Here is a 70481-nt window from a genome sequence, read left to right as displayed (position 1 = left end):
GCTCAAATGATACAAAGCCATTTTGACAAATCCCAACTGAAGCCGAGGTTGGACAACTGTCTTGGCTGGTCGATCAACCGAAAGATCGGGTGGTCGACCAGTGGATGAAATTTTGCTGAGTTATGCAGAAACAGAGAGCTTGTCAACCGCGGTTGGTTTGCTGGGAAGGATGAAAAAGGAAGGGAAGAAAGAAAAAAAAGGAAGGAAACAGTTGGTTTTGGATGAATTGACACATTTGGCATTTGCCAAATTTAACAGCTCCAATGGCAAATTATTGAAGAATCACTTTTGCACCAAAATTGTTATATTAAGCAGCTCTAATAACAAACTATTGAAGGCTCTATTTAAAGCAATAAAATTTAGGAACATTAATTTGGCCTTAAAAAATGACTTTTCCCAAATCAATTGTATTACAAAATCAACGAGATTAGCATATTGATCGAAAGTAAAAATAACAAAAGAATAAAAAAATGTTTTTGATCCATTGATTTTTTTTACATGAAATTTGAAATTAGCCTTACAATTTCGGTTTTATTAATAATTTTGGGTTGTCAATTTTTACTGTCTCATTTTTGATATATTAAGCGAATGCAAAATTTTAAAAGTGAAAAAATTGTTATAGAAAATTCATAAAGAATCTCTCACTAAAATAATATAGGGTAATATTTTTACAATTAACAATCATCTTGGTATATTATTTACTTTGATAAATTCGTTGCAGCCTCATTAGTTTTTGAATAATACTATATGCATCAATTAGTGCACTAATTAATGTACCAATTGATGATGTAGCATAATTTAAGAGATTTTTTATATTTGCAATCTGTATAATGAGTGAGGCTAATAATAATGTCATAACTAGTGTTGGTACACTGGTTAGTACACTAATTGATACATGTAGTACCACAGTTAGTTTTTATACAAGTTAGTTTTGTAATTTTTTCTTATGGCATTAAATTTTTGGGTAAATTACAAATACACTCTTGAAATTTGCTTAAAATACAAATTGTTCCCTGTGGTTTGAAAAATTACAAATACCCCCTTATTAGAATTTTTTATTTAACAGAATTAATTTAAAAAATAAAATTTATAATTGCTCTCCTGTATAATAATAAAATTACCTGAATTATTAATAGAAACATATTTTTAACACCATTAAAAACTATTAATTGACTTGATGATATATTAATAAAAGCGGTAATTTGTTATGAAATTAGAAATCTCAGAAGGTAGAATGTAATTTTTAAAACTATAGAAAGTAATTCGTATTTTAATCTAATCTCAGATATTGCATTTGTAATTTACCTTAAATTTTTTTATATTTTTTGAAAAGCATGTGTGGCCTTTCCAGCTGGAAAGGATTTCTCCATGATAAGCCTGCTGAGGTGGACAATGGGAAGTTTGTTTAATAACCATAATTGGCTAGTTTGATTCATTTTTCAAAACGTTGCATTCAATATCTTGTGAGAAGTCATTTGGTGTTTCAAGTGTCGCTATATGGTACCTTAAATTGAATGTGATTGATGGAGAGAGTGAAATTCACTGATTTCTATCAATGAAGAGAGTAACATGAGGCATGACAATTGATGATTAATTAGAAACACTAACACATAACAATCCTAAAGTATCAAATAATTTTCCGTTTTTATGATCGTGCAAACAAATGTTGATTTCTATTTGATAAAATGTTAATCTCTATTTGGTGCAACAAAGACTGCTTGTAATTTTTATTTATTTATTTAAAACTTTGTGTTCTAGTGCTTTGTGCAATTAAGTAAAAATAACTTGAAAAGCTAATTATTAAAAAAAAAATGAGAGAATGATATTTCTAACTTTGCTCTTTACTTTTTAATTATCAACGTCCACCTTACAAGAAGTTATAAGCTATACCAAATAGACCCTTTGCACCATCCAGCTTCACGGACATCAATCAAACAGAAGAAGAAAATAAAAAGTAAGGTGGGTGTGAAAATGAATTTGTTTACCAATTCACACAATGTAAAACCACATTTTTCACACAATGTAAAACCACATTTTGACCACAACTGAATTAACTCTCCCTCTTCTTCCCTACTTTTTTTACCAGCAAAAGTTAACTAATAAATCGAACAAAATCCAACTCAATCCTTTCTAAGCTTAAAACCACGCCACCAAAGACATGATGGTATGGATTACACATTAGAACCATACAAAAACAGTTTAGATGTGCAGAGAATACATCAATAAGCTTGTAATCTTCTTAACATTCCATATGAAGGCTTAACCTTTGGTGGTCCTCTAGCCGAGCATACAGAAAGGCACAAATGCTCACAAAAAATTGTTATCGTTGAATATGAAAATTTCAATATCATTCCAAACCCAACTCATATCCTAAAACTATAGTAAATAAAGCTTTTACAGGAAAATAACAATTAATTATAATAAAAACTCCTCAAATATATTATACCAACTTTTCATATATTACAGAATTTTCGATTATTTTTCCTATGAACACAAGGGAAACAAAGATAACACAAAGACTCCATAAGTAAACATCCAAAACAAGACTACACAAGACTCTTGCGCAGTTTATTCCAAACCAAAACCTCAGGGGACCTAAAACACTAACCAGTACGACACAAGCAAAACAAAGTCACCCTCTATCATCTCATGAGATTAGCATCAGGCTTGAACAGAAGCCATGTGCACAATCAAGACAACCACACGTGAACTGCAAAAGCATAGAAGATTGTGTCAAGGGATGACGCAACGTTGCGTGCAAGTGACGCAAGTAAAATAGAGTACTGAAATTACCTGTAACCCCATTCATTGTCATACCAAGCAATAAGTTTCACGAAATGTTCATTCAAAGCAATCCCAGCCTTGGCATCAAAGATGCATGACCTACATAAAACACACAAATTCAATAACAATTTCATGAGATCACATCCACTGAGTGTTGCCCATAAACCTAATCAGCCAGAACATTAGGAAGGAAAGAACAATAGGACAATCTACCTGCTGTCACCCACAAAGTCTGTTGAGATAACGTCATCTTCGGTGTACCCCATAATCCCCTTGAGTTTGCCCCATGACTCCTCCTTGAAATTAACCAAGAAACGGAATCAAAGATAAGAAAAAAACAGAAGTAAAACCCAACCACTAAACGAGAATTGGCAGTTAAAGAAACTTCATACTAAAGTGTTATTGTTCTGACAAATAAATACAATCAAACAAATCTACTAGGCATCTCAGTTTGATTGTCTAATACATAAAACAATGCAGCTAGTTTGAAGGAATACTATAAACGCTCACTTGATCGCATCTTTGATTTGCTGGTAAGAAACTCCTTTCTCAAGCCTCACAGTGAGATCCACAACTGAAACATCCACTGTCGGAACTCGGAAAGCCATTCCAGTCAACTTGCCATTCAGTGCTGGCAGAACTTTTCCGACTGCATGTTAGAGTAGAAGAAAGCAAACACACATGCAAATTAATCAAAAAGCTCAACACCATAAGAATATGAAATAAATACCCATTGGGAGTGAACAAAACAGAACAAAATACAGTACCACATTGACACTCCGCATCTCAAATGATATTGATATCCAATCAAATACAGGCAACAATTTTCACACATAAGGACAGTGTCATTTACATAATTTGCTGACTACCTTTGCAGCACCAGTGCTACTTGGAATGATATTGAAGGAAGCAACTCTTCCACCCCTCCAATCCTTGCTTGATGGCCCATCAACAGTCTTCTGAGTGGCTGGGTGACGATTTACAAGAGAGAAAATTGAAAAAGATTTCACAAATCATATCCCGAAGCAACAACCTAACCATGTAAGCACTCACCAGTGATGGAGTGAACAGTAGTCATAAGACCCTCAACAATGCCAAACCTATCATGAATAACCTGGAAAAATTGTTGAAATAGAAAATTTTAAGCAAAGCAATGTACCAATTTTAACTAAGCCAACAATTCTAGCCGATTCTAAATTGGTGTCAGTGTAACCTTGGCGAGGGGAGCAAGACAGTTTGTAGTGCAGCTAACATTGGAGACGATGTCAAGATCGGGCTTGTATTCCTTCTCATTAACACCCACAACAAACATAGGGGCATCCTTACTTGGGGTAGAAATGGTCACCTTCTTTGCACAACCCTAATTACACCAAACAGTTTAGCCCATTGACCAGAAACAGTATAACGAATAGCAGGAGTATTTTTACTAAACTCATGCCATTTCCAAAACTCTGAAGTAGTTTTGAACTTACTTTTCAAATCTATCTTGCTTTATTGTTTTGAGAACTCGTGTTTTGATAACATGAAAACACGACTTCAAACTCAGAGTCATGTTTTCGAATTGTGATCTACTGATTTGATCAACTTATTGTAAAAAATTTTGAAATCGTGTTTTCAAAACAAGATTTCAAACCAGAACTCAAAACATGACTTTTCAAAACGATTTGAATTTGGGAAGTAAGTTCAAAATGTCTTCCATTTGGAACATACACTACAAAAAAAAAGGTTTCTACGGCGCGCAATGCACGCCGTAAAAACCCTTCTACGACGTGCAACGCGCGTCATATTATGACCAGTCATGGAAAGTCATTCACTTTCAACGACATGCTTCGTACGCCGTTAAAAACTATTTAACGACAGATTTTATGCGTCGTTGTTACTTTTTTTACGACATGCTAGAGTACGCCGTTAAAAACTATTTAACGACAGATTTTGTACGTCGTCGTTATTTTTTCAACTACTTTTGCACGCCGTTAATTGGTGAGACAAATAACGACGCTGATTGCACGCCGTAAAATATGTAATACGACTTTTTATGCCTGCCGTAGAATATGCAGTTTTTATTTTTTTATTTTTAAATTCAACAGGTTCGATTTGACCAATTTTGTACAATCTAACAAATATTACAAATAAGCATCACAAAATATCAATCAACCACAAAAATATTGTTTGAAACATTAAAAGGAAACTATATCCATAAATTATAAACATTCAACAATTGTCTATACATTCTAAACATTCGAAAACTACATCCTTAAGTTCTAAATTATACAAAAAGTTTAAACCATCCAAAACTATGCATATCTAACTTTCTAAACATATCAACTACTATTAAGAGATTATCTAAAACTACTGACAACAGTTCCTATAGCAGTTGCAGTTGTACCTGTAGCAAATCCACTTGCTCCTATCGCAGGGACGAAGATGCCCAATGTATGTGTTAAGGCACCAAAACTCGCGGCAATAGCTGGAGCAACTAATCATGTTGCATTTCTTGTCTGCATGACAAAGTAAACTTCACATAAGTACAAAAACCAACGACTCATGGAAAAAAATATTTCTTGAGGTATTAAGAAATGATCAAGAAATTTTAAAACATCAACAAAACATTTCCAAATTAATAAGATAATTCAATGGTCCCATAAAAGCAATGTCATAATGAAAAATTAGCAAAAATTCAAGATCTCAATAGTTTGCTACTAAATCTAGGCCATAAGAAGCTCAAGAGAAAAATCAAATTTAAAAAGAGAAAAAGGTGGAATTAATCTACTTCAATGCAACACCTTCTTGGGACTTGCATAATTATGTTAAAGGATCTCTATGTATGAGGTTTAGGTTTGTATAGGTTTTATATTGTAAGTTCCAAAATAAATAGTCCAAGTCAAATTAGAGTCTATATATTATATACACGTTTAAAAAGAAACTTTCAATCCATTATAGAAGAAATTTAGGTAAGTTTTAGTAGCTTTAGGCGCTTTTTGGGACAATGCGATGTAATTCTACCTGAGTACTTAGTAGCAAATACATAAGATAAGGAACTATAAAAATGATCCCTAAGCTAATCTTTTTCTTCTCTAATTTTGCACTAGTTTCTAATTCAATCACAAGCTAGTAGACAAGGAAGAGGCAAAATAAACAAATTTTCATGACTGAAGCAGACGAGGAAGTAATAAACTGATGTAATCCCAATAATTCCATAACTAAATCTTTGGATCATACAGGAAAACAATAAACTAATGTAATAAACTATTTGGGGAAGCAATAAACTGATGTGAAAAAACAATTTTACATAACAGATTTTGTAAAAAAACAATTTTGTTTTCCCTCACAGAAAACAATAACAGAAATTAAAAAAATTGGCTTTGTTCAGCAACTATATGTTCTATTTGAAGCATCAAGTGAAGTGTTATAAAATGCAAAATTCTAGGGCTGAGCAAGGAATCCGTGAAATCCGTAATCCGATCCAGTCCAGTCCAATCCGATAGGTTTGGATTGGTTTTTTGAATCCGTGGTTCGGTTCCGAATTGAAAAATTAAAAATCCGTAGTACACGGATTGGTTCCGGATTGAACCCCACGGTTCCGGATTGGAACCGATCCGGACCGTATATAAATAGTATATATTTTTATTATAAATAGTATCTTCTTTTATTCTATATAAAATCTAAACACAAACCTAAAACCGTATAATATCTTCTTTTATTACTTTTGTTTGTTAGTTTTTAGTTTTAATTTGTAATGGTCTAAATACTTATGGTGAAACCAGTTTTCTTATGGTTGTTTAAATTCTAGCACAGTATGTCGCTATTATAGAAATAGATGTTGCTATTGTGAAACTAACATAGCGCTATGTTTATATTTTTATGAAATTAAAGTGTTATATATATTTTTTTGTTATTTAATTATATGAATCCGTGGTTTTAAACCGATCCAATCTGTATTTAAATGGATTGGTTCGGATTGGTTCCATAATTTAAACGGATTGGATTGGTTCCAATTTTTCAGGAACCGTAGATAACGGATTGGTCCTGGTTTTACCCCAATCCGGTCCAATCCGAACCATGCTCGCCCCTACAAAATTCGATGAATGGAAAAGTCTCACAAAATTTAAAAAATTCCAACAAAAGTTCAGATTCTCAAATAATAACAATGGTTTGATCTCCATAGGGCATTTATGACAAACTCCACTTTCCAACTAGGATGGTTAAAAGAATACATTTTTTATTTTTATTTTTATTTTTTGTTGAGCTCTAATTTTTCTCTTATACGAAGGGATCAAGTATATAAACATCTCAGTTGTTTCCACAAACTAAAGAAAGACAACTTAACATAAATTTTTTTTTTAATAACATATATATACCTAATCCAACATTTCTGGAATTAAACTAAAATCAACACAATGTGAAAATAAGATAACACCAACTGATATTCTTCTTTTATATATTAGAAATCATTGGATGGGTGTGTCATGAAAATTAAGTTTTTTTACTTATTTTATAAAAAAAATAAATAAATAGATGAAGAGGGAAAGAAAACTAAAGCTCACAGAAAACAATAACAAATTTAATAAACTGAAGCACACAGGAAAGTAATAAACTCATGTAATAAACTGATGTAATAAATCGAAGCACATAGGAAAATATGAATTGGAAAATGGGCATGGCCAAGTGATTCCAATAAAAGCATGAAGGGCATGGCCAAGTGATTCCACATGAAGAACTGTTTGGGACCCACTTTGAATGTTAGTGCTGCAAAGGTATCCAGGAATTGTTATTAAGATATCAAACATATCAAAGCCATTGGATTCAGATCACAAATTTTTATAACAAAAGGTTTTTAATGCCTTAGTGAATACCAAAGATAGTCACTTTTGTCAGCTGTAGTATTATCATTCAATGATTGACGCATGAATTGTGGAATTGTAGCCACAGAATTAATCTGTCACATGAAAATAAAAAATTAGCTTATCTTGTTATTGGAATAAAAAGAAATTCATATTTTATAGCCCCATATTCATTAAAAGGGAAATTTGGTTAATTTTTTTTTAAATTACTGAGAACATCAGTTAGCAGTTACAGTATGAAATGGAGTTCATACAAAATTTTTTGGGAACAACTTTCTCATACAAAATTCTTGACAACTAAACGGAACCTAATTGGCAAGAAGGTGAGAAAGGGTACTACTGTAATATAAAAAAACTATGTACTCACCCGTTGGCGTTGGCAACATTTGATGACATTCACTGCCTTCACCATAATGTTTATGGGCACAATAATTCCAGTAGTTCGCAAAAGCAACAACTGCCATAGAATGCAACAGTGTGAGTTTTATATCACAATGAGTCTCATAACTGTCAATATTCTACTTTGTGTGTGTGTCAATATGAACTAAGTATTGTCTTACCAAGAACAATGGGAAAGAGTAGTCCTGTGCCCCATTAACTAATATGGGAAGAGTATGCCGTAAGATCAGAAGAACCATGAACTGCAGACAAGAAATGAGAGAAGCTGTCAAAATGCTAACGTCAAAATCAAGTAGCCAAGGAGACATATTTCCCTGCTTTAGATATTGCTATGAACAGAACATACACAAGCGCTCACACACCCAGAGAGAGAGAGAGGGGGAGATTAATCACAATTGCAGCAACAGAATGACAGCAAAACAGACTTCTTGATTCAAAAGCAGCATACTCATCATAGTCTGGATCAACAAAATTAGGCTCAGTTGTCACCATAGCTATAAAGCAAGGGTTATTCGGGTCCCTTCTGGAGATCTCCCAATTTCCTTTGATAAAAACATTCAAACCACAGACTATATCTAACAAAAACATACAAAAATAAAATATTAAAAACAAAAAAAGAAACTTGAATCACAAAAGTACCTAAAGTTCATTGGAATACTCCCAAGTTGAAACATAGGAGGAGGTACTGTATAGCCTGGTTTGAATGGTTGCAATGAACACACATTTGGCAATAAATAAACTAGCAAAAAATGAACAAAGACTCTGTTAAAAAAAATTTCCAATTTGACAGAGGAAACAATTGTATAAAGAAATAGTTCCCAATGTAAACTCAAAATAGTTTTATAAAAAGAAAAAACACATTCATAAGATTAAAAGTAGAATTGAAACAAAATTAACCCACCTGGTGACATATCTCACACACACTGTCACCTTTCTTGTTACACCATCTTTGTATGCATCTGCGATGAACATACTACAAAAATCAAGCAGAATTGCTCAACAGAGAAATTGAGGGTACTATTGGGTAATGCATTGAATGAAAAGGGAACAAAAAATCTATTTCCCCCAATAGTAACCTTCAACTAGAGCTGTAAAACGAACCAAGCTACTCGCGCTTGACTTATGTTCAACTCATCAAAAGCTTGTTCGAGGTTGACTATTATGTAAACAAGTCAAGCTTGAACAAATTTTTGAACTTGTTAATTTTTGGGTTTGGCTCAGACTCAACTCGATAAACATATGTGCACTATTAAATTGTATAAAAAACCAAATCTATTCAAGCTCAGGTTATGATGGGCTTGATTGAAGCTCATTTGAGAATAAACAAACCAAACTTGAACATATTTTTGAAGCTCGTTATGTTTTCAGATAAAGCTTGAACAACTCAATACTCTACTAGACTCTTCTCGTTTATCGCCATACCTTCAATAACAAATGGGAAAGTGAAATCCATACTCCATTTGAGGATCACATCTATAATCAAATGCTATAGGGTACACAGGTGATGATAGCATGATTTTAAACAATAAATTCACAAAATAATTAAATAGAACCAAAAGGTTCCACTGAGGCTCATCAAGACCAGTTTAATCAAATCAGATCAGACAAAGATTCATGAGGAGTATAACATGATTTTGTACAAATAATTACAAAACACTTTAAAAGGACAAATGATATGTCAATTCACAAAATGACGAGGTCAAAATTTTAAAACAATTAGAAAGTTTCTAATTAGAGACGCAGTCATAACAATTCATATGCAGCTAACCTTCAAGCTGCCACAGCAAGAGCAAGGTGTCTCCATATTTGAATCTTCATCCTCATCCTGGCATATCCTGCATTCTACAATCTTCCTTGGGATTGAACAATCTATTGAATGTATGTCACGTGAAGAGATATCAATTTTGATGTCTTCAGTTCCTAAGGTTGTTGTCTGCTTTGACAAGTTCAAGCTCTCGATTGCAGCTTCCAAAGTCGATTCAGTAAGCAAACGATCAACCAGCAATACAAAGTGATCACCCATCCTCAAATACCAAGCCCACAACAAACTAAATTACTCTGTTGAAAAGAAAGAAAATGAATCCAAAGCCTGCAAGCCCTTGAACAAGTACTTATCAATTAAATTAATTCAATCATAGAGCAAAGGAAGGTACGAACATGATGAATACAAAAGACAACATAACCATAACACCACCACCAAATAAATTCACAAAGGAATGTGAATTTGAGTTGATAAAAACTGTAATTAACTTTGTAATCCTGAGCAAAGTGTCCACAAATGACCTTAACTTGAACTACAGTGGAACCAACTAAAATTATAGAAAATCAAAACAAAATACCAGTTTTTATTTTTTATTTTTTACAAAAGAAGGGAGGAAAACCAGAGCTAAACCTAATAATAAAAACAACAAAAAAGAATGTTCAGAGTTATCACTTAAAAGCCCATCCAAAAAATTCAAAACAAACTGAAGAAAAGGGAAAAAGAAACAAACAGAAACTGTTTGAATTACTTTCCAAACTGGATTGGTCCTCCTCCTCCTTTGGGTAGTTTCATTAATTTTCAAAGCACTTTACAACCATAGCCATAGGCTCCAAACTCCACCTGCTGCCACCATATATAACCAAAGAAACATAATACGTTATACATCCAACCCATAGGCTCCAAACTCCACCTGCTGCCACCATATATAACCAAAGAAACATAATACATTATACATCCAACTTTCTTAAATAGTCTAAGAGACTGTAAAAAAAAGACCAAGAAATTTCACTGATTGAATTCACATTTAAGGACATCTGACTACCAGTGTCACAATCACATGTGGCTATAATTTTCTGATACATCTCATGACTGGAACAAATTTTCAAATACATGGTGTGCAACTTTGAAGGGTGGTAAGATTAAACACAGAAATTATCATAACCTTAATAAACTAACTGTTGTGGCCAAATTTAAGCCTTTCAGACCTACCATATGCAAAGGATTATTGAAAATTATTACTTGCATGTGCTGCATTCTAGCGATAGAAATGAAAATAATAATAAATAAATTTTAAAAAAAAACACACACACACACACAATTGAAAAATAAGACATGGTACATGTTACATCCACAAACTAAACCCTTAAAGTGTAAAAAAAATAAAAATAAAAATAATTACCTTAATGCAAAGAAAACTGGCTTTGGTGGTGACGGATTCAGTGACTTTCTCTTCCTCTTCTTCATAGTCAAGAAGCTCTTCATTTTTGTTTCACCTAATAGACAGTAAAAAAAAAAAATTAAATTTAAGTGTTTCATTACGGTTTCAAATCCAAACAAAGCATGAAGCCTAAAGTTTTGAGAAAAATGTTGTTCACCTTTGAATTTGTAAGAAAATTAGATGGAATTAGATATAAGCTTTGAAGCGTCTGGTTATCCCATTGCTTCTTGCTTCCATGCTTTCTTTGACGATACATATACCTGTGAGATGGGAAAAGATAGCTGAGATATTTGGGAAGAGCTCACCTAGCAAGAAAGGCCCGGCGAGATTTGGGATTCGATCAATTCGCATGAGAAATGGAAGAGATTATAAGAGGAATATGAGAACAAAGAATGGGTTTGAAAAAAGAAACATGGGAACAGAGTCAGCTGGGTATAGTTATTTTGGGGGAAAAAAATTGGCGCCGCAACTTTCATTGTGGCGCTTTTTTTTTAAATTATTTTAATTATACAATTCACGACATACATTGTGCGTCGCAAAAAGGAAATACTTTTAACGGCAGACGATGTGTGCGTCGTAAAAAGTGCAATACTTTTAACGGCGGGCGTTGTGTGTGTCGTGAAAAGCATTCACTTTTCACGGCTGGCGTATGTGCGTCGTGTATAATTAATGTATTAACGGCACGCTATATGCATGTCGTAGAAAGTTTTATTATTTACGGCGTGCATTGCAAGCCGTAAAAAAATCATCGTCATTACCATTCACGGCCTACGCAATAGACCTGCCGTAGTTAGAAAAGTATTTACGACATGCAAAAAAAGCAAGTCGTAAAAGTGAGAAACTAAGGCGTGCATTTATTATATGCCATTGATGTGGTGCCGTAAAAAGTCAGTTTTGTTGTAATGATAAATTTTGTTATAACTCAAGTTTGGTAAAAAACACAAATAAGTTGATCTGATTAACAATCATTGAAGAGCATTTTCATGTATTTTTTTATTACATATACACCAATCAAACTTTTTGTTATAACTCAGGTTTGGTAAAAAAAAACACAAATAAGTTGACCTGATTAACAATCATTTGAAGAGCATGTTCGTGTATTTTTTATTACATATACACCAATCAAACTTTAGTCACAGATCATCGTATACAGCGAACAAAATCAAAAGAATCATACAATCCAACTGATGCATAAAAATCAATAAACAAAAAAGGCAATCAAAATTGAACCTTCAAGTGGGCAGCAGCCTTTTCCTTGTCAGTGAACACTCCAGTGGACTCCACAACAAACTCCGCACCGGTTTCCCTACAGGGAATTTCTTCAGGGTTCCTGAAAATTCATGCAAAATATGCCGAGAATGACCCTGATTTCATTATGATTCAAATGCAGGAAAGTTAAGTGGTGCTAGAAATGGCATAAATACCTGATGCCGAAAACAGTGACCGGTTTCTTCCCGAAAAGAAGGGTCTTTGAATCCTTAACCTTAACATCAGAATGCTTCCAGTGGCCATGAACACTGTCATACTTGAACATGTATGTCTGCACATATCACAATAACAAAATCGCACTTAGCAGTCATACATATATTCTATTACATAAAGCCTACAAATGAATGAAGCTTTGTCACGGATTTTTCATTGTCAAATTACCCTACAATTGCTTCACTTTTTATTTAAATTTCAAATTTTTATAACTTCTTCAACTTTCTTTCTCTTTGTCTACAATAATTTTTTGGGTCAGTAAGCAAAATATGAATTGATTGATTTTCATAGCTCACTCATTAGATATACACATCATCTAGTCTATTCTATTATATAAAATCTACAAACCAATGACAACTTTTTTATTATCAAATTTCCCAGCAACTACGTCCCTTTTTTATTTAAATTGAAATTGTTTTAATTCATCTACTTTTTTTTTTTGGATAAGTTATATTTTGCACCCTTATATTTTACGTCAAACCCCACTTTGTCACAAACCTTTTAATTGTCGCAAATAACCCAAGACTTTGAGTCAAGTTAAAATCACACTTAACACACTGCACTTTTCAAAACAAAGTTATACCTATATGACTACGCCAATAACAACTTGACTCGGAGTTAAGGGGGTTAGAGGGACAATTAAAAGATCAATAAAAAGCAAAAAAATTAAACCATTTTTATAGTAAAGCCATCAAGAGTGTGCTAAAGCCATCAAGAGTGTGCAAAACCTTCTAATATCTATATATCTATACTGTATATAACGCAGACAAGTCATTTGATATGAACACTTTGTCACGCAATTTTGATTCCTAAAAACCCACAACAATGGTATTTTCTCCAAATATTTTTTATCTTACCTAGCCATTACCATAAAGATAAAAAAAGTAGATAGTATGGTAAGAAAAGAAAAAAAAATATTGTGATCTCTCATGTAAGTAAGAAAAGAAATTATTCACTTTGCTTGGTTCCCATTTTTTAAAAACAGTTTTCAAAAAATTCTACACTCTTCTTTTCCGTGTTTTTTTTGTTTTTATTGAATTTTTTTAATATTTTATGCAAATTTTTTACTTTTTAGACACACCTAACATAAATACACCTAAAAGGCAAAAAAAATGTAAAAAAATCTTTTAAAAATTCACTAAATACCAAAAATACAAAAAAAAATACAAGAATTTAGTACATTTTTTGTATTTTTATGTATTTCTTAATTTTTTAAAATATTTTTTCACAATTTTTTTACTTTTTAGACACATCTAAGTAAGGTGCATCTAAAAAAGTAAAAAAAATGTTTAAAATTTTAAAAATATTTACTAAAACAAAAAAATACGAAAATCAAAAAATTTAGTTTTCAAAAAACTTAATCCAGAAAACTCAAACCAAACACAGTGATTTGTATTTTCTCACCAAACATGATAGGTAAGCAAAACAATCATGCTTGGATAGGCAAGAATGCGAAGCATGTGAAAGGGACATGAGTGAGATTTCTTTTTTGCAAAATATATATAAAAAAAATCAACTTAGGGTTCATTTGGGATGCAGGTTGCCTTTTTGACTATTTTAACCTGGAGTTAAAAAGCCTCATTTGGAATAGGCTTTTTGACTTTTTTGACTTTTGTGAGCGAAAAAATAAAATAATTATGGGTTGAATGTAATATTTTATCCTATTTGGCTAAAATAGTCTATTTTGTCTTATATGGCTATTTTAGCCCAAATGGGCATGCCAAGCGGGGTTTTACTAACTTATTTAGGCCACATCATCTCTATTTCTTTACACATCAACTTATTTAGGTTACATCACCCCTCTACTTCTCTTCTCTGTATATCATTTTGTAACAAATATAAAAGCCATAAAAAAAAAATTTAAAAACAAAACCACACCCATCACTAAGAGTCAAGAGTCTCTCCTTGCGGCCCCGTCCTTGCGTCCGTCCTTGTAGGCCTTCGGGCCTACTTTTAGGCCTAATTTTGATAATTCGAACCGTTCATATTTTATGATTTATTCAGTATATCATACCTGTAAAAAATCAAGTTGATCGGATGTCAGAAAGCATGTGTTCGGAAAACTGTTTATTAAATTATTTAAAAAATAGTTTTTAGTTCAATTTTTCGAACACATACTTTCTGATATCCGATCAACTTGATTTTTTACAGGTATGATATACTGAATAAATCATAAAATATGAACGGTTCGGATTATCAAAATTGGGTCTAAAAGTAGACCCGAAGGCCTGCAAGGACGGGCGCAAGGACGAAGGCCGCAAGGAGAGGATCCTGATTCCATCACTAATGCTATGTTTGATTGAAAGATTTGACATTGGATTCAAAAAGGAAAAAGATGCATGAAATTACGTAAAAAAATAAGTATATTTTATTCATATTTCACTCTTTTTTTTATTTATTATTATTTCCAAATCCATGCTAAAATCTTCTAACCAAACACATCATAAACTTTCCTTTCTCCTCATTTCTCATCCAACTTACAAGCCAAACATGAGAAAAGAATTCCATTTCTCATAATTTCTTATTATTTCTCACCAAATCACCCCATTCAAACAGAGTAAAAGCATATGTATAAGCATGCATATACAAACACACATACCATGTAATCAGTGGTGATGAAGGGATCATTAACAGCAACCAGTTCAACATCGTTTCTCTGCAGAGCAACTCTGGCTACCAGACGACCAATTCTTCCGAACCCTAAATATATTTCAACATAGATCAATTAATTCAACAACTTTCCACTCCAAAACAAAAAAAAAATAACTTAAAGCAAGAGAGAAATACTACCATTGATACCGATCTTGATCTTCTTATCAGAACCTACAGGACAACTCACCAACTAAAATTAGACATTGATATACAATATCAAATTTTACGAGACAATTACAGAGAAAAGTGATTACCCATTAGTTTAGAGAGACAGAGGAACAAAGGGTTTGTTTTTTTCAGATAGGGAAAATGAGTTGGGAAGCAGAAAGTGGGGGCTTTTCCCAAAATAAGTCAAAATACCAAGTTATTTTTCAAATTAGGCATAGTTCGGATGGAATTTTAAAAATTTATAAAACCGTAAAAACGTGGTTAAATCATATTTTTAATTAAGAGAACGTGGGAACAAATTACGCTTTTAAGTAAATTTATGATTTTAAGTAAAAAAAAATTCAAAACGTGGTTAGGATTAAAATGTTAAAATTTTACTAACAAAATTAAAGTTGTGTTTGGTAGAGTTTTGTAAATATGATTTGAGAGTATGAGTTGCATTTTGAGTTTGTGAGTTGTGTAATTATGATTTGAGTGTAGAAAATTTGTTTGGTTATGATTTTTTAATAGAGTGTTGAATTGAGTTTTGAATTGAATGCGGAATTGAATTTTGAAAGTTTGATTTGACATGTAAAGTAAGAAAATTTATTTGATTATAAGTTTTGGAAAGAGTTTTCAAAACTTAATTCAAATTATATAACTCATAACAAAACACACTACTTTCACACCATTAAAAATTCTGATCAACACTAATAACCAAACGCTTTTTAAAATTCAATTAAAAAAAATTATTATTAACAGAAAATAACATTAATCAACTTTTTAATTGAAAATACTACAAAGGAAATAATTTTTTTCCAAAATAAATATTCAAAAAATTTAAATCATAAATATTTAAATAATTTAAATAATCTAAAAAATTTAATAAGTAAAAAATTAAAATAAATATTCAAAAAATTTAAATCGTAAAAATTTAAATAATTTAAAATGTTAATGTTTTAAATTTAAAAACAACTCTACACTTGAATCGTAACTAAACACATAAAACAAAACTCAATTAAGAAATTATTTTTAAAACTCATAACCAAACACATAACTCAATACTCTATACTACTTTCACAACTCTACACTCAAATCGTAACTAAATACATAACAAAAAAAATTAAAGTATTTAAAAATATTTTTATAAAATAGAGTTTGAATTTATTTTTATAAAATATTTTAAAATTTAAAAAATTAAAATCGTAATATTTTGAAATTAAAATATTTAAAAAATTTCAAAAAATAAAAAAAAACTAAAAAAATTGTTTAAATATTAAAATTTAAAATCTTAAAAAAATTAAAATATTGATTTGAATTGAGTTTTAAAAAAAAAATTGAATTATGTGTTTAGTTATGAGTTTTGAAAAGTAAGAGCATCTCCAACAGTTCACCTAATTTTTTACCAAATCTGAGTACAAAAATGACTATTTTCTCAATTTGATACAGAATGCTCCAATGGTTGATTTTCATCGAATCTACTCCAGGGACAATCGGTTGGTCGACCAACTGATCGACCGGTAAGGCAAAAAAAAAATTTTTTTTTTTTTAAATTGTTTGAACCTACCTATTTGAACTGTTTCACTGGTAAGGCAAATTTTATTTTTTTTTTTTTGGAATTGTTTGAACCTACCCATTTGAACTGTTTGAACCATTAAGTGGTCAACCGGTTGGTCAACTGACCGGGCAACCGGTTGGTTGACCGGTTCCTCTCCTCCAACGGTCACAAATAGTAATTTGCTGAAATCTGTATCCTGTTCTCAGTTTGATGATTTTTTTGTTCAATTCTCAATTTGATACCAGTTTGGTGAAACCGTTGGAGCTTCAAAAAGTGTCTTTTTCACCAAATTTCAAATTTGATGTCAGGTTTGGTGAACCGTTGGAGATGGTCTAATGATTATGTTTTGAATTGAGTTTTGAAAAATGGGTGTAGAATTATGATTTGAAAACTCCAAACAAACAACACACTCAAATCAATGGGTAGAACTATATTTTGAGATGCTTACCAAACGGAGCCTCAATATCTCATACTAATTTTCTTGATTTTCTTAATTTTAAACAATTAAGAAAATCTCCATTAGCAAGAAAGAAAAAAATGAGTTATTTTATTCATATAAAGTGAATTTTATACTCACATCCCATTTAATATTGTAGTGTTGTACATGTTTCAATTCAATATAGTTTAAATTTTAAAAGTACCTAGCCGATCAGGCTAAATCATTTTTGATTTGATTGATTTGTTGGTTTAACCACAATTTTAGCGATTTTATCAAAATATATTGATTAAATTTGTTTGATTCGAAATAAACTAAAGATTGATATGATTACAGATTGAAAGGCTGAGATTGCTTGATTAAAAATAAACTTTCCGTCCAAATAATTATTAATTTTTATTTTATAATCTCACATCAGGAAAAAAAATGAGTTGTTTCGCTTATATAAAGTGAAATCTTAATAGTGTAGTATTGTGTATACTTTAACTCAAAACAGTTTAAATTTTAATAAAATTAAAATAACATTTAAAATTTTTAATTAATTATTTTTTGAATAAGTTTGTTAGTCATTTGACTTAACGATTAGGCTGAACCATTTTGAGTTTGACCGATTCGCCGGTTTAATTGCGATTTCTCATATTGATTTTATTAATTTTAAAAAATTAAAAAAATTTCAATTGGCTAACTTTCATTTAACCATATAAAAATAAAACTCTAATTAGTTTATGATTTGTTTTATAATCTCACATCGGGAGAAGAAGAAAAAACAAAGTTTGTTTCAGTATCTATCTATATATTATACAAGGAAAATTGGATTTTTGGGAGAAGCCTTCTACGAGCTCCAAACCCTCATTCTAAAATTATGTATGAAATTTTGAAACTCTCATAATATTTAACTTCAAAATAATTACAATCCCAATTTTTGAAAAAGAAAAAAAAAAAAAGGGAGTTGTTTCACTTATATAAAGTATTATAATCCCACATCGAAAAAAAAAATTTATTTCACTTATATAAAATAAATCTTATAAAGAGAGTTTTAAGAGAGCAGCTTTCTAGAAGTTTCAAACCCTCATTCTAAAATTACTGATTTTTTTTAATTTTAAATAATTAAGAAAATTCTCATTAGTTAGCTTTCATTTACCTTTTATTTTACAATCCCATATCGGAAAAAAAAATAAATAAATAAATAAAATAAAAATAAAAATAGAGGACGGATTTTGATTGAAAAGTTTATGTCAATTTTGATTAAACCGGAATAAGATATCTCGACTGGGCATAAATCCAAACGAAACTCTTTCTTGATTGAAATCAATCACATCAAAACCCGTGGGTAGAGAAGAGAGCAAGTAGGGAAGAAGACAACAAACAATCTCTGGATGTTTCCTAATTTGGTTTGGGATTCTGTGTTGGTGACTATGGTGAAGGAGTAGGGTTGAGAGGTATCAGATAAGGGTGGGTGTATAATAGTAGATGAAAAAATCTTGAATGCTTCTAATTTGTATGATATGGCAAATTTCATTTGCCTTGCCTTGAAGTCTATAGTTTACGGGATATCCGTTTTAAACTTAATCTCTTTTTGTGATTAATAAAACAAAAATTATATTGTGTTCATTTTTATGTATTGCAAATCAATTATCAAATCTCATATCTTTTATTGTCTCCTCACTTTCCCAATATAAGGTCGTGTGTGTGTTCCATTCGCTCGATCAATCACAATCTTCATAACACATGTTCTCCAATTTTATTTTTTTATTACTATTTTTTCACAAAATCTTGTATAATTTTTTTTTTTTTTTGGGGGGGAGAGGGGGGGTTTTATATATGTGTGGTGTTGATAATAGTTCACACAAGTGAATTAAGAAAACACTTGGATAAGATTTTATAAAATTTATTGGTATGGTCTATTTTTGAAAAAAAAAATCTTGTTGTCATATATCTTAAAAATATACTTTTAACAACTCCAAACAATCCCTAGTCAAAAAGTGCACTTGTTTGAGGTACTTATAACTTATTTTATTCTATATTTTGTGCAACTTATATATACAACATATTTATTGAAAATAACGTAAATAGATAAATTATCCGTAAGTTGGAAATTTTACTTTTGACTTTAATTTTTTTATTATCAATTTTAAATTTATAATAAGTTATAGCAAACAGGCCATTGTTATGTATTTTAAACTCCTACATAAGCCTAGAGATAATACAGGCCTATGCCATTCATTAGGCCCAATATTGACTCCACGGACACAGTTAAAATTTAGTTTGGGCCAAACGTCAGCCCAAAAAGAATTGCATATCTTCTATTTCCTTTTGGTAGGAGATACTCATCAAGGAAGGGATCTTCTGTCCAAAACTATATATCTCCCTCTTCCTCTGTCCCAGGCCACTCTTCATCACACGATCAAGTAAGAGAGACTGTGACGGTGTAGTTTGGGACAGGAAGACACTCTCCATCGCATGATCAAGTTAGACTGATTGTATAGTAAAAAAATGGTTTGAGACAGGGTAGTCTAACCCAATCTCATCTGGAGAGAATCCCAACCTCCTCATTTGGCATACTAATATCTATATTCATAAAAAAATTAAAAAAAATTGAACCCTTGGTAACGTTTACGTTTTCAGTTTATATTTACAAAAATTTTATAAACTGGTTTATGTTTATTTTTTGTTTATTTTTAGAAAAACATAAACTAAAAACGCGTTTGGTAATTGACAAAATGTTTAAAAAAATTTTAAAATATAAAAAAGAGTGAGAAATGGCAAGTGGTGGCAAGTGGCGGCGGAAGACGGTGGTGGAAAGTGGTGACGGTGGGTGGCGGTGGGTGGTGGGGGGTGGGTGGGTGGGTGACAGTGACGGTGGCGGGTGGTGGTGGTGCGCGGGTGGTGGGTGATGGTGACAGGTGGGTAGCGGATGGCAGGTGGTGGTAGGTGGTGGGTAGGTGGCGGGTGGTGGGTGGCGGGTGGGTGGGTGACGGTGGCGGGTGGTAGCGAGTGGGTGGGGGTGGTGGTGGTGGTGGTGGTGGTGGTGGCGGGTGGGTGACGGATGGCAAGTGGTAGTGGGTGGTGGCGGTCGGATGGTGGGTGGTGATGTGGGTGGGTGGGTGACGGTGGCGGGTGATGGGTGGTAACGAGTGGGTGGTGGCGGTGGTGGTGGCAGCGGCGGGTGGTTTGTGGTGATAGTAGGTGGGTAGCGGATGGTGGGTGGTGGTGGTGGTGGTGGGTGGATGGGTGGGTGGGTGACGGTGGCGGGTGGTAAGTGGTAGTGAGTGGGTGGCGGTGGTGGTAGGTGGTGGTGGCAGGTGGGTGGCGGGGGTGGTGGTAGTGGGTGGGTGGGTGACGGTGGCGAGTGGTAGAAAGTGGGTGGTGGTGGTGGTGGTGGGTGGTGGTGGCAGGTGGGTGGCGAGTGGGTGGTGGTGGTGGTGGCGAGTGGGTGGCAGGTGGGCGGTGGTGGTGGGTAGCTGGTGGTGGCAAGTGGGTGGTGAGTGGTGGTGGCAAGTAAGTGGCGGGTGGTGGTGGCGGGCGGTGAATGGTAGTGGCAGGTAGTGGGTGGTAGCGGGTGGATGACATGTAGGTGGTGGTGGTGGTGGTGGCGAGGGGTGGGTGGTGATGGCAAGTGGGTGGCAGGTGGGTGGTGGGCGGTGAGTGGTGGCGGCAGGTGGTGGTGGTGGAGGGTGGGTGGTGGGTGGTGGCGGCGGATGACGGTGGTGGAAAACGGTGGCGGGTGGTGGCTAATGTTGGGTGATAAAAAAAAAAACTCAAAACTCAAAATGGAAATACATTTTTTGTGTTTTCATTTTTTGGCCAAATTTATAAACTGAGACCACTGATTTATAAATCAAAAATTTTACCAAACAAGTTTTTATTTGAGTTTTTTAAATTTTTGTAAATATAAACAGAAAACTGAAAACGTAAGTGTTACCAAACGGCACCTTAGCATCTTAAGTATGTACATCCATCAACTTCAACTCATTGCAGAATGAAAGGATATAACAATTATCATTTTTTTCCCTCAGGTCATGTTTGATTCATAAGACGAATAGTGAAAATATTAGTAATCTCATCAAATTAATGTGATATTCACTATCCAATTGGATTACTATAATAAATTATCCCCTTGTCTATTGTTTGATTTACATTGGATAAGAAAACATAAAAATATAGGATTACAATTATATTTATCCTTTTTTTCTAATCTTATCCTCCATCAATGTTTCTTCACAATCTTTACTTTATCAAAATTTCTTCATAAACGTGGTTTTGAATAAAATTATAAATAAATAAATAAAAGCAAAATACAAAATGCAAAATACAAAGGTCATGTTTAGTTTGTTTTTTATTTTTTTTTTAAAAATATAAATTAATTTGATAAAATAATATCAAAAAATATTTCTAAAATTTTAAAAATTATTTTTAGCTTTCTAAAATATAAAATTATATAAAAATAATAAGTGTTTTAATTTTTAGTCAAGGGTAAAAGTGTTTTTTTATTTTATTTCTCAGTTCAGGATATATAATCCCCCTTTCCTATTACTATTAATTCTACAAATTTGTTGGATTAATCATTCTGAAACAAAATTTCAAAACAAACACAGGATTATTGGATCCACGGATTAATAATCTCAATCTCATATTCTAATCCTCTCAATCAAACATACCCTTAGAGTATTAAATTCATGAGATAATATGGCTTAAAAAATCAGAGGTAGTGTTTGTTGACGCAATGCCAATATGATTTCAAAAAAAATTCTTTCAAATTGAAAGAGGATGTATTAAAAAAGGTAATTAATCAAAAGCACATTTCAGTGTCCTTCTAGGTATTTGAGCAAGCAGAGTTATGCTATTAGATATTATATACTAATTAAGAAAGATTATATACTAGCATACATGTTTTTCCTGCACTTTCCAAAGCCAATTAAGGGACTAATTGAAAGCATTCAAAGGTTGTACAGTACAACTTTTACAGCACTAGATAGCACACAAAGATTAGAATAGAGCTAATTAAACTTCTTAATGTCAAATGTCACATATTTAAACTCTCTTGCAGTACTTCATAATCTAGTAATAAACACCATTGAGCTTGATGCAAATTAAGTAAACCATGGGGAGGCGAAACCAAACTACCTAACTGAAGTACCTAAGTTGTCTTCAATTGTTCAGCATCAAGGGCTTGTCAATTTCTTACTACTTCATTCCTGCAACACCAAACAAGCATCAATAATGTTATGTGTATAGAAGAATAATGAATCTTGATTACGTATTGAAATTTTTTTTTTTTGGGTGTACTTTTTTTGCAATTTTTGTTATGTAAAAACATAGCATTACTGCAAATCAAAATCTTAGCAACATATAGCTTCTCTAGTATACATTGAGAGCAAATAGTAACCTTATGTGTACAGAAAAGTGTAATGAACACTTATAAATTTGGGATATGTCGTGCCAAGATTTTTATAGAACTCATTTTCTTATAAACATATTGATTTTTGAATATATATATATATATATATATATATATTGTGCATAGCATCACTGCAATCAAATTCTTATCAATATTTGTATAGCTGGCCTAGAATTGAAGATTAATAAAGTGAAAAATGTTTCCTCACATTGTTACTGCCCTCAGACATCAACCCGGCTGGTGAATTTGGAATGTACCTGGCCCACTATTTCACATAAAATTAGAAATGTAACAAAATAAAGAAGCATTTTTGTTTAGTGATCATCATGAACCAAAACACTTTGAAAAGATAACTTACATTTTTAGCAGCGGCGCTAAAAGCTTCTCGGTGTGGTATCTCAGGATTGGCCATTTTGATACGCTGTATCTCATCTCTTTCATCGCAGAACATACATAAAATATAACATTTCAGACTTAAAAACAGTATCAAACAACAAAAACAATTAGGTTTAGCAATAGTAGTGGCTGAAAAATCATTTGTTTTGTAGATTTTTTCTCACTTCATGAATCGATTGTAGGCAGATGGAAGTCTGTGCTTTTTCTCAGGTGCTGCAAATGCAAAACAATCCAAACATAAACCAGAAGTTATGAGAACAATTTACTTGATTGTAAGTAAATTAACACCAAAAAAAAAAAAAAAATAGAAAAGAAAAAAAATGAGGGATATATATTGATGATCTACGTTTTACAACAAAGGGTGCTTTGGGAGACACTTGCTCGCTTGATGTCGATGAGGATGAGGACGAAGACTGGCCCTTCTTGATTTCACCGCCAAAACCCTACAGCGATGGTGATAGACAACATTAATTAGGGAAATTTTTTTCCTTCATTTTAACTTTTTCTTTTTTCAATTCTATTACAAGCACATAAATCAATTATAAAATTAGACACATAATACCCATTAAACAAACAAAATTTTACAAGATTTGTTAGTAGGTTAACTTATATATTTTGTGTCATGTTGTATGACCAATTTATGCGTTGGTAGATTTTTTTTTTTTGGGGGGGGGGGGGGGGCCGAAGCAAAAAACTCAAAAATTATGGTACACAAAGGCCACTGTTAGGGATAAAGCAACTGCCACAACCACCATAAACTATAGGTGCTAGAACAAGAAGTGATGTTGTATGACGAAGTAGAGCTGTACACAGTATGTAGAGTTAACCTGAAGACTTGTTTGATGATCAAAACATTGTCCTTGAAGTGGAGGTCTTGTGCTAAGAAAAGAGAGGTTACTGCAATGGCCACATTTCACTGTCACAGTGTCTAACAACCTTTTGCATGGAATCCCAACCTAGGAAAATAGCCAGAGAGAGATAGAGAGAGTTTATATATCTATACAATTATATAAAGCACATAACTCAAATAATTTTGATTTCCGAAAAATTACAGCAGTATTAAATTTTCTCAGATATTTATATTTTCTTAGAAGTTATTGTAAAGATATAAAAAGTAAAAAAATAACTTATGTTCACTACTCAATACGGATTCTCTTTTCACTCTTAACCGCCCATTATCTCTCCATTGAGAGTTTCAATTATATACGTAGTGTGATCTCTATATATCTCTATATATACACACATGTTATAAGCATTTTCTCTACGAGATAAAAGCACCCAAACAACAAATTAGTGTATTTAGAAAGCAACAAAGAATAGGATCACTGTTGTATTAAAAAATGAGTCAGAAATTTTTTTTCATATATCATTTATTTATATCACTGATCTACTTGATAAGATATCATTTGTTTGCATTAGTTTATTAATAAATTATCTTTAACGAAACTAATCATAAGTATTATATAGGAGCCTAGGAGGTGACACAAAAAAGTGATAAATAATCAGTAATACATCCACACACACAAGGAAAATAAAATAAATTAAATTAAATCAACAGAGGATTAAAAAGGGTTTAATTGATTGAAAGGGACAAGTTTCAGAACACAAAATTCAACCCCTCCTTTGATTATTTTTGTTTGCCTTGCCCATTGTAGCAAGGGTGATACTGAAGTCAGAGTTGAGTTGTTGAAAGACATAGATAACATGGTTGGATAATGAATAGATAGATAGATGAGACATAGATTGATCTATGTTGTTGGCTAGCTTCTTTTATATAGAAACTAGATCTTGCACATATATAGAGGGTTTTAAGAGTGTGAAATTGAGTAGTTATTACAGCAAGAACAGTGTTGCAGAAGTTGCAACGAACGTAGCATAGATTGTCGGCTGGTGGAACCAAATCCATGGAAGCTTTCTCTCCACCTGAGTTCATTGATGAAGATGAAGAAAAAGATGAAGAGGAAGAGATGGTTTGGATGAAGTGAGTGCGTCCAAGATAGTAAGGGTTTGTGAATATGTAGTGTAGTAATAAATAGGTGGGAATTGTGACTTGGAGATAGTGTCAAAAAGAAAAAAGAAAATGAAAATCTAGGATTTAAAAAATTGACAATTATTAAAATAGAATATGTGGTGATCTTACAAATTCAAATAGTCCACGAGCCATAGACAATCCACACTCTTTATCCATATTATAAATTTTAGAAAAAAAAAAATTTAAAAAAATCTCAATATTTGATCTTTGTATCCAAATAAATCCTAAATTTTTTATTTTGTCACTTTAAGTCATAATCTTTTGATTTGTTTTTAATCTAAATTATTTATCCATTTTCATTAAGTAAAATCAATAAAAAAAAAAATGATATTAGCCATTAAACTCAAATTTTGTGAATGTGTATACACTCTTTTAAGTCCAATAACATATTAGTAATCGTCTTTGCCTCTGATTCTGAGATGGTTCAATGCGGAGTTACATGGACCACAATTTTATCTTATGGTATGTGCCATTCACTTGATCAAAACCTAGATAATTTAACTAAATCCATCTTAAAGACAATCATAACCCTTTTTGTCTATAATCATTTGCTCAGTTGCACTAAATCCCAGATGAAAAATAAAAAAGAAAAAAAAATTGCAAAAGGAGTTGGATTTCCATACAACACAAATGAGTATATGACCATAGTTATTTCACATTGATTCCACTCTGTAATTTTAAGAAATTGATATTTCATTAACTTTTTTTAACCCTTCCACACCACACCCATGCAGCCAGAGGCAGAGCAGAGCTAAGTTGGGGCAGGGGAGCAATTGTTGAGTTTTAATTTTTGATTAATGATATATAAACAAAATTCTTATACAAAATGCCATTCATACATCATAAAAAATAAAAATCAATATAAAAATTTCAATGGGTCTCCAGAACCAAAAAAATACAATAAAAATTTGAGTTAATTACTTAAAAGTCTTATTTATAAATGTTATGGTAACTCAAGTTTTATCTAGAGTGTTTTGCGAAGATGGTTAAAAATTATTTTTTGGTTTTTTTTATTTTTTTGTGAGAGAGAGAAGTGGGTAGAAAGTTGGATAGTGGCTTTTAACCCACTTCCCAAAATAGAAGATGTTTTGAACCAATAAGTCATATTTTGTAAAATTAAGAATATTATCAATTTTTTTTTTAATTTTAAAAACTAAGAATATTATCAATTATGCATAGTAGTGTTCAAGAAAATTATTTCACTAACTAATAAAAAAAAAAACAGAGTATAAGATTAAATGTTTTTGTCATTCTACTTATTAATTTGATTTAACTATCGAATAAAATCGAGAATATTATCAGTTTTTTTTCAATTTTAAAATTGAGAATATTATCAATTTTTTTTTAAAGTTTTTTTCATTTTCTTTTCAATTTTGCACATCAATGTTTCATCATCAAGCTCCTTTATCGACACAAAAATTTTAGTTTTACACAAAAAAATAATTCAGTTTTTTTTTTTTTGCACATAATTTTTTAGTTTTTCAATTTGAAAGTTGATATTTCAAATTTTGAAAATCAAAATAAATGTCAAATTATAATGTTCCTTTATAGATAATCATAAATGATCGAACAATCATTATTTGAAAGGTAATTCCGACTATTAAAAATTTAATGGAACTTGAAGGTCAAAAAAATCTTAATTAAGACTTGATGAAATTTAAATTATAAATTAAGACTTTTGTGTAAATACCCCTAAAAAAAAATACTCAGAACTAACAATTAATGGCCCAGATTGATTTATGATATTGACCCACAATAAACACTTTAATATGCATTTCACATTCTAGACAATTTTATGGGACTTTCCCTAAAAATATTTGGTTTATAGTTCTAAATAAGTTGCCAACTGGAGATGTGAAAGAAAACAGGATGTGTTTAATTGGACGGACTGGATAAGGAGGATTAGAATCCATCGGACTTGAATCCTGGAACTGTGAATCTCCCGGACTATTTAGTTTGATTGGATATGTATCCTGTGTTTGTTTTCTCATTGGATTAGATGTCTAGAAATGACTATTTTCAGTGAATCCAATATTTGGTTGGACGGATTAGATAGGATAAATAAGCAAAAGACTATTTTATAATTTTTTAATTATTTACTAAGTAATAGCAATATTAAACATATCTTTAATATTTTAATTATTTTTAGTTAGATTAAATAAAAATTTATTTTATTTTATTTTTTACACAATTAAATAAATCTATTTTTTAAAAATAAAATAAATAAAATATCAAAAAAAATATATGTTATTTTTTTAATTAAAATTTTAAATAAATTTGTTTTTAAAAATAATAATAATTAAACAATGAAATTAAATAAAACATCTATTAAAATTTAAATAATGAAATTAAATAAAATTTAAACAAAATTTTAAAATAAAACATCAATAAAATATTTATAAAAAATTATTTTAAAAAAATTAAATAAATAAAACATCAGTTAAAAGTTAAATAAAATTATTTTATTTTTAAATTGAGACATTTAAATTTTATTGAATTTTACCAAATATATTACATAATTAAATAGTAGAGGGTCAAAATGGTCATTTTACCACCTAACCCCAACAGTAAATAGTCCCTCCAAAATTGTCCCATACCCCCCCGGGCTGCTATAATCCCGAGATAAGGAGTCCAGTCGGACTCCATATCCGACAGACTTAAAAAAAAACAAATGATGGACTATGCATTCTTTCGGATAAGCAATCCGAATAGTGAATAACTCCCTTAATCTCCCAATCAAAAACACCCTTAAGGAAATAACCAACTCCTAATGTTATTGAACACAAGTAAATTATCTTATTTGAACTATGAATAAAGCAGATCATCAAGAGAAGTTGAATAATGGAGAGAGAGAGAGAAAGAGAATGGGTTGTTGTAATTTCTTGATGGCAGTGTTTTGTGGGTATAATGTTAAAGAAAGAAAGAAGGGAAAATGACAGGAGCTAAGATCACATGTCACTGTCATAGTGATTTCAGGGAGGAGGAGGAGAGGGTATACCTGTGTGTCTCCTTGTGTTCTGTGGTTTGTTTTTGTTTGGTTGATGGGACTATTCCTAGTTTGCCAAACATGGAAACTAATCTATTTTCTCACTTGTTTTCCACGACTTTCTTTGCTCGTATAACAACGACTTTCCCAATGCCACACCCTCTGACTTTTCGTTTTTTCTTTTCAAATTTTTTTCTACACAACACACCATGAATTGAATTGATCAGATCAGATTTTCTTTTTCATGCATGTCCACGAGATTCATGTCTTTGAGATCATTAACAGATTTGGACATAATCATTCGATCTATCTTCACCCTCTCTTCTTCTCTACTTTTGGAAACTTTGATTAGACTTGTCTCTGCATGCTCTCTCTCTCCCTCTCCCTCTCCCTCTCGGATTCTTTACTAATGTGTATGTATTAAAAATACAGGGGAGGTATGTATAGAGAATTTGTGCGCACAGAAAAATATTTAAAAAGAAAATTATTGTACAGTTCAAGTTTAATTTATGTATTGTGGAGTCTATATGTAAAATAATTTTCAGTCACATAATGATTTTCTTGATATATTTTTTGTGGATACGTAACATTGTTGTTAAAAAATGTCATTAAAAAGAAAACACTAAAAATAGTCTTTAGGGAAGCTGTTAGTGTTGAAAATTCTACAAAAAAAACTGTATTGAAATTTTTGAAGTGTTTAAAAAAAGTGAGTGTTTTGAGATATGTAAAAATTGTATTACAATTATAAATATTTTAATATTTTGTGTTTATTATTGACCGTCTTTAAAGTTGTCATTAGCATAACCTAAAAAATAGAGCTATTTCACTTTTAAAATATGATATGATAGGATTTTTGAATAATCTACTCGATGGTTCATTTTTACAGAAGAAAAAGTTATCTAATTGTGTAGCTACCGTTATTCGATTTACTTGATTTTTGGTATGAATGATCTACTCACAAATTTTATAAAATGAATAGTTCAAATCATCGAGATGAGCTTTTAAGTAGGCCTACAATGGGCGAACTTCACTGTATATATTCATATAGGCATAAATCTCATATGTTTCTCTTAGTACAACATTTCACCCCCACAGAAGAACTTTAAGCATACTTTTGGTAATTGTTGGAAATCAATTGTAAATAAGTGAGACAATCTTAAAATAATTGAACTATATATGAAATCTTTTTTTATAGAAATTTGATACAAAGGAAAGATTTACACCAACCACAGAAAGGAGGCTATACACATAAGACTACTTTTTAACATGAAAAATGAAATTATTTCTTCAGTGCTCTACTGAAGTGCAAATTTTCCTAGAAGTATAGACTAGCACAATTCACTTGAATTTCAACCACATGTAAATGAGAAACCCTTTCCCAATACAGATCCAACATGTTTCACACCTGGGGCCTAAACATATCACTGTTTTAGGAATAGAGAATGGACCTGTGGGAAATACTTTTATGTTTGGATCTAGTTTTTGGGGAGATTGATAGCTAGCACGCCAACAAGTGTGTTTTGTTGACTGCAAATATTTGTCTCTTTTGAATGTTGCCAAAGTATAGTTTAACAATAAGGTTAGATTTCACAAAATATATATATATATATGTGCGATATTTGTGTGTGTACCATCTTTCCAAAACACCGCATAATCTGGTGAATATCTGGGTTCACTTCCCTTTTTTGTTTTTTGAAACAGAAAATATATTAAATTAAAAAGAGAAGTTTAGTACAGAAGTTATAAAACGAACTACAGGAAAGCCACACCAATCCCTCTCCAAAAAATGGTGCAAAAATAAAGGGGGGTGGTGGTAGAACTTTTCACTATCCAAGAGGGTGGCTGAGAAAGTAGCAATAGTATCAGCCAATCAATTGTTCTCTTAATAAATAAATAAATAAATAACTAAACACTATGGAAATCATGCAAAAGTTGGAGACAATCCTGCAGAAAAGCTTGATGCGCACGGATCCTCATATGTCGCCTATGTAAAGCATGTAAGGTTCAAAGAGAATCAAATTCAATAATTGAAATTTTGAAATTTGCAATCAGCGCGTATTTGAGTCCAGTGCAAAGAGCTCATAATTCAGTCATATTTTGGAAAGTAGACCCAGGATTACCTCAAGACAAACCACCAAGACTAAGTTATACAAAATAAATAGGTAGGGGTTTCTATATCTAAGAAAATTATTTCATTCAAACAAAAAAAAAAAAAAAAGAGCGTATATTGAACAATCCACAAAAAATATAAATTTGGGGGTGATTTTCTATGGGTTTGGATTTATTTATTCAAATTGTATTTGTGTGGGTGTTAAATTATTTGAAGGAGAAAATTAAGAAAAACAAAAAATTATATATATGCTATATATATGTAAATTTGTGAATTTGTGATCAACAAAGTCGTTGTAGTATAGTGGTGAGTATTCCCACCTGTCACCCGGGTGACCCGGGTTCGATCCCCGGCAACGGCGTTGGTACTTGTTTATGAAAAAATTTCTCTCTTTTTTTCTACGAACTTGGAATCGTCACAATTACAGACTAATAATTTACAAGGATAGCTCTCGGCAACGGCGTTGTTACTTTTTTATGAAAAAATTTCTCTCTTTTTTTCTACGAACTTGGAATCGTCACAATTACAGACCAATTTACAAGGATAGCTCTCAAAGTCAAAGCCAGATTTTAAACCCAAAATGCACAAATAAAAATTTATTTATATTAATGTCTTGATCTAATTAGAACTTGTTTGGAATGTGAGTTGATTTTTTAATTATTTAACATGAATTTAAAAAGTCTTGTTTGGGATAAAAAAAAAATTATTTTTATGAGAAAAAAAATGAAATGATTATGGATTATTTGTAACTTTTGTCTTATTTTGTTAAAATAGTTTATTTTGTCTTATATAACTATTTTAATCTAAATATTCTTCCCAAACAAGTTCTTACTCAGAGGAATTTGATGGAACCTAATCATTGCCAAAACACTCTACTACAAATATGTGATTGTTGATGTCAATCTTGGTCTTTTTAATGATCTCGGTCTCGCTCTTTGTCGGAGGAATTTGATGGAACCTAATCATTGTCAACAGAATCTACTACATATATGTGATTATTGATGTCAATCTTGGTCTTTTTTATGATCTCGGTCTTCATTCAAATTGTTCGTTGTATTTCATTCTTCTTTATTTGTGTTATATTAAAACATACAAGACCTATTTATTTTAATTATTTGTTACTAATTAATTTATTCATTTTTAATATAATAAAATCATAATTTTGATCCGAACTAAACCAAGTTACATTGAGTTATTCTAGTATAGTTCTAATTCACGAGTCGGATTGATTTAAATCTAGTCCATGATTAATTTGATCTTTAGTTTAAATTTAAAATTGGTCACGATTAAATTATTTCTAATCGAAACCAAACCAACTCCTTCATGGAAAATTATATAATAATTTCGAAGTATTATGTGGTCATACTCACTCACTAATTACTATGTTCCTCAATTAGTAATACAAATAATTAATATTTCATCTTTTTTATCAATTATCTATATAATAAAGCAGGAGAATTTTTGAAAAATGTGTCAAAATGTCGTAGAAATATATTTTGTTTCAAGAGTTGAGATTAATTCCTAAATTCATTAAGGGTCAAGATTTCTTTAATTTTCACTCACCCATCTTCTTTTCCCTCCCTTTTTTTTTTCACTTATGTAATCTATCTATCTCTCTCTCTCTCTCTCTCTCTCTCCCTCTTAGGGGTGAGCAGCAGATATATCGATCCGCCCAAACCGAATCAAACCAATCCGTCGCATTTTGGACGAATACGTGATGACGAGTGGACGATTACGAATTAATTTTTTCCAATCCGCTCCGAACCGCCAAACCGTAAACACCTCCTAATAATTTATAAGACTTTGGGTATGTTTGATTTGGATTTGTAGAGTGATTTTGGAAAAAAATTTCTAAAAAATTTGTTTGGTTTATAAATTTTTCAAAATAATTTCCAAAATCACTTTCTCTCTCTTACCTATCAATCAATTACTTTTTATCTCTCCTCTCTCATTCGTAATCATTTTTTCTCTCACACGCATCTACTCAATTATAACAAAATATCAAATCATTCAAAACTCCCAAACCCCAAAACTACTTTCAAAATACACAACCAAACAAACCAAAAAAATTCTAAACTCTCTCCCCAAAACAATTTTTAAAAACTACTCTCCCAAAACCAAACCAAACATACCCTTTGTGTTTTTAATTTATTTAGATATTCTGTTTATGTTTTCAATTGAAAAAAAGTTTAGGGGTTATTTGAGATATTTTAAATAAGTGCACTTTTGAACTTTTTATGAAATATGGGTTGGGTTTGAAGTGATATGGTATAGAGAAGTGATATGACTTAAATAAGATGATGTGACTTAAATAGGATAGCGACTTTTTAAATTTTTTAGAAGATGCCAAACCTAACCTAAATATTTTGTTAAATATATTCTGTTGAAAAAGAGTTTTCAACTTGACTATATTTTTTGAATTGAAAAAAATAAATGTATTATTTATCTATATTTTTTGGTTTTAACTCTAAAAATAATAAATAAAAAGATGATATATGTTGGTTGGTTTTTGTTTTTAAAAACAAATATAGATATAACAATACAGAGGCATACAATCTCTACTACTTTCATGGTTTTGATGGTTTGAATTGTTTTTTATATTTTAAGAATCACAGATTGTAATACTTTATGTGGATGAGGCATACTGTGATTGTAATATGTAGATGAGGCATGCAGTAATTGTAATATTTTAAAGTTTCAAACTTTCTTTTTTTGGATGAGACATGCAGTGATTGTAATACTTTTTTAAGTCATTGACTGTAATATATATTTTTTTTTTTTTTGAGGAAGTGTACAAGTTGAATTATGTTGAAAATTTATAAAATTTTAAACCGCCAAACCGATTCGTATCTATCTGTCAATTTGCCAATCCACTCAATTCACATTTTCCAGATTGGCAGACGGATGTAGATTGATTTTCTCCAATCTACCAATCTGACGGACGAATGTCGAGTTGGAGGTTCCGTAGCCGCAACCGACCCGCGCCTACTCCTACTCTCTCCTGCCCACCTTCCTTCCTCTTTCCTTTTTATACTTTTATTTTTTATTTTCCTTCTTATTTCTTTATTATTTTTTTATTTTCTTTTTTACGCATTTGTTTTATTTATATCGTGTCTCCAAATACAAATATACACTATTACTATCATAAAACACCACACTATTACTATCGTAAAGCACCACGTAACCTTACTCATAGACTACCAAATGGAAACATTCCGCATATCTCCAAGTTGGCCCAACTTGTGAAAAACATGTCCAACCTACTCACAGGCTTTCTCCAACAAACTTTTTTGTGGGAGACAAGACAAAAATGTAAGCCAAATCTGGGCTAATGGGTCTTAAAAAAAAAATACATAGCAATCCAAAAAAACTAATCTGATTAAATAATACATCTTTCAAAACGTCATGAAATCAAATATATATATTTTTCATAAAGCTAAGGTGTATTGGTAATTATCATCTAAGTGTATTGATTTTTTACAAAAAAGATAAATAAAAAAAATAAAAAAATAATAATGTAATTTAAAAAAGATAAAAAAATAAAAAAATGTGCTATTTTAAGAAATGCCAAATAATAAATTGAGAATTGGGTGGGCTGGGTGGGTCAATGTTTGTGGACACACATCCAGATAGAACTGGACTGACGTAATAATCACCATTGTCACAAAAAGCCCATCACAGTTGTTCTTGTTCTTCGGAGACACTGAGCTCAGAGAGAGAGAGAGAGAGAGAGAGAGAGAGACAACAGTCCAATGAATCAACCTGTTCAGAAGAACACTCTCTACGTAGGTAAGCAATCGATACATCTAAATCTATATATATGTATGTATAGTATAGTAATGGTGGTGGGAATTTGAATTTAGGGGGTTTGGCGGAGGAGGTGAATGAATCGATACTTCACGCGGCGTTCATACCGTTCGGGGACATAAAAGATGTGAAGACGCCATTAGATCAGGCGACTCAGAAACACAGGTCATTCGGATTCGTAACGTTTCTGGAGAAAGAAGACGCCTCCGCCGCCATGGACAACATGGACGGTGCTGAGCTCTACGGCCGTGTCCTCACCGTCAACTATGCCCTCCCTGAGCGCATTAAGGGTGGTGAACAGGGTTGGGCCGCTCAGCCAAGTATGTATCTATCAATTCCCACTCCTTTTTCCTACCACTTAAAACCCTAAAATTCATCTGTCAATGTCATTGTGTGTTTGAATTTTAATCAGGTTTATGTTTCCTACTAACAAGTTTGATTTTTATTTAGTTGTCTTGCTCTTGAATTAAAAATGAATTTATTGGTGAAAAATATTGATTGATGATAAGTTTAGAGACAGCATGTTCAGGTGGTTTAGCTATCTACAACAATGTCTGGTAGAAAGTGATATAATTACCATAAATGACAATGTTAGAGGAGTGAAAGACTTAAACTGACGTGAAATGTGGTAGTAAAAAACATATATAAATTTATTGAATTTAACTAAGTATATGGCCTTTGACAGAGCAGAATGATGAAAAATGATTCATGTAGTCAATCCCATTTGAGTGGGAAAGATGGCTTGGTTGGCTCGTCTAACTCTTGAATCTTGATTTTCTTTGATGTAGAGGAGCTTTAAGGGTTTTAGAATTTAGCGAAGGCCATTCTAATATCACAATAGAGATTAAAAGGAAACTAAACTAAAAATATGACAAAAAGAGTTTGGAGTAACTGGTGTGTTGTCTAACAGACTATTGAGTTAGAATTTGGAACTGACAGACAGGGACACTAGAAGATAAAGGTACATTGTCAGAAATAACAATGAGAATTGGGGGAGAAAGATTACACCTTCAAGATATTGAAGACAATCTTCAAATTGCTCAGAAAACTATCTTCACTTTTGTCTCAGTACCTCACAGGATAAAATACCATCCAAAGAAAGTGATTACATATTGTCATATGCAGGTTAAGTGTGTATGTCACAAAATACAGCATTCCATAATATAAAAAAAGCATAGATAGTAAACACTAGTTTCAGTAAAATGTTTGATGTATGCGATTTTTTAATGTTATGGTGAAACCTTTGATTCCTCGAAAAGCGTTTCCTGTTGTTTAAATGGATGATCAAAGATGTCTATGCTACCTAGAAGATGTTTAATGAGTAGTCTAAGACTCTTAGATAAAATCGATAGAATACTTTGAGAATTCATTTTGGAATATTCTTCTTTGGCATTCACGTGCTTATCAAAATGGATGTATTTGTAGTGTTCCATATAATTTGGTGACACTTTTATGGTGTGTTTGGTTGGAGGATTTGGGAAAGAATTTGGAAAGGCAAAGGGAAAAGGTGTGTAAAACTATGTGAAATTTAGGCATGTTTTATTCATATTTCACCTACCTTTTCCATTTCCCTTTCCAAATCCCTCTTCAAATCCCTTAATCAAACACAACATTAGGATTTTATGTTATGAGATTAGAATTGGAGGAGGACATGGTAGCCACCAATAGAGTTGAAAGCAAAAAGGATCCACACAGCTAAGACAGTTAGTTTAAGACTTTCTAGAGTTGATATAAACTGTATGAACTAGAGGGAATTGAACAGAGGATGCTGAAAATGGAGATTAGGGGAAATGAAAAAAGATGGGGCAAAACTTTGGAAGGGCACTTGCTTTAACCTTTAAAAGGGCATGAATAGCTTAGAATTAGAAGATTCCAAACTCCAACACTTTTCTGGCTGGTTCCAAGACGGTAAAAATGGAACAATTCTTCTCCTTTTTTTGAAATTGACTTACATACTTTTTGATTATCATTTTCAGACTACTTTTTGGCTTTCAAAGCTCAAACTGTTGCAAATTTAATTTTCTTGAACAAGAACATCGAAAAGAATGTTAAGGAAAGCATGTGTGAGTTAGTAGCCTCATTTAGCATTCAGTATAAACTGGATCTGCTTCCATCTTATATGGTAGTATTGAATGGGTTAGAAGTTTCATTTTATTAACGAAAGTATGATTTCCGTACAACACAAAAACCATGTGTAAAGTCCTTTAATGGTCTCAGAATGCAAGTTATTGAAAACCTTTGGAGGCATAAAATATTTGTCTCAACAGGCTTATTGGTGCACTATGAAGCATGGATACATTGAATATGGAAATTTTCTAACAATGTGAGCTACAGATGCATTGAGGATAAATGGTATAAAAAAGTAATTGTGTAATAACATATTTGTAACACACTATGTCATTAGTTTTCTATAAAATATTTGCACTTTCAAATTTGTAATGTATGTACATAAAATAAATAAAGATTAGGGTTTTTGTTATGTGGACACAAATTTAGCCCAAATTTGACATGCTTTAATCACACTATTTCTCAAATTTTCTCATGCAAGGAGTATGCAAAAATGTTGAAAACTATTCTTGCATTATTCTAAAAATAGTTCTAATTTTACATAAAAAATGTCACATCTTAATTTCAAGATGGTTCGGTATCTTAAGAGTTCCCAAAATATCTGATACTAACTTATTCAAAATTAAAGAAAATTAATTTATAATTGTGGATAAGTTTAGAAAGTATCTGATAAATATTGGAGGAGTGTCGATACCCCGTATGATACGGATATGACTCCCTTATATAAGTATTCACACTTCGTAATTGGTGCACGTTTTGTTCAGATACATGACTTTCAAAGCGAATAGAATGTTGTGAACAAAACACCTTGCCTAAGTGGCCCTGTCGATAATAAGCCCTTGCCTTGGCCATTTACTAGTTCTATGGAGCCTTGGGATCAGAACTTGTTTCAATTCCAGTCCATGACTGAAGTACTCAAACCCAATCTTAAGTATGTTTTTTATCCGATACTTATTCAAAATTAACGAAAATTAATTTATAATTGTGGATAAGTTTAGAAAGTATTTGATAAATATTGGAGGAGTGTCGGTACCCGGTATGATACGGATATGACTCCCTTGTATAAATATTCGCACTTTGTAATTGGTGCACGCTTTGTTCAGATACATGACTTTCAAAGCGAATAGAATGTTATGAACAAAACACCTTGCCTAAGTGGCCCTGTCGATAATAAGCCCTTCCCTTGACCATTTACTAGTTCGATGAAGCCTTGGGATCGAAACTTGTTTCAATTCCAGTCCATGACTGAAGTACTCAAACCCAATCTTAAGTATGTTTTTTATCCGATACTTATTCAAAATTAAAGAAAATTAATTTATAATTGTGAATAAGTTTAGAAAGTATTTGATAAATATTGGAGGAGTGTCGGTACCCTGTATGATACGGATATGACTCCCTTGTATAAGTATTCACGCTTCATAATTGGTGCACGTTTTGTTCAGATACATGACTTTCAAAGCGAATAGAATGTTATGAACAAAACATCTTGTCTAAGTGGCCCTGTCAATAATAAGCCCTTCTCTTGGCCATTTATTAGTTGGATGAAGCCTTGGGATCGGAACTTGTTTCAATTCCGGTCCATGACTACAGTACTCAAACCCAATCTTAAGTATGTTTTTTATGCAGTGTAGCTCGCTTCTCAGCATGCTTTGGTGCATGTTGAAAAAAGAATAGCTTTCTTGTGGCGTGGAAAGCTAATGTCCAAAACAAATACGTTAATGTCCACAAGAAAGAAAGAAAAAATTTGGAAACAAGATCATCTACTCATTTTTCCGTCACGTGGTCATATCTGCATATAGCTGTGCTTCTACAGTTTAATCTCATGTACAGCATTGCATATTTTTCCTCTATTTGTCACTGACTTACTGCTCTCATGAAAGAATTCATGTTCTCAAGTGCATTTTTGTTTTTAGTTTGATTCTTTACCTATCTTTCTTAGATGGTTGTCTTATTTATCCAATCCATTCTGTTTGGATAGAGGCTTCCAACATTATGATTTTTCCCCTTTTTATTTCTAGTTGATTTCACTTATATATTATATTGACTTCGGCAAGAGGCACAAATTTTAAGATTATAATTGCTTTCTCAAATATATTCTGGTGGCGCGTTAATATCAGTTTCAGGTTTGCCATTTGACAGTTGTATTGCTCTTGTGGGTTACAGTTTAAAATAAGTGTTAACATTTTCATTTTTTTCCTCAATTTCTCAGTTTGGGCGGATGCGGACACATGGTTTGAACGGCAGCAACAAGAAGAAGAAATGCAGCGTATTCAGGCAGAGAATCGGGCTACAATGGAGGCAGCAGAGGAGTTGCATAGAAAGAAAATGGCCCAAGAGCGAGAAGGGGAAAAGGAAGAAGAAACAGATACCAAGGACGACCCAATGGCGAGGGCTGAAGCCGAAGTTTTGAAACAGGATAGTTCTTAAGCATTCAATGGAGAAACTGTTACAATGTCCTAAACCATTTTTTGCAGAAAATACTCTTTACAATGTAAACCATTTTTTGGTTTGCGTGTCTACTGTTGTGTTTTTTTTTTTTCCAACTCTGATGACTTCATTCTAGTGGAACAAATGCTTGCAGTATTGTACAGATAACAATGTTATTTGTTAACCTACTACTTTAAATGGTTTTACACTATGCTGATCCTTAACTTACATATGTTATTCACCGGTATCATTATTGTTATTTTGAAATCAATTATAGATAGCACGTGCCCTCTTCGAGTTTTATCTACGAAAATTTTTCTTATCAAAAGAATAATAATTTTTGTTTTTTTTTTTTTTTTTTTTATTTCATTGAAATGGCCTAAAAGTTTCATTTCCACAAGCCTTCCAGCAGCTACAAGAGATTTGGTGATAAGAATCAAGAAGATGTTCGATAGCGATTACCTCTTCTGCAGCCTTGAAGGGAGAGAAATACTCAGCAGCCATTTTTATAGCACATACAAATAAATACACTTTTGATCTCTTATGAATGTGGGTAGTTATAGAAGTTGGTGTTATAGGTATGTTTGTATTGATTGTTCTTTCTATTCATATGTAATCTTCAAAACCTGTTTTGTTAAACATGAACTAAACGATGAGAATACTGTACTCAAATCAATTTTTTGTCATTTTTTATTTAAATAAATAATTAATTCAGTAAACTTCATTCTGGGGGGGTTTCCATCATCAATCTTGGAATATTCATATTTTTTTTTCTATCTTTTGAATCAAATTTTTTTTTTTTTTGGTTTTTTTTTTTGTTTGGTGTGTGTGTGTGTGGGGGGGGGGGGGGGGGGGGCGGTGGTTAGAGGGCACATAAAATCAACAATGTTACAGGGAAAGTAGCTCGAAAACTGACTAAAAAATGAAGAAAATGAAGCAGATGGACTACATTCATTTAGGTATAACCGATGACATACAAAATTTAAATCAGAATTTGAAATTTGCATGATTGTTTGTTTCTCATCATGCAAAAGATCTATCTCCTTTTCAGCATTGCATCACAAAGCTTCACAGCATCAAGATTATCTCTAATGTTATGTACTCTCACAATATTTGCTCCACCCAAAACCCCAGCTGTGACAGATGCAACAGTTGCCGGATCTCTATCAACTGCGTCAGGTTGACTGCAAACATCACCTAAAAATCTCTTCCTTGAAGGTCCGATCAATAGCGGAGCATGCGACAAACCTGAACTCTTCCTCGCAATCTCTGCTCGAATGGTTGATAAGCCCATGAGAATGTCCAAATTTTGTTCAGTATTTTTTGAGAATCCAATTCCTGGGTCAATAATAACCCTCCAAGCTGGGATACCCGCTATTTCAGCATCTCTAGCCCGCAAGTATAACTCTGACCCAACCTGTTTGCAAACATCGTCATATTGTAGGTTTTTGCTATTTTGCATTGTAGACGGATCCCCCCTCATGTGCATTGTGACATAAGGTACCTGAAGGCGTGCCACAACACTATGCATTTTGGAGTCTAATTGTCCACCAGACACGTCGTTTATGAGATGAGCCCCTTTGCTGACCGCTTCTGAAGCAACCTCGGAATAAAAAGTATCCACAGATAAGAGTTTCCCTTCAGCCTCGGGCATTTTCAGAACAGCTTCTAAAACGGGGATTAGTCTATCCAATTCTTCCTCAGCAGAAACGCTAGGTGCCATTGGGCGTGTGGATTGTGCGCCAACATCAATTATATCTGCACCCTCGGAAATCATGAAATGGGCCTGAGAGACTGCAGCGTCCACAGACTGAAACTTCCCTCCGTCACTGAAACTATCTGGGGTCAGATTAAGGATACCCATGACAGAGGTTCTTTCCGACCAGTCCCACAAGCGATTTCCAACAGGCAAAACCCTTTTTAATCCATCCTTCCCAATAAGGGATTCACCGCCAAGTTTCTCCCATGATTCAAAAAGTCCACCCGAATGGACTGACAAATCATGCCATCGTGCAACAGTATCACTGTCGATAGATGATCCGATCAAGTCCATCATTGGAGCCATTACAAACGGCCTCTCCCAAATTCTTTCATGGGGTACTGTAAGAATCTCGGAAGAAATTTTGAATTTCCCATAGAACAATATGTCCAAGTCAATTGGTCTTGGACCATACCTTATCCCATCAGTACGCCCCAAGTCCTTCTCAATCTTCTTAAGTACTCCCAACAGTTCATGAGGCCCGAGTTTTGTAACACCTCTAACAGCAGAATTGAGGAAGCGAGGTTGTTCCGTCACATAAGCAGGCTCCGTCTCATATAAACAGGCATGCCTTGCAATGTGTATGCCTGATTTCTTCAACAACTGCAATGCTTCATTAAAGTTATGAAGTCTATCCCCCACATTGCTTCCTAAAGCTATTACTACTTCATGTTCTTGTGCATGAACTTCCACAGAAGTGTCTGAAGACGAATGGAATAAAGAAAGGCATGCTGCCAAAAAGAAAAGAAACAAGTATCAAGAAAGTAACCAAACCCTCCAATAATATTTCAGGAGATACGCAATTATATTATATATATGTTATGCAACATTTAGGCATCCGAAACAAAATGTCATTTCAAAGCTGAAAATTGAGAAAGTTTGGTGTTCGCATCCAGTTCTTTCCTGATTAAGCCATTAAACATCAAGTTTATGGTTCTAATCTTCCAGGCAAAGATCTTCTTTTAGGGTTGAATTTTACAAACTGAAGCTTCTAATTATTTTTGGGGGTATTGTTCTTCTTGAAGAAGATGATCAGAAGAAAATAAAAAATTCTTCAATGGAACTTTCTAATTTAAAATCCAGACCTGATCCCTTCAAATGACATAGCTCTAAACATGTCACAAGCTATTAAATTAACTCTATGCAACTACATTTTTGCTGTCACAATCATAAACCTAATCTTTCTCGGAACTTGGAAACCGATTTATATTATACATACATTTTATGGATCAGAACTTGAACAAAAGCATTGTGGTTTCATGATTTCTTGGCATCCAATAACAATATGATTCAAGAAAGCCCATACCCTATAAAAATTACACTAAAAATCAATGATCCAATAAAATAAGGAGTGGAGACTACCTCTACAAGATTTTATGACAGCACCTCTAAACCCACATTTGATGGGTGCTAACTGTTTGAAAATGTTCATCTGAGGACAGGTCTTTCTCCAACACAAACTTGCAAGTCAGAATTCCTTTCAGTTCAACACAATTTCAAGAGCACTGCAGACACAGTAGTCATACATAAAATTGAAGTAATTAGTGAAACAAAAAAAATACTTGCACAAACCATTCAAGTAATTCCATCTCCGATTGTCCAAAAAGTAAAATCTTTGTAATATTCAGAACCATTCATGAACATCACAGCAAATATGACTAGAATTTAAAATAAAATAAAATAAAAAAGCATTTATACCATTATAATTAAAACATTTATCATTCATAGGATTTGAGAATGCCAGTTTCTGATGAAGCAGTCTAACAAAACTAATGAATATGCTGAAGAAATCGATAAAATAGAAGTAACCCATTTGACTGATTTGCAAGAAAACGAGCTGTCTACTGCTGAAATAGCTCAAATCTACCGAATTGCATTCTGGGTTAGAGAGAGAGACAGAGCTTCGGTGGAATTTTGATGGTGAACAACCCTAGTGGCATTTTGGTAACTTAAAGGTAAATGAGTGGCATTCAGTGACATGGTTTAGATAATGCATTCTTTTCTTTTTTTTTCTTTTAACTTTCTAAAAAAATTCCAAAATCATAATCAAATGGGCTAGCCCCGAAGCCAAATGGGGGTTTTCTCTCCCCTCATCCTCTCACCAGTTTCACTCTGATAAACCCTTTCTGGGTTTACACAAAAACCCAGTCTTGGAGCTCTCTGGCAATGGCGTCTGCCTCTCTCACCCAGTTCCTATCATTGCCCAGGTTCTTTCTCTTCCCTCAATTATCTCTTTATACCCATCTTTAGTTCCATATATCTTGTGAATTTGAACAGAAAATATATATTCTTTGAGGGTTTATGATAGAGAAAAAAGATAAATGAAGTTGGGACCCATTTTGTTTGTGTTAGTAAAAATCATGTATTTTATGGTGCAAACATTTTGTTTTCTTAAAGATATTCAAAAAAACTTAAAACCTAATTTGGTGATTTTTTTTTTTTGGGGGGGATAAAAATCAATGGGGCCGTTTGGTGTAGCTGTTAAAACAGATTATAACTTATAACTTAACAGATTATAGATTATGACTGTTTGGTGTAACTGTTGGATTATAGATTTAAGTTGTTGAGTGGTGTTTGTTAAATAAGCTGTGAAGTAGCTTTTTGCTGTGTAAATGTCTTTTTTACCCTTGTTAGTTGTAAATTGATTTTTTCTAGACTTTTTGCTATTAATTACATATTAAGAGATCATTCCAACACCAAATTAACATAACCCTATTATTTTTAAATAATAATACAATGAAATAAATATTACACAAAAATAAATTTTTATACAATGATTTCAGATTTTTAAAATAATAAATAATAATAACTTGAAATAAATAAATATTATGAAATAAATAATAATACAATGATTTCAGATTTTTTAACATCAAAAATCTTATGAGATAAATTAATTTATTGAAGCTTTTTTTGATTATAGATTTAATTGGTGGTGTTTGAATTAATCTTAAGATAAATAATCTTATGAAATAAGCTATAAAAATTAATCTTAAGATAAATAAATAAATCTAATAAGATAAATAGCAGCTGCATCAAAAAAAGCTTCAATAAATTAATCTTATGAAATAAGCTATAAAAATTGTTAATTTTTTTAATTTATTATTAATCCATTACAATTAATATTATTTAATAATATAAAAATTGTTAATTTTTTTAATTTATTACTAATCCATCACAATTAATATTAACTAATAATATTAAAATTTTTAATTTGTTTAATTTATTATTAATCCATTACAGTTAATATTAATTAATAATATTAAAATTGTTAATTTGTTTAATTTATTATTAATCCATTATAGTTAATATTAATTAATAATATTAAAATTGTTAATTTTTTTAATTTATTATTAATCCATTACAGTTAATATTAATTAATAATATTAAAATTGTTAATTTTTTTTAATTTATTATTAATTCATTAGAATTAATATTAATTAAAATATAAAAATTGTTATGAAATGCATCTGGAAGTCCTAGCCAAACCCTACCGCCGGCGGCCCTAGCCACCGCCGGCCGCACCCTTCTTCTCCTCCTCATCCCACACTCCAGCAGCCCTCTGCAATCATTGATCACGAAGAGAGAGAGAGAAGCTTGTTGTTGATCGCGATCGCGAAGAGAGAGAGAGACAGGCGTTGATCGCGATCGCGACGCCGGAGAAGAGAAGGGTTTCAGATCGCGACGCCGGAGAGAAAGGGAAGAAGGGTTTCAGATCGCGACGCGACGCCGGAGAATAAGGGTTTCATCGCGATGGGTTTCATAGCACAGCCAGAAAACAACGTCGAAGAGAGAGAGAGAGAGAGAGAGAGAGAGAGAGGGATCTGGTTCATAATGCCAGACTTCTCGCCGGAAATCGCCTGTGTCGCCGGAAATCGCCACTCTCCTCTCTCTCAAAGAGAATGAACAGTGATTTCGTGGTTTATATAGTGGCAATTTCGTAATGCTTCAAATTATTGAAGGGCATTTAAGTAATTTCCACACTCCTCCGCATAATCCCAGTTGCGGAAGCTGCTCCAAGCAGCTTCTGATTTTCAACTTTTTTATGTAAGAAAAAAATCTGTAGAAGCTCAAGTGGTTGGCCTTAAGCTCAACCAAACAGTCTGTAGTAACTTTTTAGAAGTCAAAAGTTATAATCTGCCCAAATTAAGCCAGACCAAACACCCTCAATAAACTCGTCATTTTTATATGGTTTTGGCTGAATAATTTTAGAATTTTGAAAATATATTTTTTGGTGCTTTTTTTTCTTTTTGTCAAACTAGTTTTATTGTTCCAAATTTTTTTTTGAAACATTGATTCTGAAAATGAAACCAAACAGAGCTCTTGGAGACTTGACTGGTTTGATTAGGTTGCTGACCCAATTGAGGTTTAGGAGGAAAAAGTGAAAACCCTTTTGCTAACAACTCCAATTTTCATGTTTTGGTGAGCAGGTGGCACTCAAAGTGGCCTTTCTTCCCGTCATCAAGCGTTGTGCAACTTCATGATCCACATAAGAGATGGGGTCTTATGGCAATTTCTAGGAAAAAAGTTAAAGAGTCCTTAGCTCAAGAGTTATCGGGCGAAGAAGGGATTGTTGTAGAAAAGAAAACATCTAGAACATCCAAACGCTCATCCGCTAGAAGTAGGAAGAAGGTAATAGAGGATAGTCCAGAGGATGATTTTGTGTCAGTGGTGAATGCTGATGTTACAGATGAGGAAATCAATAAGCCCCCAGCATCAGGTGAAGATTCAAAGAAAACCCGAAGAAGAACTCGAAGGAAAGGTATACATTTTATCATATAAGGGGCATGCTTTTGGATTTTGCATTGTCAATACAATTTGCACTCATATTTGGTATGCCAAATGCTAACAAGGGCACTTGTTAAAATCGAAAATGTGATATAAAGTGTTTTGGAAAAATGTAAAATAATTAAAAAATTGTTTTAAAATTCATAAAATGTTTTAAATTTAGTGATAAATGTCTCGGGATCTACTCATTTTTTATTTTTTTTTAGTACCCCAGGGCACTTCTTAGCAAGACCCTTTTTGTTTACTTCATAATATTGCAATCTTCAACTTCATGGCTCACAGCTGAATCTACTTCTAGCGTGCTGGGGGAGGAAAAAGTTGAAAAAAAGATAATGAGGCGGGGAAGGATCAAGAAAAAGGTTGATGATACGGAAAATGAAGTGAGTGAGATGGAACTTAGTGATCGGGAGGGGGATTCATTCATTGTGAATGTGGAGGATGAATATGACGAAGACCTGGAACTTGGAAAAGATGGGGACGAGGAAGTTAGCTTTACTTATGGATGGCCTCCTCTGGTCTGTTGCTTTGGTGCTATTCAACACGCATTTGTGCCGTCAGGAAGGCCAGCCAATAGACTTATAGACTATGAACTGCAAGAAAGAATGAAGGATGCGTTGTGGACCCCGGAAAAATTTGTGAGGGCACCTGGAGGATGTGCAAGTAATGTTGCGGTGGCTCTTGCAACCTTGGGTGGTAAAGTTGCCCTAATGGGAAAAATTGGGGATGATGACTATGGTCAGTCCTTGTTATATTACTTAAACGTGAACAATGTTCAAACCCGATCCATGCGTATTGACAGCAAAAGAGCAACAGCAGCATCACAGATGAAAATTGGTAAGAGGGGTGGATTAAAAATGACATGTGTCAAACCATGTGCGGAGGATTCTTTATCAAGGTCTGAGATCAATATTGATGTGTTGAAGGAGGTAAGGGATTTAAATTTTATGGAAAACGGTTCTTATTTATTGTGGTAATTTTCAATGTCGGTTGTTGAATTGTGACATATTGATTTCTATTGGTTTTATTTTGTTTGCCATCATCAATTTTGTGCACTATCACAACATGAAATGTTTTCATTTGGGCATTATTGATCGATAGCACCCCTATATTTTCTATACATTTTTCGATAGCACCCTTATATTATTGGTCGATAGCACCCTTATATTTTCTGATGTATTAATATAAGCTTCAAGAAGGATAGGATTCAGTTGAAATATGAGAATTTGGCACACTTCTCTCTCATTTGTATGTGCATCTTTACACAGGAAATGTCCCAATGCATAAAATTGAACTTCAAGAAGAATAACTTGACGGGAACTAGATGAATGCCTGTTAGATGTACTATTCTTTCGTTTGGTGCACAGTACAAGCAGCTTGCTCAAGATTTCAGTGCGAGCTGTCATACAAGCAACATTGTTATCATCTATTTATCGATTCTGTGAACGTCACATTCAGGCAAAGATGTTTTACATCAACACATTCTCCATGCTTGACCGGAACATGAGATCTACCATGTTGCGAGCCATCAAGATCTCCAAGAAATTAGGAGGAATTATATTTTATGATCTTAACCTTCCATTGCCACTATGGCAGTCTTGTGAAGAAACCAAAATGTTCATACAAGAGGTGTGGAACCTTGCAGATGTTATCGAGGTTACCAAACAAGAACTCGAGTTTCTATGTGGGATCAAGCCCTCTGAAAATTTTGACACTAGAGACAATGATAGATCTAAGTTCATTCATTACACGCCAGAAGTATTTGGTCGACTTTGGCATGAAAATCTAAAGGTTTTGTTTGTGACAAATGGGACTTCGAAGATACACTACTACACCAAGGAGCACAATAGTGCAGTTCTCAGGATGGAGGATGCACCTATCACCCCATTCACTGGTGATATGTCGTCATCTGGAGATGGCATTGTTGCAGGTAGAAATTGCAAAATCTGATTTATGTTCCCTTTTTTGTTCCCCTAATCACTGAAGAGCAGACTTCTTGTGAGGTCAACTATACTGTGGAGCCACTGGAATCCTACATCTGTTTCGAACATATATTTACACCTAAAGACACCTACAATTTTACATGTGGTCAAAAAAGTTTTTTGAACCATACAGGCCTTATTATTAATTTTTTTTCTTTTTTTCTTTTTTATCATTTTACTTAGTATCTCATTCCATAACTTTTAACTAATTTGGCACAGGATTGTTGGCCTTTCTATTGGTGGCTTTCACCAGTAACTTACAGTCTGTCATTGTTTGCATTAGCATACTTTCTTAATTGTCAAATCACTCTGTGTAGGCAGCTTTGAGTCTACTAAAATTTTTTACATAAGAGTGCTGTTACTGCTCTATGATCTATTTGCTTGCATTTTCTTTCTTTCCTTTCAATTTGTAGTGGATGCCTTTTATGAAAGACCTGATATTTTGTTTTTGTACATTTTCTTACTTCTGGTTGTTATTACATCTATAGAAGTATTATATTCTCTTGCATCTTGTAAAATGGAATCATACGAATGAACTACTTGGGATGCCCCATTTAAACATAAATATAAGGGCAAATTACATATACCCCCCTCGAGGTTTAACAAAATTACAGATACCCCTGAGGTTTGAGAAATTACAGATACTCCCCTGAAGGTACTATTTGCATAACAAATTATGGAGCAAATTATTATGAAAATATAAACCTCATGGGGTAATTTGTTATGAAAATATAAACCTCAGGGGGGTATCTGTAATTTTTGAAACCTCAGGAGGTATCTGTAATTTAGCTAAACCTCGAGGGAGGTATATGTAATTTGCCCTAAATATAAAAGAAAGCTGCCTACTGAATGTGATTTGCCTCTGGCATTGTTTTATGGGTTCGTCTTGGAGAAAAGGCATTGTAGAACCATGGTTGATAGAATTCGGAGATAGATTTATTAGGTTTTTGAAGCAAATTTGAGGACGAATTAAGATATACTTCTAGAATAATTTTTTTAACAATTAGACATCCAATAATATTGTTTATTTTTTATCCAAATTAATCATGTAGGAACACATTTCTATGTGCATTATGACAATGTTTTGACGTTTCTCCATGTCAAAACTTCACCCACCTTAGCTTTTTGTTTGTATATTTGAGTTTTTTTACTCCTAAGGAAACCATCGTGAAATCTATTGCAAAAAACCTTTGAGATCATTTTTGAATGGTAAATTTACCGTTTTGGAATGAAAGTGTATCATATTTAAGAATATGCATTCCAAAACATAGTTCGCCTAGGGTGTTGGTGTATTTTGGTAACAATTGTGAAAATTTGTCATTTTTGTTATGATATTTGCGGCATGCATTCATGTATGGAAAATGTTAGATACATGCAGAAGTATGAAAATGTTAGATACACGCAGAAGTATAAACATCTTTCTTTCTTTGGATCATCCCTGCGCCAACATTTTCTCTGGAAAAACATTACAACCCTTGTTCTCTTTCTGAGATGCAACCTTAATTTTCTAATTTTCTTTGCAACATCTTTGCAGCTCTCATGAGAATGTTGACGGTTCAGCCACATCTTATCACCAACAAAGGATACTTGGAACAGTCAGTCAAGTATGCCATTAACTGTGGAGTGATTGATCAATGGCGGTTGGCACGGACAGTTGGCTTCCCTCCCAAAGAAGTTATGGAAGAAAATGTTGAGCCCGATCCAAATGGCATAAGATCAATTACTGAGAGGGAATACCGCACACTGCAGCCTGGGCCTGTGAGTTGATCAAACTCGGTTCTCCAATTAATAAGGATTGTGGTGTTTTTTGCCTTTGATGAGCCACAATTATCCCAATCCCTGTAAAGTGAACTGATTTTAGTTTTTTTTTTTTTTTTTTTTAACCATGAGGTTATTGATGTAACTTAGAGAACACCAATTTTGAAATGTGTGGGTATTATCTACTACCATAGAATGAGAATGGCAAGTTTTCAGGTTTAAGTCACAAAGATTTTCCATTTCTATTTTGCCTGCACCCATCGTAGTCATTGCATAATACAATTTGAAATTAGAAAGAATTAATATTTAGTCAGCATATGCAATGATGTTAATAAATATTATTCTTATTGTATTATTTATTTGTTAGCATTATATCCAGATTAATTTCCGTCCTTTGAATAGAGGATATAGTAATTTTTCTTAGGTTTCTCAGTTTATTGTTATTTTTTAAGATCAACCCAAGACACATGAGGCTGTAGACATACTTGACTGAGTTGGTTGTTATAGCTCATAATTCTGTCATGCACATTTCAGAAACACCTGGAACATCACCTGCGATGCAAAACTGAGTATTCTTTTCAGTTTTTCTCTTCTTTGAACTGGTGTGCTTAAGACCAAGTGTTGGGTGTATGAGACACTCCCTTTTCTGGTGTAATGTCCAAGTTCTTTCTCCCCATCTTCCCAACTCTTGATTCTTTGAAGAAAAAAAAAAAAAAAAAAAAAAAAAAAAAAAAAAAACTTGTGTTCATATGGGTATGGCCAAGCAATGTAAAATAGTGTATATATATCTATATATATATATTGAGTTTTTTTGGTGCAGTTTATGTACTACTTACAATCTTTTTTTTTTTTGAGAAATTATGTCAAAGTGTTTGGTATATCTTCTACGTGCAACTTATGTTTTATAGCTTATGAAGCAAATTTTACTTGAAGAAGTTAAAAAATTGATACTTTTAACTTTTACTTTCTTATTAATAGCTTTCAGTTTTATCAATAGCAAGTTTCAATGGTAACTTCATTCAAAGTTATGTATTTAGGGTTTAAAATAGAGTAGTTTTTTTTTAACATAAAAAATAGAGTAGGTAAAGCAGCTAAATTTTGATTTTGTGAAGTGATGTCAAGTTCTCTACGGTGGTAGCAATTGTCTTTGAAAAAAGGACATGTAATTATTGGTCCTAGAATGGGGCCAAAACCAAGTTGTCAAGACTATCAATCTATTATTTTATTTCTTTTCAGTTTTGGAATATAGTAACAATTTGTGAACTAAAAAAAAAAAATTGAGAAATTAAATACAAAATCACATGATTGAGCTTAGATATATATCATTTTCAAAAAAAAAAAATTATTAAGATAATTTTTAATTACAAAACTGTTATGCTTACGCATCATTCTCTCCCTTTAAGATAAAATAAAATACAATAGCAAAGAAAAAAAATAAAACAACCACCAACAAAAAAAGAAAGCAAGGAAAGAACTTGGTTATCTTTTTTCTTTTGAAAAGAAAAGATGAACTAAGAAATCACAACTTCAAGATAACCTAAACTTTATGACAATTTAATAGAACATCTACGAGGGGAGAAAATGCCAGGATACTACTGAAAACACCAACTAAATTTCTTTTCTCACCCACCTTTCCCAATTTCCCCATATGGGTCACTTCGGTATAGTTTTTTATTTTTTTTTTTGCAAATTAAAAGATAATAATAAAAAAATAGAAGACAAAAACAACCCTCTCTCACCTTTCTAATATTCACTTTTTTTTTCTAATTTATTTAAACTATTTGTCTGATACATTGTAAGGCAAAAACTATATTAAACTGTCTTGCACACATTTAAAACGAAAAAAAAAAAAAGGAACAACCATATAAGTTATACCAAACAACCTTATAAATCAAAAATTGTGCTTCACGCAGGTGTAGAGAGAAGTTGGTGAATGCATTTTGTAGTACCCAAAATGCCATTATTTACATTTCACCATCATGGACAAAAAGAAGGGCTTGTTTTCCCACAGATTGATGAGATCAGATTCATATCAATGTGGAACTGAAAAACAGAAGAGGACTTAGTATTTAAAAGCCCCAAACTTCTCAACCTCTTCTTACAAGAAAGCATAGTCACACTTTCCCCAACAACCCCCACAAAAGAGAGGGAAAAAAGCCCAAAAAAGGAGAGAGAGAGAGAGAGAGAGAGAGAGAGATTAACCCAACTTTGAAAAGGAAAAGAACTAATGGAAGAGGGTGTTTCGACAAATGTACGATCCCTCAGCTACATACAACAAACATAAGCGCTTTGGCAAGAAGAGCTCGGCCCTAGTCGGAAAATTGAGCACCGTCGAGTTTTGAGGCAGCCGCCATGCCCAAAATTCATACCAACTTCCCCTTGGTTGGCTGAACCATCCTCGAAGGCAATGACAGGTAGTCAGGCCCCACGTCGTCAATTGCCAAGTGTACAGCCTCCGCTTTGCTGCCACCTGTCACAACCACAGCCACATTGGACTCCGAGTTGATGACAGGGATGGTGAAAGTGATTCTCTCGGGTGGGGGCTTGGGTGAATCAGTGATGAAAGTTACCCATTGGTCTTTCTCATTGAGCACGGAGTGATTAGGAAATAATGAGGCAACATGTCCATCCGGGCCCATTCCGAGAAGGATGAGGTCGAACTTGGGGCAGTCGCTGATCTCGGATACACTGATGACACGGGTTTTCACAAGCTGTCTGATGACAAATTCGTAGTCATCTGCAGCTTGCTCACATCAATTTGATTCTCACCCAGATGAGAAATTTGATCCGGATGCACTTCCAGTTGTCCAACTCATCACATTCAAGGACATAGTTGGCACAAACATCACTACTGCAGGGATGTTTTCGGGAATCTATGAATCTCCATTCACATCAATTTGCCTATTTAATATTTCATTTTCCATTGATTTTGACCCTTTGACTACTTCATGGGTATGTTCTAATGTGTCAGGTTACTCTGAGGACGTGTCTCCTGAACCATGTCCCGAAACCTCCTCATTTTCTAATTCTTCCTCAGCTTGCTTCTTATTTTTGCATTCAAGAAGCCGTGTAGCGATTTTATGATACCAAGATCTTAAGCTACATTTTATTGGTGTAATCGAGGGACTAAATGCTTCCCTGGGTTCCACTTTGAATTCAAGTGGATAAATCATCTAGTACGTTGCAAATTCAGAATCTTTCATCGATTGAGCATTCTCAAATTGTGCATTGGACTCTTCCAGATTGGTGTCTCATCCTGGCCAATTACCCATGTACAGCCTCATTTTTCTTCATTCATATGTGTAAGGAAATTTTTGGTAGTGCATTACATATAGAAGCTATGCTTGCTGAGTTTGATTCTTTTGCCTTTTTTTTAATAATAAATTTGCTTTTGAACTTCTTCTTTTGTTTTTTTGGTTATTTATTTTACAATGTAAATTTGTGTATTGTTGATAGACACCGAGATTGGTTAGTAGTTGATGAGCAAGGGAAGGATGTTCATGGGAGTGATGTTTGAATACAATTTTCTTTGTTCTTGTGATATTACCAACATACTCTTTCTTGCTACTTGTTAATAATTTGCATTACTTGGTATTTCTTGCATTAAGATCCCTCTTAAGTTGTTGATAACTGTAGAAATTTTTGTGGGATCCCAGCATAAGTACATCAGGTTCAACGGCATAAACCTCATCTAAATGCTGCATAATGTCCTGTTTTGTGATTTATAATGATTGGTGATCAATATGGATCAAGGACCGGTTCATGTCCACATTTGGTGTCAAGATATGCGAATTCTCGCTTTCAAAAATGATTTCCTATGTTGCAATGAAAAATAATTCTTGAAAGGAAGACAATAAAGTTTAATATCTCCCTCCTGATCATCTGCAACAATTTTTTGGAAATTGTTAGAACCATCACAAATCAACAAGCACTCGAATTTTCCAGAAGTAGACTCCGATTTCGCCACATGATGCAAAACAAATGAAATGGAACAGGGTAAAATATGACCATCTAATATATACACTAGATTAGGAATAATGCAAAAGAATTGCCTCATTTGTGACAACTTTTCACAAGTCACAGAAAATTGCAATATAAATGACAATAAAATAAAATAAAAATCTTTATCCCAACTCCACAATCCCCAACTCGGAGAACAAGTTGGAAAAACAAAAAGCATTCAATCAAAACTGAGACAGACGTTGAATTTGTATACAACAAAAGGAGAAAAAACAAAAAGGATTTATGTTTATCCCAACTCCATAAGCCCCCAACCGGGAGAACAAGTTGGAAAAATGAGAAGTTTTCAATCAAAACTGAGATGGATGTTGAATTTGTCACAATCTCATGTGTCGTCAAGGTACAGCAGCAGATTGAGAAGCAAGCTGAACCCAACAAAATTCCTCCTTGTAAGGTCCATTGTTTTCCTCACAAGAAGCTTCACATGTATAGACAACAATAGTTGCCCAATCAAGAGAATCCACATCATTTTTCACACCAAAGTAGTAAAGCAACTGTGGCAAAATCTGGGATGACCAAATACAAACATAAACCAAAGGTTTGAATGGAAGATCAGATTTCAGATAAATAGGCACATACATAGAGCTACAGATTAAATTGAAAGACTGTAGCAATGACAGAAAAATAAAAAATTGAAGGAACATTATTTCATACCTGAAATTCAAACGCTCGAGGGCCGCCACAGTAATTGCATTTAGGAATATCAGTCTTGGATGGCTGGCCACTGGACATGGGCCATAAGGGTTTAGCACTTTCATACCTACAATACCTGTTATATTTAAAGAAAGAATTGAATTAACCAACCAGATCAATAATATTATAGCTCAGAGGTAAATTTGCCACAGGTAAATGTTATCAGAGGGAAAAAAATAATAATAACGATGAATGATATTCCAAGATGTGAATTGGCTAGTTATTAAATTAGAAATGTTCCAAGTCCAACACCTTAAGTGGGTCCATGCCTTTACACACCTGAAACATAAACTATAGACATGCAAAGGTATATATATACGTGACGCAAACAAATTTTATGTGGCATACAGCACACACATAGTGATGCTCATGCACAGAAATATTTATGTACAGATCTACATATTTTATACCATCGATGGAACACTTAAAGCTATTCCACTGATGTTTAGTGTGCTTAGAGCAAGATGACAATTTAAGTGCCATTACGTGCCTCAAACAAAATTTGCATGATTATTAGGAAATTAAGGAAGCCTGTAATCCATATTAGCGATTCAATACCTATTTCCCATCAACTAAAATGCAGGTGTAGACACCACTTGAGAGAGGAAGGATAACATAGGTCTTATAAAACCATCAGTCTAATTGCTGCCCAAGAAATCAATCTGGCATCAGAGTGGAAGCACTTTACAGAGTGAAACTATAATCTCTAAATCACACAGCCAGAAATCACTGGTGATAGGCCTACAACATCTATGCTGGCAAAAGAAAATTTTGAAATATTTCTTCAATTTATGTCATATGCTAAATATAGCAGCTCATCATTAAATTATTACAATGATGCAGAAAGTACATTACAGCTGCAGTAACAATTTTCATCTTCATATATTGCACAGTGCTAATTCTATATATTTAGATTGATGTATATGGATTTATAGCATCAAAGGATCTCGCTATGCATCTTGAATTGTAGCAAAAGACATTAATGCATCATATCCTAAATTCTTATTTAATTTTCTTGACTGCATGCTTCTACTAAATTATATTTATAATAATTTATTCTTAAAGCTGTATTTTGAATAAACTAAATGGCACCCAATGAAGATATAACATACATAGGTGCACCCAGAGTCAAATAAGAATTGAGATTTAGAAATCAAAGAATTACATAGACACAGCACTAATCTTTACCTAGGCTAGGTAACACAGGATACAACTATTTTAAAAAGATCTTCCCCAAGAAGGCAAGAGGCTGCAAATTTTTGTTACATCTTATCTTGTTTTCTCAAAATTGAGTTGGTGTATTTTCCCCGCATGTAATATGGTGCAAATGCTCATAAAATGATGACATGTATCCTTGTATGAAAGGTAAGCAGTCACCTCAACACTTGCTCAGGGCCCCTGGCTATACACTCTTGGAAGGAGGCCCAACTCTTCTTGTCACTGTCCCCCTGTTTAGCAACAATGAAACAGAGCCTATAAAGGTTTGTAAAATAATTTCAAGATTGTGTAAACAAGCTATCCATACCTCAAAGTTGTCCAACAATGACTTGACTGATTCATCCATTCGGCTCCCAGAAACCAATGAATTAGAATACTTAATATCTTCAGACAGCCCTGTGTCAAATTCACATTCGTCCTCATTTATGATCTCGTATTCGGGCCATATGGTGTTGCTTGCAACTGTTCATATATAGAAATTTGATCAGCAGTGAAATTCAGAAGAATCCAATCTCATGGATAACCTTTGCTAATGAAACCCTAGATTTAGAGTTGCTATTGACTGAACAATTTCTAAAATGCCATCTAAGAAATGAGTAGAGATTATGAGTTTCATAAAATAAAAAAAAAAACACGGGTCGTTTGTATCAGTGCAAGTACACATCCCCTATAAGCCTATGGCAGCCAATTACCTCCTTGTAACATAATCAATAATACATTAATACTGGCCTTTTTGTGTCTCTACTGAATTGTTGGTAGGGCTAGTGTTAGATGATTGAGGATAACTGTTCAACTGTTGACATTCAATTTTATGACCTGATCTCCAGTGCATAGCCTACAAGTAAAAAGGAAGGACGATTCAAGATTCAGGATTCAGGCCTGGATAACCTCAAATACTGGAGCATAAAAATAATAACAAAATTTTCTCTAATTACCTGATGTTTCTTCGAGCAATAACGTGCTCTTCTACAGCTACTACAAACTTTATCTCCTTTCCAGGTACCACACCAATTACACAGTGCAGCTAAAGCAAGCATCATCAAAGAGATAATATCATGAGGATGCTAAGGAAAAGAAACAACATGTAGTTTGAAGTACATAAATGCATCCACACAAGTTTCAGGCAAAGTCCTTGTGTCTGCTATCATTTAATCAGTTATTAATCATGATGGAAGCAAAAAAAAAAAGTACATGAATTGGCTTTTTACAATTATACACCTTTAAAAGTTGAGAAGTATACAAATGCAGCAACAATTTCAAAATCTGACACAACTGGGTGTAAATTACAAAAAAACTAATGAAGCAACTCCAAGAGAGCAGGGATAAGGTTTTGTATAGCTGAGTTCATAATGATAATACTGATGATTGCCATCAGACCTATCAATAAATCTAAGTCTAGCAGAAACCAAAGAGTAAGACTGAACTACAGAGCGCAATGAAAGAATATTATACCTCCAATGCCAGATGGTTTGTCAGTCCCATCATGTTTTGGGGGTTCACTTGAGTAAAAAGGATTCAAGCGAGCCAGCTGACTGCGAAAAACCTTCACACTTAACAAAACAGTTTCATAATCAGAAACACAAAGTAAAAAAGGATAAAGTGAATAACTTGTTCAAAATTGATTCTCCTTGATGGGAAACCAAAAAGAGAGAAAAAAAAATTATAAAAAGAAAAAAGAAAAGAGATGAAATTATGAGGACTGAGTAATCCCAACCATTACCTTCGAGATGCCTTCTCTGGTTGCCGTTTCCATTGCTCATGTTGATCTTGGAGAAGACAAGTCATCGATAGACACATGAATACAAATAATGTGCGATGAAATGTAGGTTCCTTCTCAGAGAGGGGTGCATAAACCTAGGGAATTCAATGAACCAAAAAAAACTACCATCAAATTCAATCTCACGCCTCTGTTCCTTTTAGTGCTGCATAGATAAGTGAGTTGAAAAGGGACTGCTAAAGTGAAAGGAAGGATGAGATGAGAATTTGGCAATGCGTAACTTAAACATTGGACTAAAGCAGAAGTCATATTAATCCATCTTTTGGAGCCAAAAATTGACATGACACAGAAAGTCATAAAATAGATAATTTTAATCTTTCAGTTCAGTCATTTGCTGCAATAATTTGTAGGCCCAAACTGACAGTTTCCATTTTGGAATTTTTCTTTTGTTTTTGTTTTTGTGCCTAAAGCCCAACCTAAATATAAACCATACAAGGGCAGGCCAAGCGCTGAACATCAGCTTGAAACCTGAGAAAGACGCTAGAAGTGCGCAATAATATCAGCTCTCTTTAGCAATCCAGGATTTAGGACGCGCTCCCTTTAGCAATAATATCAGCTCACCCATTGGCCTCTCTCCATTGATGAGAAATATAGCCACACTAATTCCCAATTTGCAATTCAGACTCAAAAAAGTCTCTGATGGCATTTGCTTTCACTCTACAAACCAGCGGGACGTTTAAAAAGGTTGTGTCATTTGGATCATGAGAGGCACTCATAAATTGGCATCAGACGCCTCATAACACCACACCTAACAACACTCAATGAGATGATGCAAAGCAGAGGTGGGAATGAAGGCTTCACACACCCTTCCCTTATGAGTTGAAAGCTGAAAGAATCATCACACCATAACTGAACAGTTGGAATAAATTGACAAAAATGGCAACTTTTCACTGAATTGATGATCTTTTCATGGTTGCACAAATATAAATATGCAAGAACAATAGGTACAAGAACTGCAAAGGACATGTCTCTTTGTTTAAACAGTTAAAATTACTATGAAAAGATATACACCTGAAGCAAAAACTGCAAAGGCTCGCCGCAAATTTCACAGTGACAAGATCTTCCAGAGGGCAAATTAATCGGATCCAACCAAGCCTAAATTAAATTAAATTTAAATTTAAAAAAAAAAAAAAAAAAAAAACATGAATTAAATAAAAAACAAAAGAGAAGCAAGCCACAATTGTTGCGACAACTTAGTAACTTACCAGGACAAGATCTGCAGCGTCTAAGAATTCCAACTGATGTGTTATAAAAAGAACTGTCTTCTCAGACAAGAGATGCAGTAGATAAGTCTGCAAATTAAGTTTCAAGTTCTTAATAAATTGATCTAAATGTATAAGCAAAAAATATAAAATCACACGTAATTTAAAAACAATTATTATGAAGAAGTGTTGCTTGCCTTTGAATAAGTGTGCCCCGGTATGTGCATCAACAGCACTGAAAGGATCATCAAGGAAATAAACATCTGAATCACCATAGATTGCCCTTGCTAATTGTATCCTCCCAACCCCCCCCCCCCGCCCCCCCAACCCAACCCCCCCGCCCCCGCCCCGCCCCCCCAACCCCCCCCGCCCCACCCCCCTCCCCTCCCCTCACGTCACACACGTCACACCCGTCACACACGTCACACCCGTCACACCCGTCACTCCCGTCACACACGTCACACCCGTCACACCCGTCACACACGTCACACCCGTCACTCCCGTCACACACGTCACACCCGTCACTCCCGTCACACACGTCACTCCCGTCACACCCGTCACTCCCGTCACACCCGTCACTCCCCTCCCCTCACTCCCCTCTCGTCACTCACGTCACTCCCGTCACTCCCCTCACGTCACACCCGTCACTCCCCTCCCCTCCTCTCACTCCCCTCACGTCACTCTCGTCACTCACGTCACTCCCCTCCCCTCACGTCACTCCCGTCACTCCCCTCACGTCACTCCCGTCACTCCCCTCTCCTCCCGTCACTCCCCTCACATCACTCCCGTCACTCCCCTCACGTCACACCCGTCACTCCCCTCCTCTCCCCTCACTCCCCTCACGTCACACCCGTCACTCCCCTCCCCTCACGTCACTCCCAACACTCCCCTCCCCTCACGTCACTCCCGTCACTCCCCTCCCCTCCCGTCACTCCCCTCACGTCACTCCCGTCACTCCCCTCTCCTCCCGTCACTCCCCTCACATCACTCCCGTCACTCCCCTCACGTCACACCCGTCACTCCCCTCCTCTCCCCTCACTCCCCTCACGTCACACCCGTCACTCCCCTCCCCTCACGTCACTCCCGACACTCCCCTCCCCTCACGTCACTCACGTCACTCCCCTCCTCTCACGTCACTCCCGTCACTCCCCTCCCCTCCCGTCACTCCCCTCACGCCACTCCCATCACTCCCCTCACTCACGTCACTCCCCTTCCCTCCCCTCCCGTCACTCCCCTCACTTGCGTCCTCACGTCACTCCCCTCACTCCCCTCCCGTCACTCGCGTCACTCCCCTCCCCTCCCGTCACTCCCGTCACTCACGTCACTCACCTCCCCTCACTCCACTCCCCTCACTGAGTGGTGGTGGTGGTGGTGGAATAGGGGGAGGTGTTGGTGGTGGTATAGGTGGTGGCAGGGGTATTGTTGGTGGAATAGGGGGAGGTGTTGGTGGTGTTGGAGGAGGTGTTGGTGGTGGTGGTGGTGTTGGAGGATGCGTTGGTGGTGGTATAGGTGGTGTTGGAGGAGGTATTGGTGGTGGCGGTGGTGGTATTGGTGGGGGCATAGGTGGTAGTGGTGGTGTTGGAGGAGGCCGTTGGTGGTGGTATAGGTACTGGCGGGGGTATCGGTGGTGGTGTAGGTAGTGGTGGTGCTATTGGAGGAGGTGGTGGTGGTGGTGGTGGTGGTGTTGGAGGAGGTATTGACGGTGGCGTTATGAAAGCTCCCTCCCCCTCCCTCTGTTATGAAAGCACCCTCCCCCTCCCCTCTGTTATGAAAGCTCCCTCCCCCTCCCTCTGTATCAAAGCTCCCTCCCCCTCCCCTTTCAATCGCTGCCTCCCCTCCCCTCCCCTCCCCTATATATGCGGGAAGCTGAGATGGAGATGAAACTCAGAAAATAAAAAAAAATAAAAAAAATAAAAAAATTCAAAATTCCCTCCATATGGCTCAACCATACCAGACAGCGGGAAGCTGAGATGGAAGTAAGCCTCATACGTCGCGGACTTCACCGTGATTGGCGGCAGCGACGTCGCGACTTGATTCCTTTCCTTAGTCAGTTCACCCCCTTCCTGCTGTTCCTGCCGTGCCGATTTCACCATTTTTTTTTTTTTTTTTCTCTCATGTTGTCACTGTGTTTTTTTAAACTCTAAAATATTAAAAAATAAATAAATAATTTAAGAATTAAACCTAAACTCTAAGCCTTAAAGTCTAAAATAAAAAAAAATAAAAAAAAATAAAAAAAATTTAAAAATTAAACCCTAAATCCTAAACCCTAAAATAAAAAAATAAAAAAATTTATATCAAACCATATATATATTCATATACTTTATATTTCTAAACCATATATTTTTTTTTGACATGTCATATATCAAACATGAGCTCAAAATGAAACAACACGAATTTGTTCAGTGCGACTTATTATAAATTAAAAATTGATAATCAAAAATAAAAATTAAAGTATTCATTTCTTAGTTTAAATTATTTTTACATAATAAATTATAAGCAAAAGTTTAATCAAATAATTTGTCAAAAATTTTTAGAATAAAAAAAAGTATAATCAATTAAGATAAACCGCATTAAACCGTCCGATTACATGTAATAATAAACAAATGGAGTTCTAAAACCGATCATTGAATGAGAAGTTTATAAATACATTTTTTCACAAAATCACATGGAAGGAGATTGGGCTAAAAATATGGCCCAATTATAGATCAGCCTGTTGAACCTGAGCTTTCGACCCATACTATAAGCTTGTTTTGGTAGCAAAAATATCAATAATCACTAGCAAATCATTCTATACATGTAGGAGTTAAATTTAGGCAGATCTAACCCGAGCAACTCAAACACAGATGGAATGTTTTTAAAATTTAAATAACATATTTTCAAATTTTGTGTATAATTGGAGAAAAATTTAAAAGTCCGTATTAAATTTGAGATGAACTTTGGCAAATGCACACAATTTCATACAATTTGAAGCTCAAAATAATTGGCCATCCTAAGTCTAAGTACAAAAAATAAATAAATAAATAAAAAGAAAAAAAAAAGGTGCAAAAATTTGTATTTTTTACAATTTTACATAAATACTAAATCTAAGAGCATCTCTACTGGTAAATGTTATTATAGCATCTCCAAAGACATACTATAATAGCAAATTGTCAAATTATAGCAATAGTGCTACAATGATACAAAGCCATTTTGACAAATCCCAACTGAAGCCGAGGTTGGACAACTCTCTTGGCTGGTCGATCAACCGAAAGACCGGGTGGTCGACCGGTGGATGAAATTTTGCTGAGTTATGCAGAAACAGAGAGCTTGTCAACCGCGGTTGGTTTGCTGGGAAGGATGAAAAAGGAAGGGAAGAAAGAAAAAAAAAAAAAGGAAGGAAACAGTTAGTTTTGGATGAATTGACACATTTGGCATTTGCCAAATTTAACAGCTCCAATGGCAAATTATTGAAGAATCACTTTTGCACCAAAATTGTTATGTTAAGCAGCTCTAATAACAAACTATTGAAGGCTCTATTTAAAGCAATAAAATTTAGGAACATTAATTTGGCCTTAAAAAATGACTTTTCCCAAATCAATTGTATTACAAAATCAACGAGATTAGCATATTGATCGAAAGTAAAAATAACAAAAGAATAAAAAAATGTTTTTGATCCATTGATTTTTTTTACATGAAATTTGAAATTAGCCTTACAATTTCGGTTTTATTAATAATTTTGGGTTGTCAATTTTTACTGTCTCATTTTTTATATATTAAGCGAATGCAAAATTTTAAAAGTGAAAAAATTGTTATAGAAAATTCATAAAGAATCTCTCACTAAAATAATATAGGGTAATATTTTTACAATTAACAATCATCTTGGTATATTATTTACTTTGATAAATTCGCTGCAGCCTCATTAGTTTTTGAATAATACTATATGCATCAATTAGTATACTAATTAATGTACCAATTGATGATGTAGCATAATTTAAGAGATTTTTGATATTTGTAATCTGTATAATGAGTGAGGCTAATAATAATGTCATAACTAGTGTTGGTACACTGGTTAGTACACTAATTGATACATGTAGTACCACAGTTAGTTTTTATACAAGTTAGTTTTGTAATTTTTTCTTATGACATTAAATTTTTGGGTAAATTACAAATACACTCTTGAAATTTGCTTAAAATACAAATTGTTCCCTGTGGTTTGAAAAATTACAAATACCCCCTTATTAGAATTTTTTATTTAACAGAATTAATTAAAAAAATAAAATTTATAATTGCTCTCCTGTATAATAATAAAATTACCTGAATTATTAATAGAAACATATTTTTAACACCATTAAAAACTATTAATTGACTTGATGATTTATTAATAAAAGGGGTAATTTGTTATGAAATTAGAAATCTCAGAAGGTAGAATGTAATTTTTAAAACTATAAGAAGTAATTCGTATTTTAATCTAATCTCAGATATTGTATTTGTAATTTACCTTAAATTTTTTTATATTTTTTGAAAAGCATGTGTGGCCTTTCCAGCTGGCAAGGATTTCTCCATGATAAGCCTGCTGAGGTGGACAATGGGAAGTTTGTTTAATAACCATAATTGGCTAGTTTGATTCATTTTTCAAAACGTTGCATTCAATATCTTGTGAGAAGTCATTTGGTGTTTCAAGTGTCACTATATGGTACCTTAAATTGAATGTGATTGATGGAGAGAGTGAAATTCACTGATTTCTATCAATGAAGAGAGTAACATGAGGCATGACAATTGATGATTAATTAGAAACACTAACACATAACAATCCTAAAGTATCAAATAATTTTCCGTTTTTATGATCGTGCAAACAAATGTTGATTTCTATTTGATAAAATGTTAATCTCTATTTGGTGCAACAAAGACTGCTTGTAATTTTTATTTATTTATTTAAAACTTTGTGTTCTAGTGCTTTGTACAATCAAGTAAAAGGGAAATGATAGAGAGTTCTAAATATAGAGCTCTAATTTGAGCTCTAATGATGTGTCAAAGCAAAAAAATAAAAAAAATAAAACAAAACAAGACACAAATATCACATCAGGGTGGGACCCACCTTCCCATTAGAGCTATTAGAGCTCCTATATTAGAGCTCTAAAACATTTTTGTTAAGTAAAAATAACTTGAAAAGCTAATTATTAAAAAAAAAATGAGAGAATGATATTTCTAACTTTGCTCTTTACTTTTTAATTATCAACGTCCACCTTACAAGAAGCTATAAGCTATACCAAATAGACCCTTTGCACCATCCAGCTTCACGGACATCAATCAAACAGAAGAAGAAAATAAAGAGTAAGGTGGGTGTGAAAATGAATTTGTTAACCAATTCACACAATGTAAAACCACATTTTTCACACAATGTAAAACCACATTTTGACCACAACTGAATTAAGTCTCCCTCTTCTTCCCTGCTTTTTTTACTAGCAAAAGTTAACTAATAAATCGAACAAAATCCAACTCAATCCTTTCTATGCTTAAAACCACGCCACCGAAGACATGATGGTATGGATTACACATTAGAACCATACAAAAACAGTTTAGATGTGCAGAGAATACATCAATAAGCTTGTAACCTTCTTAACATTCCATATGAAGGCTTAACCTTTGGTGGTCCTCTAGCCGAGCATACAGAAAGGCACAAAAGCTCACAAAAAATTGTTATCATTGAATATGAAAATTTCAATATCATTCCAAACCCAACTCATATCCTAAAACTACAGTAAATGAAGCTTTTACAGGAAAATAACAATTAATTATAATAAAAACTCCTCAAATATATTATACCAACTTTTCATATATTACAGAATTTTCGATTATTTTTCCTATGAACACAAGGGAAACAAAGATAACACAAAGACTCCATAAGTAAACATCCAAAACAAGACTACACAAGACTCTTGCGTAGTTTATTCCAAACCAAAACCTCAGGGGACCTAAAACACTAACCAGTACGACACAAGTAAAACAAAGTCACCCTCTATCATCTCATGAGATTAGCATCAAGCTTGAACAGAACCCATGTGCACAATCAAGACAACCACACGTGAACTGCAAAAGCATAGAAGATTGTGTCAAGGGACGACGCAACGTTGCGTGCAAGCGACCCGAGTAAAATGGAGTACTGAAATTACCTGTAACCCCATTCATTGTCATACCAAGCAATAAGTTTCACGAAATGTTCATTCAAAGCAATCCCAGCCTTGGCATCAAAGATGCATGACCAACATAAAACACACAAATTCAATAACAATTTCATGAGATCACATCCACTGAGTGTTGCCCACAAACCTAATCAGCCAGAACATTAGGAAGGAAAGAACAGTAGGACAATCTACCTGCTGTCACCCACAAAGTCTATTGAGACAACGTCATCTTCAGTGTACCCCGTAATCCCCTTGAGTTTGCCCCCTGACTCCTCCCTGAAATTAACCAAGAAACGGAATCAAAGATCAGAAAAAAACAGAAGTAAAATCCAACCACTAAACGAGAATTGGCAGTTAAAGAAACTTCATACTAAAGTGTCCTTGTTCTGACAAATAAATACAATCAAACAAATCTATTAGGCATCTCAGTTTGATTGTCTAATACATAAAACAATGCAGCTAGTTTGAAGGAATACTATAAACACTCACTTGATCACATCTTTGATTTGCTGGTAAGAAGCTCCTTTCTCAAGCCTCACAGTGAGATCCACAACTGAAACATCCACTGTCGGAACTCGGAAAGCCATTCCAGTCAATTTGCCATTCAGTGCTGGCAGAACTTTTCCGACTGCATGTTAGAGTAGAAGAAAGCAAACACACATGCAAATTAATCAAAAAGCTCAACACCATAAGAATATGAAATAAATACCCATTGGGAGTGAACAAAACAGAACAAAATACAGTACCACATTGACACTCCGCATCTCAAATGATATTGATATCAAATCAAATACAGGCAACAATTTTCACACATAAGGACAGCGTCATTTACATAATTTGCTGACTACCTTTGCAGCACCAGTGCTGCTTGGAATGATATTGAAGGAAGCAACTCTTCCACCCCTCCAATCCTTGCTTGATGGCCCATCAACAGTCTTCTGAGTGGCTGGGTGACGATTTACAAGAGAGAAAATTGAAAAAGATATCACAAATCATATCCCGAAGCAACAACCTAACCATGTAAGCACTCACCAGTGATGGAGTGAACAGTAGTCATAAGACCCTCAACAATGCCAAACCTATCATGAATAACTTGGCAAAATTGTTGAAATAGAAAATTTTAAGCAAAGCAATGTACCAATTTTAACTAAGCCAACAATTCTAGCCGATTCTAAATTGGTGTCAGTGTAACCTTGGCGAGAGGAGCAATACAGTTTGTAGTGCAGCTAGCATTGGAGACGATGTCAAGATCGGGCTTGTATTCCTTCTCATTAACACCCACAACAAACATAGGGGCATCCTTACTTGGGGCAGAAATGGTCACCTTCTTTGCACCACCCTAATTACACCAAACAGTTTAGCCCATTGACCAGAAACAATATAACAAATAGCAGGAGTATTTTTACTAAACTCATGCCATTTCCAAAACTCTGAAGTAGTTTTGAACTTACTTTTCAAATCTATCTTGCTTTATTGTTTTGAGAACTCGTGTTTTGATAACATGAAAACACGACTTCAAACTCAGAGTCATGTTTTCGAATTGTGATCTACAGATTTAATCAACGTATTGTAAAAAATTTTGAAATCGTGTTTTCAAAACAAGATTTCAAACCAGAACTCAAAACACGACTTTTCAAAACGATTTGAATTCGGGAAGTAAGTTCAAAATGTCTTGCATTTGGAACATACACTACAACAAAAAAAGGTTTCTACGGCGCGCAATGCACGCCGTAAAAACCCTTCTACGACGTGCAACGCGCGTCATATTATGACCAGTCATGGAAAGTCATTCACTTTCAACGACATGCTTCGTACGCTGTTAAAAACTATTTAACGACAGATTTTGTACGTCGTCGTTACTTTTTTTACGACATGCTAGAGTACGCCATTAAAAACTATTTAATGACAGATTTTGTACGTCGTCGTTATTTTTTCGACTACTTTTGCACGCCGTTAATTGGTGAGACAAATAACGACGCTGATTGCGCGCCGTAAAATATGTAATACGACTTATTATGCCTGCCGTAGAATATGCAGTTTTTATTTTTTTATTTTTAAATTCAACAGGTTCGATTTGACCAATTTTGTACAATCTAACAAATATTACAAACATGCATCACAAAATATCAATCAACCATAAAAATATTGTTTGAAACATTAAAAGGAAACTATATCCATAAATTATAAACATTCAACAATTGTCTATACATTCTAAACATTCGAAAACTACATCCTTAAGTTCTAAATTGTACAAAAAGTTTAAACCATCCAAAACTATGCATATCTAACTTTCTAAATATATCAACTACTATTAAGAGATTATCTAAAACTACTGACAACGGTTCCTATAGCAGTTGCAGTTGTAACTGTTGCAAATCCACTTGCTCCTATCACAGGAACGAGGATGCCCAATGTATGTGTTAAGGCACCAAAACTCGCGGCAATAGCTGGAGCAACTAATCATGTTGCATTTCTTGTCTGCATGACAAAGTAAACTTCACATAAGTACAAAAACCAACGACTCATGGAAAAAAATATTTCTTGAGGTATTAAGAAATGATCAAGAAATTTTAAAACATCAACAAAACATTTCCAAAATTAATAAGATAATTCAATGGTCCCATAAAATAATGAAAAATTAGCAAAAATTCAAGATCTCAATAGTTTGCTACTAAATCTAGGCCATAAGAAGCTCAAGAGAAAAATCAAATTTAAAAAGAGAAAAAGGTGGAATTAATCTACTTCAATGCAACACCTACTTGGGACTTGCATAATTATGTTAAAGGATCTCTATGTATGAGGTTTAGGTTTGTATAGGTTTTATATTGTAAGTTCCAAAATAAATAGTCCAAGTCAAATTAGAGTCTATATATTATATACACGTTTAAAAAGAAACTTTCAATCCATTATAGAAGAAATTTAGGTAAGTTTTAGTAGCTTTAGGTGCTTTTTGGGACAATACAATGTAATTCTACCTGAGTACTTAGTAGCAAATACATAAGATAAGGAACTATAAAAATAATCCCTAAGCTAATATTTTTCTTCTCTAATTTTTCATTAGTATCTAATTCAATCACAAGCTAGCAGACAAGGGAGAGGCAAAATAAACAAATTTTCATGACTGAAGCAGACGAGGAAGTAATAAACTGATGTAATCCCAATAATTCCATAACTAAATCTTTGGATCATACAGGAAAACAATAAACTAATGTAATAAACTATTTTGGGAAGCAATAAACTGATGTGAAAAAACAATTTTACATAACAGATTTCGTAAAAAAACAATTTTGTTTTCCCTCACAGAAAACAATAACAGAAATTAAAAAAATTGGCTTTGTTCAGCAACTATATGTTCTATTTGAAGCATCAAGTGAAGTGTTATAAAATGCAAAATTCGATGAATGGAAAAGTCTCACAAAATTTAAAAAATTCCAACAAAAGTTCAAATTCTCAAATAATAACAATGGTTTGATCTCCATAGGGCATTTATGACAAACTCCAATTTCCAACAAGGATGGTTAAAAGAATACATTTTTTATTTTCATTTTTTATTAAGCTCTGATTTTTCTCTTATACGAAGGGATCAAGTATATAAACATCTCAGTTGTTTCCACAAACTAAAGAAAGACAACTTAACATAAATATTTTTTTTTTAATAATATATATATACCTAATCCAACATTTCTGGAATTAAACTAAAATCAACACAATGTGAAAATAAGATAACACCAACTGATATTCTTCTTTTATATATTAGAAATCATTGGATGGGTGTGTCATGAAAATTAAGTTTTTTTACTTATTTTATAAATAAATAAAAAAAAATAGATGAAGAGGGAAAGAAAACTAAAGCTCATAGAAAATAATAACAGATTTAATAAACTGAAGCACACAGAAAAGTAATAAACTGATGTAATAAATCGAAGCACACAGGAAAATATGAATTGGAAAATGGGCATGGCCAAGTGATTCCAATAAAAGCGTAAAGGGCATGGCCAAGCGTAAAGGGCTCGGTGATGTTGCGTTTTGTGCTCGTTCAGAAGTCTCAAAGTCGCGGCCGTGAGCCCTGCTTCCGGATTTCCGAACCCTCTTCTGTGCCTTGCCTCGATTTGCGAACCAGACTCGGTTTTCTCTGTTTCTTTTCCTGAGGGGAGGGAGAGGTCCCGTAGACCATCTCTCAGTGGCCGTGGGCTACATTTTGTGGCTGTAGGCCATTTTGCCTATTTCGGAGCCCGGTTCCCGATTTTTCGGAGCCGTCAGGCCGTGTGGCTCGGTTCGGGACCGCCTAACTATCTCCGATTGCTCCGGTTTTTGGCATGCATCTTATTTACTCCCTTTTGAGGGACACTGAGGTCTGAGAGACCTACTTCGTGGTTGAATAACACTTTCGGTGCTTAACAAGCAGTTTTCGGGGCCCCGAACTGCGTGTTCTGGCCCCCGAACATTCGTTTTGCATCGGTTTTCGTTCATTTTTGGCAGGTACCTCTGTTTCATCACCAGGAAAGCCGTAGAAGGGTGGAAGGCCAGCAATTGTTTTAGCAACCAGTTATATTCCTCCGGCGCCCTCCGACGCCCGTTTTTCTCACTTCCAAGCCAATGTTGACCACCCTAGGGTCACTTTCTTCAATCCTAACCCCCATATTTGTGTTGTACACACATGGGAGGACACCAAAAGTTGGTGGCCGGCCAGTAATTCCACCTGACCCTTTTGAACCCTTCCTAAAAATGGCCTATTCTCTCTCATGTTTTACAGTTGACAATTTTGAACCACAAGGTTGTGTTGAGGGCACCTGGGAGGACACCAATTTGTGGTGGCCGGCCAGAAAATATTTTTGACCATTTTGACCCTTGGCCGGCCGGCCATGGTATATTCCAATGATCCTTGGCCGGCCATGATCCTTGCAATGTGTATATTCCAGCTGTATATCTGTTTCCCCCCCAAAAAACCTGTATCCGGGGGACAACTTTTGGGGGGAAACTTGACCCATTTTCCCCCCACTTTTTCCCTCCATTTCTCCCCCATTTTTGTCTACATAACAGAGCCTCCAGCTCTGTCTTGAGGGTTGAAAAAATTTGCCTTAAGCCTGGTACACACATCTCCCTCCATCTCTCTCTTTCAAGCTCAAGCATCCAAGTTTCTTGCACCATTCCTTCATCACTACCTAGCATCACCACCACTACTCCATTTCCAGCAGCTTGGGAAGCTTTCCAGCAGCTAGGAGGCATCACTTCTCAAGCCAAGAAGCAACCAAGGGTTGGTCTTCAAAGGTAAATGTCAATTCCCTCTTTTTGAGCTTAATTTTGGAACATTTTTTTAGCTATTTTGCTTGCTTTTTTGAGCTCCGACCAAAACTTAAAGTACCCTTTATTTGAGCTCTATTTCATGATTCATTAAGGGAATTTTGTCATTTGAGGTCCCCATCTTGCACTTCCTTCTTTATCTCTCCTTTAGGCCCTAATCTTTCATGTTATTTTTGGCCTATGTGTAATCTGTTTTGGGGCATGTCATAAACTGTAAGTGAGCTTTTTTTGAGCCCTTCTTCAACATTGAAGAAGGGCTCATCACTGTTTAGATACCCCATGTGCTACTTGCTTTGAAATCCATGTTTTTGCCTCATTTTGCATGTTTTTTTAGCCTATTTTTCTTCTGTTTTTGGACCTTGGTCCGAACTGAAAGTGGCCATATTTTGACCCCCTTGTCATGTTTCATTAAGGGTCTTTGGCTGTTTGATAAATTTTTTGTATACTTTGTGTTTTGACCTCTTTTGGGCCCTACCTTGCATGGCATTTTGAGCATACTTTTATATTGTTTTGGGGGTTTCCATAAACTGTAAGTAGTCATATTTTTGGTCCCTCTTTAATGTTGTAGAAGAGTCTTTTTCTGTTTGGGCTTTTCATCTACCACTTGCTTCATTGCCTCCCTTGCGGAGCCATTTTTGTATGATAATTTAGTCCCACTTTTGCTTACTGTTTGGCCATGCTTTGAACTGTAAAAATGCTTATTTTGGGGCTTCCTTGCTTCTGTCTTTTCATTCCATGTACCAATTATGCATGCTTTGTATAGCTGTAAGCCATTTCATGTACCTAGTTTTGCATTTCGGGACCATTTTCATGCATCGGGTGCCATATTCCTATGATTCGGGGCTGTTTTGGGTCATGTTTTGCTGCTGAAATTGGCATGTTTGCATATCACATTTCATGCCTCGCCATGCTTCGTTAGAGTGGCATTTCGTGCCTTAGGATCAGTCCTCGGTTTGCGTGCATGTGTGCACGCATTCCGAGTTGTCTGTTTTTTATCTGATGGCCTCTTATGCGAGTGTGGCTGAGGTCCACTTGTGTTGGTGTAAGTCCATTATGCATTGTGTATGCCATTTCATTTCATAGCATTGCGTATGCTAGGTTGTATG

General features: G+C 34.0%; 5 protein-coding genes, 1 long non-coding RNA gene and 2 pseudogenes across 10 annotated transcripts; 2 read left to right on the top strand and 6 right to left on the bottom strand.

Annotated features, from left to right (window-relative positions):
- Nucleotides 1–2392: 2392 nt before the first annotated feature.
- Nucleotides 2393–15685, bottom strand: LOC114309503 (glyceraldehyde-3-phosphate dehydrogenase, cytosolic-like; annotated as a pseudogene). The gene is made up of 12 exons (XR_014330848.1): nucleotides 15613–15685; nucleotides 15497–15529; nucleotides 15306–15406; nucleotides 12649–12764; nucleotides 12455–12554; nucleotides 3998–4144; nucleotides 3838–3898; nucleotides 3638–3751; nucleotides 3282–3433; nucleotides 2998–3080; nucleotides 2794–2883; nucleotides 2393–2710 (listed from the first exon to the last, which is right to left on the bottom strand). The product of XR_014330848.1 is annotated as a glyceraldehyde-3-phosphate dehydrogenase, cytosolic-like (transcript).
- Nucleotides 15686–23078: 7393 nt separating this feature from the next.
- Nucleotides 23079–25442, bottom strand: LOC145792015 (protein CRABS CLAW-like). The gene is made up of 6 exons (XM_082872491.1): nucleotides 25131–25442; nucleotides 24121–24249; nucleotides 23640–23736; nucleotides 23458–23506; nucleotides 23256–23331; nucleotides 23079–23162 (listed from the first exon to the last, which is right to left on the bottom strand). Exons 1-6 carry the CDS (start codon nucleotides 25224–25226, stop codon nucleotides 23079–23081), a joined length of 531 nt encoding a protein of 176 aa, XP_082728617.1. The 5' UTR covers nucleotides 25227–25442.
- Nucleotides 25443–34015: 8573 nt separating this feature from the next.
- Nucleotides 34016–38993, top strand: LOC114299037 (uncharacterized). Its single transcript, XM_028243704.2, has 3 exons — nucleotides 34016–34210; nucleotides 34285–34548; nucleotides 38505–38993. The coding sequence occupies exons 1-3, from the start codon at nucleotides 34174–34176 to the stop codon at nucleotides 38720–38722; spliced, it is 519 nt and encodes a 172-aa protein (XP_028099505.1). The 5' UTR covers nucleotides 34016–34173; the 3' UTR covers nucleotides 38723–38993.
- A 652-nt stretch (nucleotides 38994–39645) lies between these two features.
- Nucleotides 39646–42723, bottom strand: LOC114309556 (folate synthesis bifunctional protein, mitochondrial-like). 2 transcript variants are annotated; one of them, XM_082871133.1, is made up of 3 exons: nucleotides 42584–42723; nucleotides 41844–41986; nucleotides 39646–41212 (listed from the first exon to the last, which is right to left on the bottom strand). In XM_082871133.1, the coding sequence occupies exons 2-3, from the start codon at nucleotides 41911–41913 to the stop codon at nucleotides 39759–39761; spliced, it is 1524 nt and encodes a 507-aa protein (XP_082727259.1). In that variant the 5' UTR covers nucleotides 41914–41986; nucleotides 42584–42723; the 3' UTR covers nucleotides 39646–39758. The 2 variants fall into 2 exon arrangements, with proteins under 2 accessions (XP_082727259.1, XP_082727258.1); XM_082871132.1 differs by lacking the exon at nucleotides 42584–42723 and adding an exon at nucleotides 42180–42516.
- LOC145791130 (fructokinase-like 2, chloroplastic) lies at nucleotides 42551–49233 on the top strand. 2 transcript variants are annotated; one of them, XM_082871131.1, is made up of 5 exons: nucleotides 42551–42688; nucleotides 44909–45240; nucleotides 45473–46192; nucleotides 46722–47193; nucleotides 48780–49233. In XM_082871131.1, exons 2-5 carry the CDS (start codon nucleotides 45154–45156, stop codon nucleotides 49010–49012), a joined length of 1512 nt encoding a protein of 503 aa, XP_082727257.1. In that variant the 5' UTR covers nucleotides 42551–42688; nucleotides 44909–45153; the 3' UTR covers nucleotides 49013–49233. The 2 variants fall into 2 exon arrangements, with proteins under 2 accessions (XP_082727257.1, XP_082727256.1); XM_082871130.1 differs by having other exon boundaries at nucleotides 42557–42688; nucleotides 45549–46192.
- A 2133-nt stretch (nucleotides 49234–51366) lies between these two features.
- On the bottom strand, nucleotides 51367–52707 carry LOC145792014 (putative 6-phosphogluconolactonase 2 pseudogene; annotated as a pseudogene).
- A 383-nt stretch (nucleotides 52708–53090) lies between these two features.
- On the bottom strand, nucleotides 53091–58238 carry LOC145791131 (uncharacterized). Of its 2 annotated transcripts, XM_082871135.1 has the most exons (11): nucleotides 58111–58238; nucleotides 57917–58003; nucleotides 57723–57806; nucleotides 56655–56788; nucleotides 56387–56484; nucleotides 55870–55958; nucleotides 55664–55769; nucleotides 55242–55396; nucleotides 55094–55164; nucleotides 53678–53792; nucleotides 53091–53529 (listed from the first exon to the last, which is right to left on the bottom strand). In XM_082871135.1, exons 1-11 carry the CDS (start codon nucleotides 58186–58188, stop codon nucleotides 53359–53361), a joined length of 1188 nt encoding a protein of 395 aa, XP_082727261.1. In that variant the 5' UTR covers nucleotides 58189–58238; the 3' UTR covers nucleotides 53091–53358. The 2 variants fall into 2 exon arrangements, with proteins under 2 accessions (XP_082727261.1, XP_082727262.1); XM_082871136.1 differs by lacking the exon at nucleotides 57723–57806 and having other exon boundaries at nucleotides 58111–58229.
- Nucleotides 58239–63684: 5446 nt separating this feature from the next.
- LOC145791133 (uncharacterized) lies at nucleotides 63685–64153 on the bottom strand. The gene is made up of 2 exons (XR_014330850.1): nucleotides 64063–64153; nucleotides 63685–63979 (listed from the first exon to the last, which is right to left on the bottom strand). It is a non-coding gene; the product is annotated as an uncharacterized LOC145791133 (long non-coding RNA).
- Nucleotides 64154–70481: the final 6328 nt, after the last annotated feature.

The sequence above is a fragment of the Camellia sinensis genome, chromosome 5 (genome assembly GCF_055761805.1).
Source record: "Camellia sinensis isolate YWXY chromosome 5, ASM5576180v1, whole genome shotgun sequence".
In the NCBI taxonomy this organism is placed as follows: Eukaryota; Viridiplantae; Streptophyta; class Magnoliopsida; order Ericales; family Theaceae; genus Camellia; species Camellia sinensis.
This window is presented reverse-complemented; position numbering and strand designations above follow the sequence as displayed.

Coding starts and splice junctions, on each gene's coding strand:
- LOC145791130 (XM_082871130.1), top strand. CDS start 42,648: ATGGCGTCTGCCTCTCTCACCCAGTTCCTATCATTGCCCAG. Junction 45,241..45,548: donor AAGAAGAACTCGAAGGAAAG/GTATACATTTTA, acceptor CATGGCTCACAG/CTGAATCTACTTCTAGCGTG. Junction 46,193..46,721: donor ATATTGATGTGTTGAAGGAG/GTAAGGGATTTA, acceptor CGTCACATTCAG/GCAAAGATGTTTTACATCAA.
- LOC114299037 (XM_028243704.2), top strand. CDS start 34,174: ATGAATCAACCTGTTCAGAAGAACACTCTCTACGTAG. Junction 34,211..34,284: donor GAAGAACACTCTCTACGTAG/GTAAGCAATCGA, acceptor ATTTGAATTTAG/GGGGTTTGGCGGAGGAGGTG. Junction 34,549..38,504: donor GGGTTGGGCCGCTCAGCCAA/GTATGTATCTAT, acceptor TCAATTTCTCAG/TTTGGGCGGATGCGGACACA.
- LOC145792015 (XM_082872491.1), bottom strand. CDS start 25,226: ATGAACTCAGGTGGAGAGAAAGCTTCCATGGATTTGGTTCCACCAGCC. Junction 23,332..23,457: donor GCCTACAATCGATTCATGAA/GTGAGAAAAAAT, acceptor CTGCGATGAAAG/AGATGAGATACAGCGTATCA. Junction 23,163..23,255: donor TTAGCGCCGCTGCTAAAAAT/GTAAGTTATCTT, acceptor TATGTGAAATAG/TGGGCCAGGTACATTCCAAA.
- LOC145791131 (XM_082871135.1), bottom strand. CDS start 58,188: ATGGTGATTCAGATGTTTATTTCCTTGATGATCCTTTCAGTGCTGTTG. Junction 56,789..57,722: donor CTTTGCAGTTTTTGCTTCAG/GTGTATATCTTT, acceptor TGAATTCCCTAG/GTTTATGCACCCCTCTCTGA. Junction 55,165..55,241: donor CATTGTTGGACAACTTTGAG/GTATGGATAGCT, acceptor GTTGCTAAACAG/GGGGACAGTGACAAGAAGAG.
- LOC114309556 (XM_082871133.1), bottom strand. CDS start 41,913: ATGAACATTTTCAAACAGTTAGCACCCATCAAATGTGGGTTTAGAGGT. Junction 41,213..41,843: donor TGTCATAAAATCTTGTAGAG/GTAGTCTCCACT, acceptor TCTTTTTGGCAG/CATGCCTTTCTTTATTCCAT.